Source organism: Podarcis filfolensis, assembly GCF_964270895.1.
Source record: "Podarcis filfolensis genome assembly, chromosome: 7".
Lineage (NCBI taxonomy): Eukaryota > Metazoa > Chordata > Lepidosauria > Squamata > Lacertidae > Podarcis > Podarcis filfolensis.
In genome coordinates this window covers 52,709,631-52,781,719 of record NC_139603.1, presented here as the reverse complement: position 1 = coordinate 52,781,719, position 72,089 = coordinate 52,709,631, and the positions used below count along the sequence as shown (strand labels likewise).

General features: G+C 41.4%; 1 protein-coding gene across 3 annotated transcripts; it reads left to right on the top strand.

The window, feature by feature from the left end:
- Positions 1 to 23,186: 23,186 nt before the first annotated feature.
- On the top strand, positions 23,187 to 55,172 carry ALKAL1 (ALK and LTK ligand 1). Of its 3 annotated transcripts, none has more exons than XM_083623124.1 (7): positions 23,187 to 23,505; positions 24,751 to 24,861; positions 25,705 to 26,136; positions 51,650 to 51,700; positions 52,684 to 52,764; positions 53,440 to 53,516; positions 54,497 to 55,172. In XM_083623124.1, exons 1-6 carry the CDS (start codon positions 23,394 to 23,396, stop codon positions 53,502 to 53,504), a joined length of 852 nt encoding a protein of 283 aa, XP_083479250.1. In that variant the 5' UTR covers positions 23,187 to 23,393; the 3' UTR covers positions 53,505 to 53,516; positions 54,497 to 55,172. The 3 variants fall into 3 exon arrangements, with proteins under 3 accessions (XP_083479250.1, XP_083479249.1, XP_083479251.1); XM_083623123.1 differs by having other exon boundaries at positions 23,197 to 23,505; positions 51,647 to 51,700; XM_083623125.1 differs by lacking the exon at positions 24,751 to 24,861 and having other exon boundaries at positions 23,213 to 23,505; positions 51,647 to 51,700.
- The last annotated feature ends 16,917 nt before the right edge of the window (positions 55,173 to 72,089 follow it).

Below are 72,089 nucleotides of genomic sequence, written 5' to 3'. Positions count from 1 at the left end.
GAGTTCTTAATGCTTCATTAAAAACAGATCCTCATGGTATAAGTGGTATAAGTTTTCCTCTTATGCTAACTCGTCAAACAGCCCACTAATCCCCTGTTCCACAGATAAACATGTGGAAAGGCTTTACTGAGAACTGAACTGACTCACACTTTTTTAAAATAATAATGTGATAGTTGAATGCTGTATTGTATTCTCAATTGCTTTCAAGTTTTCCTCCTCGTTGTATTTCTGCATGCATTTGTATTGGTTACACTTACCACTTTTATTGTGTTTTGAATATATATATATATATATATATATATATATATATATATATCCCTCATGCTTTTAGGAGACAGTGGGGTGGGGTATGGTGGGGAGTTGTTGTTCGGATGCCTGAATATCGTCTTCCAAAGCAACTACTCTATTCCCATCTTAAGAATGGAAAGTGAAATACTGATGAGCAACAAAAGAGGCTCTCTAAGCAAATCTTTTAAAAACTGTAGTACAGTCGTACCTCAGAAGTCAAATGCCTTGCATTTTGAATGTTTTGGCTCCCGAACGCCACAAACCCAGAAGTGAGTGTTCTGGTTTGCAAACGTACTTTGGAACCCGAATGTCCGACACGCGTTCTGTGGGTTTTGAATGGCTGCAGGACCTTCCTGCAGCCAACCAGAAGCCACGCCTTGGTTTCCAAATGTTTTGGAAGTCAAACAGATTTCTGGAACAGATTCCATTCGACTTCTGAGGTATGACTGTATAAGCACTGATAACTGGGAAACACTGGCCAGCGAGCGCTCCAACTGGAGAACAGCCTTTTTACCAAAGGTGTACTGGTCCGTCCCTCACCTGCACAGTCCCTTCTTTCTCTGCCACATCCTGTGTGCCTCCCTCCATCTTACACTGCCCAGACTCTTCCTCCTCCCCCTGCTTTGGTTCCTGCCTTGCAGGTAGTGCCAAACCCCATAAATCACTGCCCTCCTCTCCTGGGTTGGTTCCCTGACCCCTTGCCTCCACCACACACACTTTAGAGCCCTGCCAGTCCCTGCCAGGGGCCCATTTTGAAAATAGATCTTGTATGGGGGAGAGGGGGATTAACCTTTTCCCCACCAGCCCTTTCCCCACTCCAAGTGGCCTCCACCCTACTTCCAGCAGCTTTTCTCCCTATATTGTTTCTAGCGTGTGCCTATCTACCTTTGGAAGACTGCCTGGGATGGGGGAGATAGAAGCAGGAAAACTGGCAATAGAGAAAGTTAGACACTGACCTTCTGCTACCAGGCTTCTGTACTCAGAATGGGCCCTTCCTAAGTTGCTGTTTTATTTAGAAGCAAACAGCCATCACTGTGCTGTCTGTGTAGTCCCATCATGCCACTGTTGCTGCAACCTGTAGTCCTTCACATATTGCAGCTGGAAGTACTGCACCAGGGAGCCTTTACTACTGATGTAGGCTACTTCCTAAGTGATGAAATTATGGATTTTTTGGAGGGGGGGGTCATAATCTGCCAACAATTTAGCAACCAGTTGATAATTTATGTAATCTGTTGTGGGGTTTTAGGATAGAGTCATCCTGGCCAGATATGGAAGAACAATCCAGGTAATTTCAAAACCTTGTATTAGCTGATAATTTATGTCTGACCCAAAAAAGCTTGCAGTGACCTGATTTCATAATGGCAATTACACACACACACACACACACACGCACGCACTGTGATTCACTTGCTTCCTGGAAGACTTTGAGTAATTGTTAAAGTATGTGCCTTCCTGCTTTATCATTCTGCACATCTAGTCCTCCTTATATGCTTATGGCACTTCACTAATAGTTGCATGGTGATTTTCAAGCCTCTTTTATGGTGTACTTGTCAAAATGGTATGAAGAGAAGAATTATTGCAACTCTGTCTTTTGCGACTGTTACGTTAACCCATGTGGAAATGTCAGGTGCTGCCATTTTGAATTACCATGGTTCACAGTTATTTCCATGGCCTATAGAACATGGCAGAACAGAATGGTTTCCAAAAACCCATTAGCTAATGTCTAGGTTTGGCTGGTGGCATCTGTTTGGTGTCAGACCAAGTGAGACAAACGTAGAGCTTTCATAAGTTTCATTAGAGCTTTTTATAAGATTCAATGAATCTTTTTCACATTGCTTTGTCTGCTAACACTTGTGCATCTACCACAGAACCCTTGTCCACCATTGCCTGGTACTACTAGCCAAGTGTGTTGTGCCTCACTGTGTCACAACACATCAACAAAGAGGTCCCCCTTGACCAGTACACCTAACTCTCCTGTGAATTGTGCATTGTAGAGGAAGATTGGTAGCAATGGGAAAACTATTGTTAAGTGGAGCTTCTCTTCAATGGCTGATCTTCTCATTGAGGAACGCCTAAGAGATTTTTAAAGAAACCTCAGTGTTCCCTGGAACATAATTTGAAAGTCACTGTCTTAAAGCCCTTAACCACTGTGGACAAGTGATGCTAATAGGAGTATCTGAATTTCCCACAGTTGTAAACACATAAAAGGGCTACATCGATCAGAACAATGTACATTTGATTTAAAAGTGGCTTTCTGTATTGCATTAACAACATAAAGAAATGATCTGTTGCATATAAAAATACTTCTTAGAAGAATATGGCTTGCAAAAATGCCCTTTCACTTAATTATATTCAGGAGCATCGGAAAGCAAAGCTGGAACAGTGCCACCAGTGTCCATGATACTAACAGAGGGCACTTAGAAGTCTGCACAAAAGCAGTCTACATGGTTTCCATCCACCCATTTTATCCTCACAACAGCCTTGTGAGCTGGGTTAACCTGGATGAATAGTGAATGGCTCACATTCACCCAGTGAGATTCCTGATTGAATGGGGATCTGAGCCTCGGTCTCCCCAGTGTTAGAATAAATTATAAATGTAAGAGTATATCAGAAAGACTGTTGGGGTTCAAGTGCTCAGCAGGTTTTTCAAATGTTACCCATTACTAAGGACAATTTTCTCTGTGTGTTCTGATAGCCACTTCATTCAGAGTTTTTTCTTCCAAATGAAAGTTTTACATTAAATTTAATCAAGCTCTTATAGCAATTTACAGCTTAGAACAAGACTGACTGCATATTAATATTCTTTTCTTTAGAAGGGTAGTTAAATGGCAGCCTTCTTTCTTTGATTATTCCACACCCATTTTAAACACCTTTGTGTCTGTGAAAGCTATAAATGATTGTGTTGTATCAAGTCATAGTGTGCAAACTGCTAGAACTCAGCTTCCATTCCCTATTTGCAGAATTACGGTAACTTTACTATGATAAAGTTAAATGATAGACATTCTGGATGTTATTTGAATGTGCCAGACACTGTAGAACATAGTCTTTTTCTACTGTCCACTGTACAACCAGCTACTCAAACACGTGTTATCCCCTTTTTTGGGTAGTTTAACATCATGGTACAATGAAAATTTCAGATTCTACCTATCTGATATTAACCTGGAGATAACTGCAAGGGTAGCTGAGTTCCTGTCAATAGTATCTCTTAGAGTGGTGAATGGCATGGTTTAGCAGGAAGACACTCTAATGAAAATTTCTGTTACTATATATCTTATATGGCTGTTTCTTTGTATATATTTTAATTTTTTGTATATGGATGTTTTAAGATGGTCTATATCTGTAATGCCCAAGAAAGGTTTGGAGAAAGAAAGGAAGGAAGGAAGAGAGAGAGAGAGAGAGAGAGAGAGAGAGAGAGAGAGAGAGAGAGACAGGAAGGAAGGAAGGAAGGAAGGAAGGAAGGAGATACGGGCTTGCTACTTTTTCCTAGCTGCCCAAGCAAATGATATAGCACCCCTGCTGGTGCAGAGAGTGTCTGGGTCTGGTCACCTGGATGAGAAACCTCCTGGAAATAATAATGAAAGAAAGCTGGGATATAAATGTCATGAATAAAATAAAGCCATGCTGAAGTTCCTCTGCTTCTGGCTGATGCTTTCTTTTTTCCTGACAATTTGTAATTGGGCTTTGGAGGCAAGACTCGCCCACTAAGAATGGAGCTGGATTAAAGAGATGAGATTAGGAAAGAGAAGAGTGTAATCAGGGTAATTGGCAATGCTTTCTCTAAATCTTAATACCAATCAAGCAGCATCAAGGCAGCATTGGGTTGAGGCCAAGCGCAGTATCATAACTCTACAAAAGACCAGCCTGGGTAAGATTTTTCTTTTGTCTTTTCTGCCATGGCTAATATGACGGCAGCCAACCTTCACATCTGCTTACTGTACCTTGCCTGATTTTGATACCATCCATTGTTATAGGGTTGTATCCATGTAAGTCATCCTCAGGGTAGACCCACTGAAATCAATAAACCAATAGTCCATTGATTTCAATTGGTCTGTTTTTTCTTCTGAATATGACTTACTTGGATATCATCCACACCTTCTGCTGTTTATGCCTGTGAAAGCTGCTTATTTTTGTAAGGCCCCCAGAACTATTTGATGATGTTGCCCAAGTATTTCTGCTGAACCTGATGCCAACATTAGTTCAAGAGGGAAAGAACTGTAGCAACCCCTTCACTTGTTTTGGCTGAACTGTAGAAGGTTCTAGGAAAGCAATTGTAAATGTCAGACCAAAGCAATAATTTCATCAAGGCCCCATTTAAGATTTTCTTTCATGTTTGTTGTTGTTTCTTTGGAAAAAATTTAAGACACCAAGGCTATAATTCTATACTCATTTACCTTGGAGGAAGCTCTGTTGAACTCAATGAGACTTACTTTTGAATAGACATGTATAAGATTGTGCCTTAAAACAATTTCAGATGTTTCAGACAAAGGCATTTAAGGACACCTTGCATCCCTGTTGCCTTCCTGCCAATATTTTGATGCTCTATAGGAAGGCAAAAATAAAATGCTTGAAATCAGGCATCTTATAACTTGGGAATAGCCAGAGTCAGACATATTGCCTACCCAATGTGTTTAGCACACATCCCAGAAGCTGTTTCATGAAACAGGAAAATATGATCCCTATACATTACCTGCAAGTTTTAATGATACAGGGTTTTTTTGCTTGAGTTAAATACAAATTTTGATGTTTTAATGGGATAGTTTTTTTTTGATGTAAATTAATAAAAATTATTTAATGGGATAGTTTTATTAGGTTTTTAATTTGGATATTTATTGTCTAATGTTTATGTAATTGGTTCTTATACTGGTAAGCTGCTTCGAATCCTATTTTGGCATTAAGTGAGATATAAGTAAGTAAACAAACAATCCTTCAATTACCAAGTTAAGTGCTATAAAATATTTTTTTAAGGACAGTAATTTTCAAAGGCATTTAACCTATGAGAAGCATTAGTGGATACGGAGTAGGATAAAATGAAGATTTGAATACGCACACAGAGAGATGCATGTATTAATTAATTAATTAAAACGAGAAGATATGTTTGCAATATGGACATCAATTACAATTACTTTCTTGTTTTCTCTGTTAATAAGTTTGTTATTTGAATCTATATATAACTCTGACATGGAAGACATATGTTTCTGACAGCAGCAGATGATTTCTCGTGTGATGGAATAATTAAAATGAGTCACTTGCAGTTAAGTCCTGTCCTTGGGCAACACAATTGAATTGAAAATAACCAAGTTAACCCCTCCTGCCTGCCATTTTTGAGGATTTCATTACAGCTTGTGTTGTTGTATGCATGATCATTTCAAGCACTGTTGGTTGCGTATTATTATGCACTTTATACATAATGAAAGGAACATTCATCAGCAACGAAGACATCGAGAGGGTCAAAATTCGAAAAAAACATGTTATATCTCAAATAACATCTCCAAGGAACCTAATCCTCAAAAGCTGGTGTTTCAGAGGTTCCTATGGGCCTGTTTGTTCTTTAGTTAAAAAGGGAGGAACAATCTGTAAGAGTCTAGCAATGAATCCCAGTTTACATGTCCACTCAAAAGAAGTAAGTCCTATTGGGTTCAATTCATCTGCAGTGGTTGAGAATACAGTCCTGTACATCCTTACCTGGGAGTAACCATGCACAGTAATGCATTCAACTACTGCAGATGAGTTACACCACAGGAAAACAGAATGATGGTTATTTTTTCATAGGGCTTTTCATCCATCCCCTGCTTCGATCCTTCTTCCTTGCCCCTACATGGTAAAGATGCTGCTCTGATACACAGGCCATGGTGTAAGTAGCTGTCAGGCTCCAGGGACTTGGCTTTCTACCCCCCCATCCCACCCCTTTGGCATTAGATACGCAGAACAAAGAGAAAGGAGTCTCTTACCAGTTAGAAATTTTAATGATCACAGCGAGAGAACAAAGAATACATTCTTAGGAATGAAGGTGCTCCCAATTCAGGGTTCCACCCACTTCCTCCCTAGTCACCCACGTCACTCTCACATCTTGCAACCTGATCTCGCAGCCACTGTGATTTCTGTGCTGCCACCTTATCTGCTCTTCTTGACCTTGGGCTGAGCAGATGCATGCTTTCCAGCGACAGTGAGTCTGTTAACACTCTCTCATTCTCTCTCTCTCAGTTCTTCCCCTCCTAGCTGTTCACTACCCAGTATTTCCCAGCTTCTGCCTTCTGAACTATGTCCCTCTGCAAACCACTGTTCCAAATCTATACTGTCCTCCTGCTCCTGGGAAGATTCCTTCTCAGTGCAGCCCTCCTCAGCACGGTCCCTGGCAATAGCCATGCAACTTAGAGGCGCCACACTTTCTTGTCTCAACCCCATCCCAGCAACAGCTTCAAAACTGTGTGCAATGAAAACAAGAGTATAGCTTTTGGAGAAGAAAAAAGTCACTCCGTCCTAGACCATGTCAAGGCATTCTTTGAATCCAAGATAATGGATTAGTGGCTCTCTTCTGGGAACATGACCAAAATTATTGAGGCCACTATCCGTGTTTTCCCATGCTAGTGCACCAAACAGAAAAATAGGCTTGCAAATTGCCCATTATTCTGTGGTTCTGTGGTTTGGCCATAGTTAAAGGCTGTTTCCCAATATTAATCCTATTTGCGGAACTTTTATATGAGACTGTTGGCTCTGAATCAGCTAGGAACTTGAATTGGTAGTCAAGAATGATTGCTGTGATTGTCCTAGACACTTTCCAGCTTTGACATATGGAGGGACGGCCCACCCATGAGGAGAGGTGAGGCAACCATCTCTGGTGGCAGAACTAACGGGGGCAGCAGATCCATCCTCCAAGGAAGGCTTCAGCTGCTGCTGCTGCTGCTGCTGCTGCATTACTGTAGTGACAGCAAGGGCTGCAGTGCTGTCCTTGGAGGCCAGATCTGCTTCCTCCTCGGCAGCCCTCCTCCATCCCGCCTCTACAGTGGTCTCTCAGTGAATAGGAGGCACAACTGGTCTCCTTCCACCCTAGGCAGGAAATGGCAGGGGCTGCCCTCTGGGGTCTTCATCTGATTGACCTGATTCAGAGCAGACCCCTTTTCCCCCTGGGGCAGCTTTTGATTCCCACTTCAGCTGTTGGGTAAGGTTGATTTGATTCCACCTTCCTTCTTCCCGATGAAGATCCTTATTTCTTGCTTGTTCCTGATGTAGATATTCACTCATGCTTTCTTCCCTGGTGGGGTGGGGGTGGGGGCACCATTTTGTGGTTTGCCTCAGATGCCTCAGATGTCTTGGGCCAGCTCTGCCCATGTGGAATGTGTTGTTTTGTAGTAAAAGGGGGTGGGAGAGCACTGAGAAGAATTACTGTGATGTAAATCCTGTAACTTAATTTGATAACTCTGAATTAACCATAAAATGCAAGAGCAATTGTGCTTGAGAGATCGGTCATGGGGATGAGGGAGAAATGCATTTCAGGTTGCATTTTATATTATTATTATTATTATGTATGGCTTACAAATAACTTTTTAAAAGGCCATGTGCTACATCACTTATTGCAAAACCTTTGGCAGAGACACACAGAGACACAGAAAAACAAATAATGTGTACAGCAAACTAGAGAGTACAGAAAAACAGAGTGACATGAGACACTGTTGAGTCTCTGATTATACTTGTGAAGGGAATAATTGGCACTGTGGTTTGATTCAGAAGGAGGCAAAATTCACCCCAAATCATCCTGATTCACTTTGTTATTTGGCCTCAGAACAGACCAGTTTCATATCTCTAGTATGTAGCCTTGAAACCTTTTCTTTCAAGAATTTGTTTATATCAAAATAGCTAACATGGTGCCCTCGGATGTTGTTGAACTACAACTCCCATCAGCCCCAGCAAACACAATCAAGGCACAGGACTGACAGGAGTTGCAGTTCAACAACATCTGAAGAGAACTAGGTTGGCTACCACTGGTCTATAAGATAATGCAGGATGCTCCTATGCAACCTGAATTATCTGTGGTCACTGAGCTTTTGCCGGTGGAGCAAGGGGAGCCAGTTTGTTGCCTCTAGATGTTGCTGAACCACAACTCCCATCAGCACAGCCAGCATGGCCAATGGCTAGAGAAGTTTTGAGTTGCAGTCCAGCAACATCTTGAAGGCACCATGCTGGCTATCCCTCATCTGGAGGGCACTAGGATGGAGAAGACTGACCTAGTAAAATGACAAGATATAATAGTTTCAAATCAATCAAGAAGTCATATCAGACCCTATGAGGGGAATCACAGGTTTTTTACCTGAAGGGAACCTGTGGTGGCTAAAGCCATGAAATCTGATAGCACCATTTCAATATATAAATATTAAAACAACAGTTATCATTATTTATCATTTAATTATTGAGTTTCATAGAGCTAGTTTAGATTAGGGCTAGTTTAGATTATGCTTCCCCTTTGATCTGGTTTAGTGCAAGGAATTGGGGTGGGTCCATGTGCTCTGTCTATACTATGAACAGGAATCCATTCAGTATGATGGATTCCTCACAATGGTCTATGATGGATGCCTGACAATGCTTTAGTCAGGCACAACGCACATCAAGAAAAGGTTTTAGGGTGGTGTGACCAATTCGGCCACACTGGGTGCTGGCACTACAGGTGGCACTGCAACAATGACAGAGAACAGAGAGTAAGAGACAGGGGGAGCCAAATTTTAGTGCCACACAGGGTGCCACAGAAATTTTAGAGCCCAAAGTCTGCCAATGGTCAGCCTAGAGTTGCAGAACTCCAAGCAAGTAATTTGTGTGGGGATCAGGGGAGAAGTATTGCCTGATCAGGCCCATTGAAAATTCTACAAAAAATAATCAGCATCCCACCTGATACAAACCTATCCCACCCCTCGCTCCTGTTACATCTTTAGGTTTCAGTTTATGAAAGAAACAAAACTGCTTGGAAACTGTCCCATTCAATTTGCTTCTGTGTTTGAAGTGTTTCACTTCAAAATTTCTTTTAGCTGAAGCTGCTGCAAAGTAACCTCATAATTATCTCCATTTATCTTCCAGTGTTCTGGCAGATAAGGCAAATCCTTTCACTGACACATTGCACTAGCTTAGGAATTCCAGATAATTCGTAGCAACTGTAAATCACACTAAGATGAGAAGTGCGCTTCTTGTACACTTTTATGGGCCATGTCAAGGTCATGAATTTTCTGTAGTCTAGTCACCAGTCAGAGTTTAGAATCCTTTGGGCCAAACTGACATTTGCACAGACAGATACTTACTCCCGCATGTCTACAGGTTCCTGTTTTCATACTCGAAACGTGCCAAAATAACCTTTGGTTATCGGAAATTATATCCAGACACTGACTAATTTACAAGAATGTTTCTCCACTTTCCTTGTTCCTATCTAGGAATGTCTTGATATTCTACCAATGTTTTATGCAAATGCGTTGATTGTGAATGAACAATTTCTGAAAAAAGCAGTGAGTAACAAGAATTCAGCTCATGAGATTCAGTCAAGGAAGGGAGTCATAGCATAGATGTGTCATCTCTGTGTGCATGTACACAGTGATCCCTTCCCAAATGTAGCAGTAAGCTGCATTAATGAAAACCCCAAATTTTTACCTGTGTCCAGTTTCCCAAATTGTGCATCATTTTCTGAACTTTTTCTTGTACACAATCCCAAAAGTTTCTTCTTGAATTGAGAGCAGAAATCTATGCTGCATTCTTTCACCAATGTTATGGAGGGAAATGTTTATTTAATCAGGGTGATGAGTTCATCAGTGCTTCAAGTACGAAGTTGAGTCTTTTCTCAGCATCAGACAAATTGATGGATATTATTTAAATAGGATCTCTCTCTCTCTCTCTCTCTCTCTCTCTCTCTCTCTCTCTCTCTCTCTCTATTCCCTTTTTGATGTTGGCTCCATAGCAGAACTGGCATTTGTTTGCTTCTTTTCGACTGTTTAAGCATCTCCACAAAAAGGAAGCAGACAGAGTGAAACAAGTATTAAATCAGTCATGGCTCAGCAACATTTCACTGGAAAACGAAGAACATGCAGACATTCTATTGCGGGATCCCTCCCAACCAAATTGTCTGGTTATTAGTGGTCAATTGTTCTTTGCAGCCATATTCCATAGAAAGATGAGGAAAACAAACATGAGGGGAAAATAGAGGTTTTCCTGACAGGTTTGGTTTACTGAGTACATTAAAGAAAAGTAATTCTAAAGACCAACTAAAACAATGGAAAAATGCATAGGAAGTTGGATTTAAACCACAGAGCAATGTGGTGCTTTCCAGATGATGAGGACTACAATTCCATTCAGTCTAGCATGACCAGTACTTATGGATGAGGGGAGTTGTAGTCCCAAACATAAGCTAAATCATGCTTAGGGTACAGTCACTGGAACTACTAACTTAAATTAATATGACCAAAACTGGATCTAGCCCAGGCTTTATAAAGTTGAAGTAGGAAAGATCCTAAACTTGAAACTAGTGATGGCAACCTACTTAGGACATAGCATTAAGTTGGTCTCTCATATCTGAAAATGAGAAAAATATATCAATGTTTGCACAAATACATTAAATCACAGGTAACAAAACATCATTTGGGTAGAATGTTGACCCATATGCAGTGGACCACTTGAACACACCTGAGTTTTATTAAGCTTGCAGCAAACTAGGGGATCACTGCCATCTGTTGGTAGATAATAAATGGAATATTGCATTACCTTCTCATCAATGCAGAGTTGTAGAAACTGTGGCATTTATCTGAGAGCATAATGTGTCTGCATAACAGGGTATTCCTACCACACTTGCATCATGTTCCCAAGCCTTGTTACTTGGAAGTCCCACTGAAATGTTTCCAAATGAACCTGGTTCTGATCAGGTTGAAAGTGTCCTTGACTATATAGATCCACTCTCTCCCGCTAAACTGTTAGAGGAAGCACCCACAAGAAATTAGTGGATTTGGGCTGTAGCATCTTACTTGTAAGAGGGCAAAGCATCATGGCATGTAACAAATGATGGCAATTGTATATCACACATATGTGATAGACAATGGCCTTGTTCACACATCGCAGGTAACTATAGTTAATGGTTCATTTTGAACATGCCAATATTGACCACTTGCCTGTTCCTCCTTTGCATTAGGAGGAAACAAACCACAGTCTCTGGATTAGCTCAGAGGCAGATTTAGGGCAGCACGACTGACTTCCCCACACTGGGCACCAAACCGAGGGGCTGCACAGCAGGGCATATTGAACTGAGCCGAATGGAAGGTGACAGATGGGCAGGGGGAATTTTGGCTTTACACACTGAAATTTGAAAGACCAAAGTCTGCCCTTGCTTAGCATCACATCTCAATCAGATATTATGTTTGTTTCACTCCCTAACAAGCCAGAATCTTTTGCCAAGGTTGTTCTTGGTTTACAGATCATGGTTCATCTCTGATTCAGATGGAATGCTAAGCAAGGAATCGTTGTTTGTTTCCTGCCTACACTAGCAGGAGGAGACAAACAGCCAGAAGGACACAACAAAACATAAGGAGAGCCCTCCTAGAGCACACCAAAGACCCATCTAGTCCCTTGTACACATAGTGGCCAACTAGTTGCCTCTGGGAAGCCACAAGCAGGACCTGAGTGCAGCAGCAACTCTCCCCACTAACAACTCCCAGCATTCAGAAGCATACACTACCCCAGACAGCGAGGTAGAACATTAGAGAGCCACTCCGGTGTAGTAGTTAGAATGTCAGACTAGGACCTGGGATTCCCTCGTTCAAATCCCCACTTGGCCATGAAGCTCACTGGGTGGTCTTGGACCAGTCACTTGCTCTGAGCCTGACTTGCCTCACAGGGTTCTTGCAGGGATGAAATGAGGAAGGGAAGAAACTTGTATTCCCACTTTGGGTGGGAAACAGTGATATACAACTGTGATAAATAAATAAAACACTAAAATAATAATACTAAGGCCATCTCCCCCCCACGTTCCTTCTCTATAGGGCTTTGGTAAGAAGTAGTAGAATTTAAATGTGATTTGGGTATATATGGCATAGCAGCAGCAGTAGATCCGAGTGTTAAACTCTAGTAGTTGTTTCCAAAGTGCCTTATAAACTTATTTCAGTTGGCAGTGGAAGGTTAAGGAACACAGAGCATCATGAAACCAGGAGACTCGTGTGTCAGGAGGGATTTTCCAGAAACTTTGCTTCCTATCCAGTAAAAACAAAATAAGTAAAGAATTTTGAAAATGCCAACTAGATATAGCTGAGGTTTTCTTTTCTGCCATAGGAACAAAAACATTTCATATGAAACAGAACTGTAACATTGTCCAAAACAGTACAGGATGTACAATGTACAAAACAAAAAACATATGGGATGTAATTGAACTATTAAGCTTAATTGCACCCAACTTTAAAAAGTCTAGTTAAACAATAAATATTTTATTTACTAAACACAGTTTTTACTTTTTAGTGAACCAAATATATTTACTAGTCTTTATCAATTAACATGATTTCTATACCACTTTCCACTTAAGCACCTCAAGGCAGTGTGATGTATTTACATTTTATTGCAGAATAAATAAAACAGAAGACAGTGTAGCAGGCCGAATAGGCATAACAAGTTATTACAATCAACTGGGACTGATGTCCAGCAAAGGCTTGGGAGAATAAATAAGTTTTTAGCAGGTGTCAAAATGGCAGCAATATCAGTGCCTGTCTTAGTTTAGAGGGGAGGTGATTCCAAGGGAAAAGGGTCATTACCCCAAAGGCTCTCCCCCTGGCTGCTGCCAAACGGATTTCTACAGGTTGCAGCACAGCCAGGAGAGCGTGTTTTGATGATTTGGAAAGTGTACACACTCCTGTTTACTCTGCATCCAGTGCACTGTCACCACCAAATTAATCATGCATTTTGTATAGCTTCTCAGGCCCTCAGTTTGGTGATGTTAATGCACAACAAGGAGCTATGGAAAGCTTCCCTAGAAAGATAAGTGGTGGGGTATCCCTGTGCCAAGACAGGCTGCTAGTTGTATAGGCTGAACAGTTCTCAGTGGTGCTTCTGTTTGCTCTGTCAGTCATATGGATGGAGAGGTGACCATCATAATTTTGTAAGCCGGAGAGCTTGTGGTGAATTGGATGAATGATTCCCCCCCTTTTTTTCCTTAACCCGCCCCCCCCACAACCCAGATCATATTGCAACTTCAAGAGAAATTGTCCTCTTACTTAACTCAATGCATCCAATTTTCTGTAATTGCCTGTAAAACCTATTTGCAATTATTGCAAATCTCCAGCAATTTAGAAAGGCTTACCACCCTGAACTTATCCAAACAGCATTCTGTTTACTGAAAGCAAAGATTTCAGCAAGTGCCCCACTCTTGGTACTTAACTTCCCTGAGGGGTAACACTCTATTCTCCCAATTTCAACCCTTCATTTATTTCTTGCTCTGAAGCCATCACTGGCTCACCTGAAGGATACTGTTATGAGATAAGCTTTAAGGGTAAATTCTGACCAAATCCAAAGCAATTATCCATATTCTAATCTAGAAAAGCCTGTATTTTATCATGGTGTTGCACCTGATAAAACACTAAATACAGATAAATAATGATTTGAGAGTATTTGCTTTGCTCAAAAAACAGTGGGAGAAGAGAATTATCAGGGAGTGTGGTCAGAACTGCAAACAGAAAGCTGCAGACATACAACTACTATGCAATGGGAGCTGCATTGAATGCGATTTGACTGAAAGGATGACATTGAAAATGATTTATCTGAAGAAAAGGATTGGCCCTACCATGCAGCAGGATTTTTAAAACAATCACCATCTATTTATATTTCACATAATGTCAGGACAGTCTTTAAGTAGTAGAATGAAGCAACCTGTTTAAGGGTGCTACCGTTGGGGAGGGGAAAGTTAATAGTTAGCCAATGGCCACACTGGGCATTTGTTCCACTTCAGGCAGCGAAATGCCTTGTGCAATTACTTCCTGAATGCATGCAAACTGGTGGAATGGGTATAAAATTCACCTTGCTCTTGACAATAGAGTCTCTGGGGTTCCTAAACTCAGCTCCCTCATTCCCCCCCATTAAGGTGAATGTCGGGTTTTATGGTATTCTCCCATGGAAGTCAAGGGAGCTGCAATAAGGCATCCCTGAGATGGGGGCAAGGTCTGTCCCTGCCCAAAATGGCCCCAGGGCCTTGGATGCCAGGGTCCCTGCTCAAATTGGAAATGCTTTTCTTTAAAGGATCTTAGCGGTTCCCAGGATTGCATCTCTGCATTGCAAGATGTTAGTCAACATGACCCTTTGGGTTCCTCCCATCTCTAAAATTCTGCGATTCTGTACTTTGGAAGGGGGAGAGTAATAACTTGGAAGGAATTTGTATTGACTGCTCTTGTAATTTTAATGGGCAAATAGAAAAGAGAGCTCTCCTTCTCTCTCTGGTCTTCCCCCTCCAGTTCTGCCACAGTGTCTGATTTACAGCAAGTGATTTACGATGACTGTGGCTATGTGCTTTACTTATTTCCTAACTAAATTGCAGTGTCAATTGGTGGGATTAGGCATCTGTGTCTTCTCTGCTCTTTCAGAGGCTTTTGCTGTGAAGCTCACCCTGGGATTCTTTTTGAGCAGATTAATGGAGGAGCCCTTTGTGGCTACTGCCAGATAGGGCCTGCAGACTGGGGCTGAGAATAGGATTTCAACTCATCAAAACTGTCTGGGATTAGGAAAACAGCCTCCTTCTCCCAGGTGCTGTCTGTGTGTCATTTTTTGAAATACAGGCCGAAAACACATGCCCAAACACTCTAAGCAGAGATAAGGCTTTGCACAATAACAGAAAATAAATCTCTAAAACCTCTTAGGCCCTTGGTCCTGTTTTTTAAAAAAAAGAAAATAGGAAAAGGTATTTAAAGTGGAGGCTTACATTTTATACTGTTCTTAGCCAGTTCTTAGCATTATATGACGGGCTGCGACTGCAACCTTGCTTGTTGTTTTTGGACTCATCTAGAATAGTTTTTGCACCCAGCACTTAGTGTACTGTCCTCATCGCATTGGCTTGGCATGGAAGTATTATGGGAACAAGATAAGAGATGTAATTCCTGTCTAAATGATAAGAAAAAGGTCATTGTACCAAATTTGACATGGGAAGGGGCCGATATTTTGGAACACATAATCATGTGCTTCTTATCACAAAAAACTAAAAATCCATTAAACAAAGTGCATGGTAGTAAAAATTAGGAAGCATAATTTATAAGCTGTTGATTTAGTTCGTAGTGGGCCTGGGGTGAAAGCCATTTACTCCATTGATTTTACTATTTGGTTAAAGAGTCCTCCCCACAACCCAAAATGGGGTTGGGGATGCTTTCAAATGGAAAGGAACAGAGAAGGTCCATACAGAAAACAGCTCCTTTTTGGATTCTGTATATAGTAACATCCCCGGTGCACCTGAATGCATGTGATTCATAAATGACACCCGTCATTCATGCCCTAGTCGCACTGAAATTTGATCTCTGTAATGAACTCTTCTTGGAACTGCCTTTGAAGACAATTCAGAAACTTCATCTGGTTCATAATTTCGCTGCTGCTTGGCACCTGCAGATTAGATAATATTATCCATGTGTGAAGCCATATTCACAGACACATATTTGCATTCAGCCTCAATTCAAAGTACTGGTGCTGAACTTTAAAGCCTAATTCAAGGAACAGTGATGTGTCTCTGTCTGTCTCTCTTTCTGTGTATGTGCATGAACCACTCCATCTAAAGTGGAATCCATTGAAACAGATGTGAGTGATTTTATCCACAAAGTGCCTTGCAAATAAGTCACAGCAAGCCTCTGAAGGTTCCAGCAAACCATCCCAGGGCTTAGCATATAATAAGCTCTTTATCACCCAGGAAATCTCTGCAGGCAAAGACTAAGCAGACACAATAGCGTTGTGCTCAAATAAGTCATGTGGGCAGAAAGTGCATATGGGGGGGGCACGCACCACCTCCACTGTCCCTGTGAGCCCCTCAATTTCTTGTGTTGAGTGGGAAGTTCTTAAAGGGGAGTCTAAGCGCTTTCAGCATAACGTGCTTAGAATCCTCCATGCAACTGGGAAGGTTCTCCACTGCAGGAAGGTAAGTTCATACATGAAGAACCACACATTTGACCTTCCCATCCAACATGAGGCAGTCGGGTTGGAGCAGTGGGAATGGTGATGTTGGGGGCGCAGCTGGTGAGCACATTCTCATGCCTCCTCCACACGGTATGCTCACACTTGCTCTTTGATCACATGAACAGTGCTATAGATGTCTTTGTCACCATGCACACCATACATATCAACCACATTTCAAGCCCATGGCTTTCTCCAAAGAATCCTGGGAACCATGGTTTATTAAGGGTGCAGGGAATTGTAGTTCTGTGAGGATTCTTTGAGGGAAGCCATGCGCTTAAAAGGTATGGTGCGGCTGTGACAGTGAGGCAGTATTCCTTCAAGTGTGATCTAACCTGCAGTTGGAGTCAGACTGAGTCTTCCTTCAATAACGTCTTGTATGGCAAACCTAGAGCTTTGTAGCCCCTAAACTCTCTAGGAAGAAAACAGTCCCTAGTTTGTGGTGGCAAAAAATCTGGGAGTGATAATATTTACATTGTGTCATTTTCCCAGTTGAGCAGTGTCATGAATAATAGCTGACCATGCCGATAGAAAATTTCCGGAGGACAGTCAGGGAACTATCTACTCCCTCTGGATAGACTGTTTACTCCAGCACCAGTACATTTCCACAGCTGGTGTTTGAAGCCAAGTATGCATGACATTAGCCACAATTCTGTGGTGTCTTGAGAAATATCCCTCTCTGATGTGCTTTCCCTCAAACAGCTCCATCCAACTTGAACACATAAGCCATGGTTAAGCTGACGTGTGTACATTTCAGACAGCCATTGCACATTGAACTGGGGTTTGGTGTGGAGAAACAAATCAGGTGAAGACATTCCTGATGTTTGCACAGCAACATAAGAATACCACTTGAAACACAGCGGGGAGAAGTGAGTTTCAGAGACTGCTCATGTGATCATTGCCTGAATATACTGTATGAAAGCAGGTTTAGAGAGACAGGTAATATGGAAGAATCTACCGCTTCCAATTATTTACTTTACTTTACTTATTTAGATGGACAAGCAATTTATATTCTGCCTTTCTAATGCCTGCTGTTGTTAATGATTAAATTTATATTGTGATCTTTCACCAAAGGGCAGCAAACTTGTCAATACTAAAATGATACAGTTAAAACTTCTCACAGCAGTGAAAGACAACCTTCTAGAAACAGTGCATAACTATGATAGGTAACAGTGTTCTTAAACAGTAGTGTTTATCTTTCTAACCGAAGTTTTAAAGCCTCTTCTCCAGCATCCAGCACTTTTGATGGAAACCAGGTGCGTTCCCTGACTGAAGACCCACAGCCTATTCCCCAGCTGCAGTAGAAATGCACCCTCTCCACTTTACCTCTACTGGGAAGGGTCAGATAAGAAGCTCCCTCTAGCATGGTAGAGTCTGGTCCTCTTATTATGACAAAATAAAATCCTCATGCAGGCATCAGATTTAAGTTAAATCACGAGAGAAGGGCCAGTGGGGGCAAGTGAAAGCGTTCTCCTTCACCCCATTGCCATTGAATTTGTGGAAGGCAATTGTCTGCTGCCTCATATTTTTCCTAATGGTAGGCTGGCCTTGTTTAGTGTACCCACGAGGTTCCCTGCTTGTTTTAGACCCCCTTCTGTTCCAGGGTTCTTAAATGTTTGGGTGACCTCCACAGATACAAAAGGCTTTCAGTGTGGATCTTTCACCCTGGCTTTTGACACTTGAGATGTCTATTTTTAGTACCTACCTTACCTTTGTAATTTTAGGTTGTTTCAAACTGTTTTTAGTACTAACAAAAAAATATTTTTTTCCTTCCAGTAGCACCTTAAAGACCAACTAAGTTAGTTCTTGGTATGAGCTTTCGTGTCCATGCACACTTCAGTGTGCATGCACACGAAAGCTCATACCAAGAACTAACTTAGTTGGTCTTTAAGGTGCTACTGGAAGGAAAAAAATATTTTTTTGTTTTGACTATGGCAGACCAACACGGCTACCTATCTGTAACTGTTTTTAGTACTGTGTAATATTGTGTTCTAATATTAATGTTTTAATTGTTGTAACTTGCCCTGGAATCTTTGGGTGAATAATAATAATTACAATATTGGAGGCTACAGAGATTATCCTCAACATCCCTTTGCATTATTCTTTAGCCTGTGTGAAGTCGGTCCAGATACAGGACATGGATGGACTGTGTAAGAAGACGTTTTGGAAAATCTTGACAGATCATGACACAGCAGCACTGAGGAGGAAGTGATGTCTACAGTATGCAAATGTTGAATCTGCAGAATGTTGCAATGCCTTTTTAACATCCCTAATAATAAAATGGATGCATATGCCTTCAATTTGCAATCTTCAAAGACTGTGAAACCAATGTACTTATATGGAAGAAGCTCCTATTGGGCTGTGTAGAGACTTTTGAAGAAACATGTATTGGATTAAGCTGCACAGTGCTTTGACAAGTTTCAAATTAGCTTTTTTATCCCTCTAGATTGCACAGGCCATATGCCACAGCAAATAGTTTTGCACACTGAAAAGTGGGTCAGGAAACTCAGCTCTAAATTATTATTGTCTGGGGCATTTATCTTTGATATTTTTTCAATGGGGACATATTTCCCCAACCCAGGTTGCATCTGCTTTTGATTAGGAATGAGTTCATACCTTCACTTTCCGTACCTTCCAGGCATCGCTCAGTGCCTTTAGTATTCCCGTAATTATTAAATCCTTTCTGGCAGCTTTATTAGGCTTTATCTGTTCAACTACATCTATGACTTTTGATGGTTCTATTAGGTTTGTCCTCCACCACCCTCTTTCTTTCTTTCTGCATCTTAGTTTATTGTTTGCAGTTTTTGTCACTTGCTGAAGAAGTCCCATACTTCAATGATTTTAAAATATATCCCCCACCTTTTAAATCAATATGGTAAGGTGAGATACCAAATTATGCATTTAAAAGCAATAATCCAGATTTGATCAACAGTCCTATGATATTCCACTTATTGTAGTGTGAGCTACAGCTTCTAGATCTTGAATTTCTCTCTCTCCCTCCCTCCCTCCCTCCCTCTCTCTCTCTCACACACAGAGGAATTTGCAAGTAAAACACCTTTTATGTGATCCTGGTAACATTAAAGATGAGCTCTATCTAGATTATCACACTGCCGTTGTGAAAATTAATTAGATATCAGAACTTTGCCACTGGAAGATCATCCCACATTACCAGTCTTCTCAATTTAATTTCTCATTTTCAAAATCACATTTTCTATTAACACAGAAACAGCTTTATATTTTATCTTCACTGTAGCCAACTGAGGCAGGCAGCATTGTTCCTTTTTTATACACAAGAAATTGAGGTTGGAGGCGGTCATTTGCCAATAGTTATCCAGCAAATCACCCTGATGACTCAGGATTTGAAACTGAGTCTTCCATTTCCAAGACTGATAGATGGGTTTTCAGTTGCTCGATATGCTTAGTCAAGACAGTCTGTGTTCCTGTTGTTTCATTGGAGCTAGAAGTAGGTTGAGTTAGCCGACCCTTCAGTGACATCCTGTACATGTGGTCAGAAACATTCTTGCCTGTGTCACAATTTTCTTTGGTACGAGCATAACACTGCATGACTGACAGCATTTAAAAGATCACATTGATGCACTCACTTTTATGGAATTTATAGAATTCAATTCAACGGGAAAGTGGGCTAGCTTTATTTCTTGATACTTTTAATCTTTCTTTCTTTCTTTCTTTCTTTCTTATAATTATATGCAACGGTGTAGCCAGCAGAAATACCTAATATACTTTAGGACAGTAGGATAGCTCAGTTGCTAAAAGCATGAGGCTCTTAATCTTAGGGTCCCACATTGAGCCCCACATTGGGGAAAAGATTCCTGCATTACAGGGGTTTGGACCCTCATGTTCCCTTCCAACTCTACAATTCTATGATTCTAATACACAGGATGCACACGTACACTTTTCTTTCTTTCTGAAGCTTTCACTGGTTGATGTAAATTGGTCTGCAGCAGGGATGGTTGTCCTAGGAACACAGGATGCTGCCTTATACCGTATAAGACAAGTGGTGGTTCAGTATAGTAGCTGGCTCAGTATTGTCTACACTGAGTGGAAACAGCTCCCCAGGACTTCAGATAGCCCTCTCTCCCACTCCTACCTGGAGGTGCTGGGGACTGAACTGCAGACATACTGCATGCAAAGTAGATGCTCTACCACAGAGCTACAGCTCTCCCTGTATGTTGTGAAACTGAGTGAGGCTGATCCTAAAAGGTGGCCTCACTCAGCCTCACCCCATGGCTTGTCTTTTTATCCTTCAGGTTTTTAAGGCAGGGGTTGGGAACCTTTCTCAGCTGTGTTCCCTTGTAAGCAATCTTTGGGAGCTGCTGGTAGTACAAGCTGATACATTTTTCTATGTACCAGATTTGCACAAAAGAGCAGTAAAAAAAATGTGTGGGTGCTACCCCAAGCAAGGACACCTATAAGTCAATTGTGGGTGTGCATGCAGGTATTTGTTTACTTGTGTGTATGCACCTTTCATATGTGAAATGCAAGGTTTTTCCCCAATAATTTTTTTATTAAAGTTTGAAAGAAAATATATAAAGGTTACTATCCAATATCTTTTTATCAAAGATAAAAGAAGCTGATCTAAATAAAAGCACAAACCAAAAGGAGGAAAAGAAAAGAAAAGGTGAGAAAAAGGAAGAGGGGAAAAAGGAAAGGAAGAAAAGAAGAAAATGTGAACTTCTGATTCTTCATCTGTCAGCTACATATAGAAAATTATTCAAAAGATCCACTCCAAGATAACACCCAACAATTTCACTTACTATAAACCAATATTTTATTCAATCCTCAAACCCAGATATCATAGGTTCATTTTCTTTTTCTTTGCAAAAAGTCTATAAGGAGTTTCCAATCTTTACTAAATATTAACAATGATTTATCCCTGATTAAGCATGTCACCTTTGCCATCTCAGCTAAGTCCAATAATTGTAACAATCATTCCTCTACAAGTTTTTCAATATAGCAAATTTGCACCAATGAGCAGTAATGTTAAAAATCCAGGCAATCATTTGAAATTATTGGCATGAGAGGCTGCTTCTTCATTTCCTTTCTGCTTTCCTTTTCTTGCCTCCTGTACTTGCATGGGCACATTTTATTTTTTGCTTTTAATACAGTTGCTTTGTGGAACTGCCATTCTGCACAAAAAGTGGTTTTAATTATAAAGATAAAGCAACTGGTGGGAAAGGATGCAGTGCACGGAAATGCCGTATCTAGCAGGTGGTGCAGTCAGTAAAGCAGCACTACGCTTTTTTTGGGGGGGGGACCATACAATGTGCTTCAGTACATCCACTGTCATGTAATGTGCAATTTTATATCAGACTTTCTCCCCTTACTGGATTATCTGTGAGGGGGGTGGGAGGTAAGTGGGAGGTACCACTGAGGAAGAAGACACCATGTGTAAACCACAAAAGAGAATAGTGACCTAAGCAGCTTCAACGTCACATCAGACTCCAGTCTGGATGAGGCCTTCCTCTAAAATGCGGGATCATTCACATTACCGTAAATTCCTGTTGGAGCAAAATGAGATGGAGGTGCGTTGGGACTATGTATATACTAAATATCAGCTTTCTAACACTTCTACCAAAAGTATCCTGACATTGTTGATACCCCTAGTAGCGAATGATTTTGCTCAGATAGATGTCATGTTTCAGAGGGATACAGATCAATGTTTCCGTAGCCCCATTTTCAAAAAAACATTCTCCCACACATCCAGTACGCTGCTGGGAAAATGTGGCAGAACCTGCAAGAGCCAAAATGAGGAGGAAGAGGGATGGGGAAAGTGGGGGACGGGGAGGACAAAGGAGCACATCTTAAAGCTCACTCCCTAAGAATAAGTCCCATTGCATTTAATGAGAATTATTTCTGAGTAGGCACACATATGCTTGGATCTTTTTGGACCACAACCCCATTCGTTTTTGGATCTCATTAAAAACTTTGTCCCAATGCTCTCTTGCAGCAGTAAACACTATGGTGGGAAAGTGACTCTTTCTCTTATTTTCAAAGCAGGGCCGTGTCAAAACAATTGATTCTGTGCATAAAAAAAAACATTTTCTTGTTTTTATTTTGCAGACATTTTAAATTATATTCAAAGCCCATTGACTTTGGTGGGTTTAAAATGCTTTCCTTGGACTGAGGCCATTCTGCTTCCCTTACACCAGCATGGTTGATTGAATGAATTATTGTGAGGGTGTCATAAGATATTTTATTGTCACTTCACACTATACATTTAAAGTGCATTCTAAATAAATCCCTGTCCTACAAAGAATCATGGGAACTGTAGTTTTGGGTGCTGGAAGTTGTAGTCCTGTGAAGGATAAACTACATCTCCCATTATTCTTTTTTTGTGGGGGGCGCGGGGTGGTGGGGGGGAGTGTACTTTGAATAAATGGTGTGTCTGCATTCTGCAGCCATAGATAAAACTTTGAATAGGCTCAATTTTTTTGTTCTCCCTTTTGATGCTAACTTTACTGTGTCGTCCCCCCCCCCTTTCTCCCAAGATCAACTCACGGTTAGTTTTGAGCAATTTATACACAACCTGTCCTTTGAAATGAAGAAGGTCTTTCACTCTCAATTCAGTTTCTAGGAGGAAAAATACTTTTCCTGCTGCGTGTCTCACCCACCCACTCCGGTCATCCCCCCCCATACGTCAATGCTAGGGAATCCCACTAACCTAAGAAAGCAAAGCGCTCGGATATATGAGCTCTGAGCATCCTCTAATCTGGGCGACAATCTCATTTCACAAGTAGCGGAGGGGAGTCATCTCCATGAGTTTGAACCTGCGTCCTCAGGGGAGGAAAAAAAAGTGGGGAGGAGGAAGTTTGTCAGGAAAAGGAGGGAGGGGGGAGACCCTCGTTGAGCCGAATAAGAATGATTAAGAGAAGACTTCGTTGCCTTCCACCCACCTAAAGTCGATAGCACTCCAGCGAACTGGCTGAGGCGGAACTATATAAGCCAGGTGTATGGCAGCCAATTCCGACGGCTGCGACGCGACGCCCAGGACGCAGTTTTTACGGATCGCAGACCAGCCTCCAAGCGGGGAAGTCGCAGGACCGAAGAGGCAACTTTGGCACGGTAAAGTCCTTTCCTCGCCCCTGAAAAGACTCACGACAGGCTTTAGGCAGGTCTCTCAACGTTGTTGTGAATGGACGGGGGCCCCTTGAGTATTACTGAGGGTTTACTATGGTTTACTGGGTTTACTAGGGTCTACTAGTATATTTCTGCTTGAAATGAATCAGGGTGCCCTCGGGGGTGGGAGGTATGAAGGAACAGTGAAATCGCTTCCCAGGCGATGCACCTGCCAAGGAGGAAGGCGAATGGAAGAAGTTTGCATTTGTGCAGACGCTACGACCACCGGGTGGGTGTTTCTGTGTCCCCCCCCGTTAGATTTCCCTCCCCCCCCAAAGACAACACTGGGTGAAAGGGAGTTGGAAGAGACAGAACCCAAAGAAGTGGGTTTGTGAATAACTGAATTAATATTCTCCCTCCCTTAATCCTAATTGTTCGCTATATTTGGAGAGCTTACTTAGGGGGATAAAGTACCGAGCTCGGGAGCCCGAGTCCCTTCGTGGTCGGGTTTCCAATCTCTTCTCTCTTTTTCCGAGGGGGTCTAAAACATGGGTGTCCTCGGGAAGGTAGCCCAGGGCCCCACTCAGCAGAATGGGCAGGGCTGGATTTAAAGCGGTAGAGGTATGGGTGGGTGTAGGCGTAAGACCACCCAAATCAGAGCTTGAAGAAAAACCCCACCCTATAAAGACAGATTACGAAGCCAAATATTGTAGTTGCCGTCGATGATAGAGGCGGAGGGATATTAAACCTGCAATTTTGCAAACACTTCGACCAAGCCCCATTTTATTCCCTAGGGTTTATTTTCGAGTAGACAAGCATAGGATTACACTGTTAAAACAAACAAAAACAAAAAAAGGAACGACCAAGGAATTTTCCGGAAGGGCTAAAAAAAATTGAGAATATAGTATTTCGCGATGCAAAAGATTTTAGCTGTGTTTGAGGGAGAGAGAAAGAGAGACTTTGGCTTCTGAATATAATTTTGGGTTAAGGGTGTAATTTCTTAATAGGTTTGAACAGAGATGCTTAAAAATCGAAATCAGGTTGCTGCTTCCAAGTCCTGGAGTTAGATTTTGAACGGCACCTCGGACGAATCCTCCATGTCCTGGGTGCCCATTCTAGAAAAGATGTCAAATTACAAATCCTTTCAAATTGCCATATTCCATGGTGGGGGAAATCAATAAACTGGGGTAGAAAATCCAGGCGTTGTGCAGTGTTGAAAACAAACAAACAAATAACTAGCCCGCCCCATAGAATCACTTTCGAGGTGCGCGCAACGTTGGTGCAACGGCGCGCCCCGGAGAGAGATAACCCGAGCAATGTGTGTGTGGAGTCCCATATTTGATCACAGACCTAAAGATCCGGGTAAGAAATAAGCAGATACTCCTACAAATTCATTAACAAATTCTCCTTCGGGAGAGGGAAGTCGGGGGTAGCCCCCCGCACCCTATTTGGCGCCCCCCTGCTCCGAGTGAAAACTCGTCCGTCGAGCGCTTTAAAGCCCCAGGAGCGCTTGGGAAAGAAAGCCAGGCAAATCCCGCCTAAAGCCCCGCGGATCGCGAAATGCGTGGCCTGCTTAATGCCCTCCTCATAATCCGTGTCTATAAATGTGCCCTAAAGGGCTCCGGGGTCTAAAAGGGAAGCCGCGGCGGCGGCGGCGGCGGCCTGATGGTGGGCGGGGTCGCGGCGGCGGCGGGAACAGCCCCAAGAGCCCCTCCCTCCTCCTCCTCCCGCTCCGCCTGGTGTTCCTTCTCCTCCTCCCTTCACACGCCGGGCACAGACCCGAGCGCGAAGCGAGCGTCCGGGCTGGCAACTGGCGAAGCCCCCGCTGGGACTATTAGCGGAGCGCGCGCCCGGGGAGCTGGCCTGACACCCCTCGCAGCGGCCAAGCCGAGAGGAGCTAGGGCTCCAGCCTCTGGGAAGCAGCCTCCGCCGCCGCCGCGCGGACGCCCTACTTTCTCTCCCCGGCGCGGCCACCGCGACACGTGCCTTTGGCGCGCCCGCAAGCAGCAGCGACCAACCCGCCGCCCAGAGCGGCCTCGCGCTCGCGGGGCTCGGCGTGTCGTCCCTCCGCTCGAGCCCCAGACTGCGCGGCCAGTGCCAGCCCCACGATGAGGCGGGAGCTGAGGGCGGGAAGGGGCAGCAGCAGCAGCAGCAGGAGCTAACCGCCGAGCGCTGCCTTCGCCGCCTCGCTCTCTTTCCCCTCAGGAGGCCGAGAGATGCAAGGGGCCAAGCCATGCCGCCGCCGCCGCCGCCGCTACCACGCGCTGCCTGCCCTCTTCTTCTTCCTGCTCTTCACCTCAGGACGGGCGCCCAGAGCCGAGGGCGCCGCCGCCGCCAAGAACAAGACCCGGGACCTCCAGAGCCCGGCGGCGGCGGACAGGAAGGCGCTGCTGGAACTCTTGCTCAAAGCCCTTCGCGAGAGGGGCAGCGGCCACAGCCGCCCTCAGCACCAGGCGCCTTTTCACCCCTTGGGGGCGGAACGGGTCATCGCTCGGCGCTACACGACCGGCGGCGCCCTTTACTCCTCCGCCTCGGTGGATCGAGAAGCCAGAGTGATCTCGTCGTCTTCGTCGTCCTCCTCCAGGGAGCGAGCGGGCGCGCAGGCACCCCGGTTCTTCACCTCTTCCAGGCATTCAGGTAAGCGGAGAACAGCCTAACCCCTAACGGGTCTCGCCCTTCCTGCCCCATCGCAGCTTGGGTCAGAGCTCCTTTGCAGGGGGCAGGGGAAAGAACACGACTGCCGCTGTCCATGTGCAAAGCGCCACCCCTCCCTCAACCCAGTTGCTACCTGGGACTGAGATCTCAAGGCTTGGATTCCAGGTAAGCTTGAATGAGCCTCCGCCTGCCCTTGCTGATGCGCGCCTCCTCAACGCGATGGTGCTACCTTCTGCTTTCCTCATTCCTAGTAGTTTCGCATAGTAAAGGAGAAGGCTTTAAAATAGGACCATCCCTGCTCACCGCTCTTACATTGATGCAGCGGTCATCGTTTGAACTCAGGACAGAAGGTTTACCCTCTGGTTTACTTTGACCTAGTGACTTCAAAATGACTTTATTGAAATCAGTGCTGCTTTTAACTTTACTCCCAGATGGCTGTTAGAAATAGGATCCGGTTGGTAAACAGCCAGGCTGACTTGGTGCTTCCCAAACATATTGCAAGTGGTAGCTGGGTTTTAGGCTATTTTAAAATGCAAATTAACCTGTTGCTTTGCTTACTGTCGCTCATGGTTTCGGTGTGTTCCCTTGCTGCTCCCGCTGTTCTGACAAGCCTTATTTCCCTGGCTGGCTCTCCACAGCCCTGGTTTTGTTGTGTCTAGTACAGAGCATGGTGTTTGATCCTCAGCAGATCTCCCTAACTTTCCCTGCCTTGTCCTGAAAAGTTCCAGGGTATGCAAGGCTCATTCACTTTCAGGCTCTCCAAGTGCCTATTGAACTGTTAATTGGTACAGGTCTTCTGAGGCTAAAACCTCAAGGCACCAGCCTTCCAGCTTTATGTACATAACAGCCGGAGTTCCAGGAGAGTCTGCTGTTGCCTTTCGTTGTGGAGGCAAATAGACCCCAAAGAAATCCTTTTTGCAATCATAAAGGAGAAGCAACACTGGCTCTTGGTATTTCTGTTCTCCGTGTTCCCTGGCAGGAGGCACCCATCTCCTGCACTGGCTTAGTTTTTAAAAGGTGGAGGTTTCTTTCATGTGTTCTCAGATCACAACCTGGCCCCTGGCATTTATTACTGCCATTTTGCTTCTGGCTCCACATTGATCAAGATAAAAAATGTATCTGTTGTTTAGAAAGTGTGTGTTTCCACCCAACTATTCTGGTTACTCTTTTTAACACTGAGAAAGAGGCAAAGCCTTCCTAAACAACTATAGTTAACATTTTTTAGGGGCAAAACACAGTTGACACCAACCCACCACATTCCTGGATTTTTAGACAGAGGAAGTGATTAAGTAAGTACTTAGTTTTAGTGGTGACTTTTGTCAAACTTTTCCATCTTGATAATTTCTTTTCTCTTTTAGTGCCTAAGTGGCTGGAAGTGGAGAGTGATGGTTTGCAAATAAAAGAGACACAATGCACAGAATGCTAGGTGTACCCAAGTCCCACTAAAATACATCAAATGAAGGCAGTGGATTTGATCCAACGGATGGCTTGTGTAAACTGAAGGAGCTCCTGCTCACCAGACAAGGCTGTCCTTATTTTTGCTGGTCCCCTCCAGCTGTGACCACTCCATGTCTCATATCACACCATTCCTAAGGGTCTTTGGATGTCAGGATCGGGAGGCTGCAATGAGATGGAGGCAACAAACTCCATCTGGAGTTCATAGGACCCAGCATAGAATGATTTATGTGATGTTTTGCTTCAGTTCTGACTCATCGGAACTTACATGAGTCTGTCTTTGGATTGTACCCGAAGACAATAGTCATTTTCTTTCCCAAGAGCTGCATCTACACGAGGACAAAACTGTGTGAGTTCAGTTGTACATTGTATAGTCGTCAATGCATAACTAATATATCTGGTCTGTACAATGCCTTTGGGAAGTTTTCTGTCAGATGCAAGCAAGTGAGCCACTCAATCTGCACTGTAGGCAAGGTGCTTTGGCAGTACAGTGGTATCTTGGGTTACAGACGCTTCAGGTTACAGACTCCGCTAACCCAGAAATAGTACCTCGGGTTAAGAACTTTGCTTCAGGATGAGAACAGAAATCATGTGGCGGCAGCGGGAGGCCCCATTGGCTAAAGTGGTACCTCAGGTTAAGAACAGTTTCAGGTTAAGAACGGATCTCCAGAACGAATCAAGTTCTTAACCCGAGGTACCACTGTACCTTCATGGTGTCTAGACTAGGGTTGGTGTTAAAATATCCCATGCCAATGTGCTCTTATCTTAAAATACATTCTTGCATCTCAACCATTTCTCCTGCTTCCTGCAGCACTGCGGCTCCAGATAGTAGAGGTGCAGCCACTGATGTAAATTAAAAAATCGATGCACATTTTAATTACATATACTTATTCCACCTTTTTTTTCCATTGCTAAAGTAATTTAATTATTGTTAAATTCCCAGATATGTTCAACAGGTACAGAAGAATTTGTTTTTAAGTGATATAAAACTCATTAAAGTTTTTCTTTTCTGGAGATAAGCTATAGAGAAGCTAATGCAACTTACACTTTCATGGCCTTATACAGTTTAGACAAAGATGGCTGAATTTGTATATTTTGCTAATACAGGGAAATATAAAAAATCTCATGATATTCTAAGATACGATGCTCACAAAAGCACATTTCCTTTCCCACTAAGTCCAAGGCCCTCTGACACCGCTTTTACCATTATGCTTGGCATGAAGCTGCTACTCAAGAGCCACAGCATTCAAGTAAAATTTGACAAATGTTAAGTAAGTTTAGTCATAAATTACCACTATCATCTGGTATAATATTTTCTGCAAACACACACACAATCAATATCACAGAAATGGTTACGTCCAAGTATGAAATTTTATATAACAACCTATCATTGAAGGAATGCTCAGTTTCAATTGCCAATAAATTGCTTTTTCTTTTTACTTATTCCACATTTTTAGTTGATTACATATTATTTACTCTGTATGCCTTTTAGTTTGTCCTTTTTCTGATATAATATCAGGAAGATAGTAACAGACATAATCAGCTCATCAAGCTAAATTAGCATAAACATGGCATGAAGAAACTATGGATTTTGACAATTATTTGTGAGTTATTACAATTGAGATTAGAAGCCATTGTTTTTAAACAACTTCCATTATTTTATATGTGAAGATTTCAGGCTACAATGAGAAATTACAACAATTGGCCATTGATGAAGAACAATTCATTAGATAGATGGGCTTTCTAGGAACTTTTCTCCATGGAAAACACAATACATTATGGTAATCTGTCCTTTTATGAACCAACAAAAAGACTTTAAAATAGTTATTTGCTGTCGAAATAGCTCCCCCTTATTCCTCTGCACTCGGCTTCTGCTGCTGATTGAGTTTGGAGCCCTTTAGAATGCATTTTGAATTCTTGCTGGAGCAGTCAGTTCAACCACCATTTTCCTTTATCCCCACGTCTCCCAAAATGCCAGGAATACAGTCAGTGCAGTCTATGTTCTCAGTGGAGTTAGGATCTGATAACCAAAGCGAGAACCTTATGGACAATTATCATGGCAGTCTGAATGGCATAAAAGTAGTTTTCAGTCCATTGGTACCACATTTCAAGAAAGCAAATTCAGCTATTAATATTTTACCCTAGCATGGTTGGTTGAAGGGCACAACCCCACCCCCGCCCAAGATGTCAAATTCCATAAAATAACACAGAGGTGGATTTAGGGGCGCACGACTGGTTTCCTCGCACTGGGTGCGATGCGGAGCTTAGGGGGCACCACAACTATTATGTAGAATGGAAAGGGGGAGGTGGGGGGATTTTGGCTTTTCACAGGGCATTGCTCAAATTTGAGGTCCCAAGGTCTGCCACTGGTTAACATATCTTAAAGTGATCACAGTTTCACAGAGTAGTATCCAGTCTTGCAGCCCACTGCACCCTGGTGCAAACTAGAATGTTTGAGGATCCTCCGGAGCAAATTTAGAGGGGGCATAGGAGGCTTCAGAGTGGAGGGGAAACTGCTGAGAATTGCCACTGGCTTTTTCTGCTGACAAATAACTTCCATTTGCAGACAGACAACATTGGACACCACCTATATGTACAGTATTACACTGGGTTTCTAATTTCATTCAATTTAACTTTAGAATTGTTCTGGAATGTTTACTGATCTCATGCTTTTATCTTCAAATAGCACACGTTCAACCTTTTTTTGTTTTTGTTTTAAAGAAAGGACTACTTAGATATATAGTGTGTACTAGAAAAGCCCTCAGTAACAGATTGTGAGTGGCATAAATCTGAAACCACTATTTTATTCTTTAATCAAAGTTTATATTGGAGCAGCTAAATGAACTCCTGTAATGGGACCTTTTCATGTACATCAGGGGCTCCCATTCAGGTGGTCCATGGCATGTCTTTGGATTTATGGCTGAAGACCACAAGTGGTGCATCCATTGCATTAAATATCTGTACAGTATTGATTTTTAATTGTATTTTTATTGCTTCTTTTATTTCTTTTCTTTTATTACAGTTTGAATTCCACAGAATTCAAAGAAGCAATAAAAATAAAATAAAAAGCCACAATTTTGTTTGCTCATTGACCTCTCAGCTCCACCTTTCTAACTGGTCCTATGCATGAAACAGGTAGCATACCTGAGGAAGCTACAGCAGAGGCCCTGGATTTCAGTTTTCTACATCTCACCCTAAATTTTGGTTCTAGAACCACATTTTATTTGTTCCTGTCAGTGATGTTGACATGTGGAATGACTGCTGATGCCTCCCTAGCTTTATCTGCCAACCTATCTAGATGAATTATGATATCTGTTACCATCATGCCTGGCATGCAGGAACATCATCGTGCCATGGCCATGACAAATCCAACTGTCTGTTTCCATTATAATCAAATCACTCACTATCAGTAGAATCTGGGTCCCTGGTGGTGGATTCCTGGCACAAGAGGATAGTTTGTTCCCTCATGGATAGTTGTTGTTCACTTGGGAATTTGTAATTTGTAATATTACATTTTTAATTGTAATATTAAAATGGGAAAGAGTGGAATGTCTGTACCGGTCTCCTCACCCTGTTGCTAAACTCACACAGGTGCCCAATTTGCTTGTTTGTTTTTGTTTGATACTTTTTCTCAGTGGGTTTGAGGCATTTTCTCATTGGGGGATTCCTCTCCTGCAGTTTATCTTGCTTGCATGATTCCTTGCCCCTCTGCCCCACCCGATTGTATGACATACCTTATCGACAATATGCAACAAAATCCTTTGTTTTCAAAAACAATGAAGAATTTTGTGGTACTTTAAAGACTAGCACATCTGGTATGAGATAACCTGGTATGGATGGGAGTGCAATTCATCATATGCAACACTTCATCACATATCTGATGAAGTGGACTCTCGTTTATGAAATCTAATGCTAGAACAAATCTGTTAGTCTTTAACTGTATATAGTTTGTGGACTTACTATGCCATACTTCATTGTCCATTCCTGCCAACATGAATTCTAGCAAGGGTAGTATTTTTCATGCTCTTTATTCATTGGCCAGAAGGTTTTTTAAAAACAAAAACAAAAAGTTCTTCTCACAGTAAGTTGAAGACATTTCCATTCCAAAGCAACCAAGCCTTCTTGGTGCGCTTGGTTGCTATTTCTGACTCTGGATGGAACTGCCTTCAGTTAACTCTGATAAGCTATCTCATTTGCCACATTTCCTGTAAAAATAGTGGGCCCATGCATGATCAGAGGTCTCAACTGCACAGAGCTGAAAACTTGGGGAAAGCCCTCTGCTTTTGCAGAAATGCTTGGCTGCCATATCCTTCCCATCCCACCACCCCTCACAAGTTTGGGGAAAATATAGTAAAGGAGATGGTGATAGAAATTGGCAGATGAAAGAGCTGGTGGGTCTTGTCATGCATTGGAGAATTTTTATCATAAGCTGAATACTTTTCTAAGCATTCTCAAGGCTTGGAGAAAACCCAAACCAATTCTGAATTGATTGAAATGATTAATTGCATGTGGATGCCCCACCAATGAAGTATTAAGTATTAAGTACAATTAAGTATAAGAATTGTAACGCATGGTGTATTCTGAAGTTTGCTATTCTGTGAGTGTATAGTTTTACTTCTTAGGTTCCTTAGTTACTCTTTATTTTCCCTGATGACTCTCTTAAATTAATAGCCCTAAAACCACAGAGGTGGTTTCTACTTGATAAAAAATGTGAGAAGGTAATCACATGTTTTAGAAAAAGGAGCACAAATGTATATTCTTTTGATGCTTGAATCACAGCACCTGTTGTTTTTCTTTAATTCCCATAGTATGAGTCTTATTAAATAGTTATTGAGTTGCTCCTTGCTTTGATTTCCCCTTACTATGACTGAGACCTAATTTATTTGCCCTACTTTTATAATGTCAGTTTCGAACTGTGGGGCTGACATGCTATCCCTCATTTCACTGGCAAACATCCCAGTCCAGCAAAATATACTACAAGCAAGCATAGCAGATACTAATTGGACTAATGGCTTCAAACTAAATCTCTCACAGTTCAGTTCCTAAATAAGCAACTGACCCAATATGTGTAGGTTTCTTGCTGATAGAAGGTTTTAAATTGAGAGAAAACATAACATTTTAATCATCTGATATGCTGGACAGTGGTTTGCATAAATAAATGCATCAATCATCCTTTATTTCTCTTGCCTTTCTGACTCTGCTCTAACTTCATTTGTTGTTATTTTTGCCTCCTCTGTGTCTCATATCTTCAGGGGTAGCTTGGGGGGCATGGGAAGCTGCAGTGAGTTGGCGAAACAGCAAAAAATTGGGAGCCCCACCTTGCACAAACAGAAATGCTTAGTGCTTACTCAAAGCCACCACTGGATACAACCCAATAATAGTAGTCTTAATAATAATATGAAACATTTGGACCATAAGGTCCGTTGCTCAAATTACAAGGGAACCAGAAGGAGCTTGGGTCACTTAACTTTTGTGGAGACTTCCTTAGTTACCTTTCACTATTTATGGCGTGGGTGGTTGATGATTTGATTAACATTGGAATAAGCAATAACCACTGAGTGCAAATGCACCTGCACTGGATACTAGAGTCTCAAGGCAGAGAAAATGAAACAGATGCAGAACAAAGTGTTATTAAATGTCACATACAATTTTGGACACTGGGTGCCAATGACTACATCAAAAGATACAGTGATAACAGGGGGGTGGGGGTGGAAATAGATTCAGGCAGTAATATTTGCCTTTGAAACAGGAGATATAATCAGAGCAGCAGCCAGATATGCATTCATGGATTGCACTCCCTCACTTGGATTTGATGCAAAGGAAAAACAGGTATTGGAGTCATAGAATTCTGATGATCCCATACTTCACTCTCCCTCTGCCCCATTGGTTTCATGTAGATGAGAGGTGGGTAATCATTTGGCTACATGAGCAAGATCCTTATCAAGATCTGCCTCCTAGGTCAAATTTGATACATGTATAGAGTCTTTCTGGCATCTGTATCGGGGGACAATGGAGGAGTGTACTTTTGGGGGTGAAGTCAAACTGTTGGAAGGTTGAAGTGCCTGCTGTGGCTGTAGAGACTGATACGGAAAAGACATGTTTTGTTGCTGGTGGGGCAGATGAAGGCATCTGGTTGTGCTGCTACAGATGCCCCATGGTATTTCTTCACTATGCACTCTTCCCAGTGGTCATACACTGTGGTTTGCAAGCCTCCCTGCACTGCCATTTAAAGCTTTCAGTTGCAAAGGCTTAAAAAGGAACTGGAGGGAACCAAAGTCTCCCCATGCTTCCATTTCAAGCCTCCAGAATCAGAAACTCATAGGGAGTGGAGAAACTTGTAGAAGATTTTAAAATAGCCCCTATGCTCTCATTTGAGCCTCCAGAGGCTCAAACAGGAGTATAGGGGCTACATTACTTTGTGGAAGCCTCTTTAAAGCATTTGTCACATGCAAGGTGCTTCAAAGGGTGCGTCTGCACAGGGCTTTTATCCTTGCTCAGTGGATGACAGCCTGTGCAGGATTAAATCCTGTCCTTCTGCCCATTATCTGATGGGCAGGGAGGCATGGGTTCAGGAAAAAGGTCTCACAAGCCCAATTGGATCCCCTGGTGGGCCAAGACTGGCCCATGGGCTAGAGGTTCTCAACCTCAGTGTACATGTTAAAAGGCATGGGGGACAAAATTGAAGCTAAAAGGTCTACTCTCATGGAAAGGATGAAAAAAATGATTATTACCACCACCACCACCATCACTGCTACTACTACTATTAATTGCTTATACCCCTCCCACCCAACTGGGATGCCCCAGCCGCTCTGGGCAGCTTCCAACATAAGATAAGCACAGTGAGACATCAGACATTACAAACTTCCTAATACAGGGAGTAAGGGAAACAGGTGGCGTTGTGGGTTAAACCACAGAGCCTAGGACTTGCCAATCAGAAGGTTGACGGTTCGAATCCCCGCGACGGGGTGAGCTCCCATTGCTCGGTCCCAGCTCCTGCCAACCTAGCAGTTCAAAAGCACGTCAAAGTGCAAGTAGATAAATAGGTACCGCTCTGGCGGGAAGGTAAACAGCGTTTCCATGCGCTGCTCTGGTTCGCCAGAAGCGGCTTAGTCATGCTGGCCACATGACCCGGAAGCTGTACGCCGGCTCCCTCGGCCAATAAAGCGAGATGAGGGCTGCAACCCCAGAGTCGGCCATGACTGGACCTAATGGTCGGGGTCCCTTTAACTTTACCTAATACAGCGAGTAAGTAACCTGGGGGAAAGTACAATAAAACCTGGTGGGAAATAGAGATGTGCTTTGGATATGGATGAATTCCAAGCCAAGGCAGGGTGCTTCTGAGAGATTTTGAGTTTGTCTGAGATGAAGTAGGATGTGTGCAAAGCTGCATAAGTCAAAGCAGGGACCCTTGAAATGCCCTGTTGTGCCTCAGCAAGCCATACATAAAAAGCAATTAGTAAATGTCTCCAAGCTTACCATATAAGGGAAAGACCAAGCTATGGCGGGAGGAGGGAAAGGGAGCAGCTTTGCAAAATTAAAAGACTTGTCTCTAGCTTAAGAAAAATTACAGGATCAAGAAGGTGGAATTAGCTTGTAATCAGAGGGAATGATTTTGCCCACTCCAGAATCACCTATACAGCCTGCCTAGCACAAAAGCCCTGGGTCTTATCTGTCTGCAGTTTGGTAAGTGTCTTACTCTAGGGTATCTCTCCCTATCTCTTCAATTTTCAGACCAATCGCCCACAAAATACTATGGAAGTTTATGATATTTCTATTTATCCAATTCTATCCTAAAATAAAAATATCATATGGGAATTTTCTTTTTTTAAAAATTAAAAAATTAAATGTGCCTAGCACAGATATCCCTACACTCATTTGTCCATAATTTGGTAAGCTTTATCTGAGTGGGTGAAAATATAAGAGCTTGGCATTGCTATTGAATTCTGGACAAAGTTACAGATATTCTTGGATTTGCCAGTAGTGAATGGAGGTGGGTGTAGAGAAAAATGAAGTAGACATAGACTGAACTTGAGTCAAAATCAAGCGGCTAACAAAACACCACAGGCCAAGGTGGACTGTTTCCCAACACACCAATGTGAGATCTGAATTTTGTGATCAGTGTGTAGCCCACGGACAAATAATTTTGAAGGGCAAGGTATGCTTTTTACAATACATGGAAATTAATTAGACCCAATCAATATGTAGGGAAATAAGTGATGGGCCGATGAACAATTTCATACCAGATTTGTGGTTGAACAGAGGCCCTTGCTATTGAACATTTGCTTTCAGGTCATCAGTTTGAATAAATCTATCTTAGAAGAAGGCCTATGAACAAACTGTTGAATGAGCAAAATCAAAACATTGATTTTACTCAGTGCTTTAGATATGAACAAACATGTAAGAGTGACAGGCCTCTCTGCCTTAAGGCATTTTAATCTGATTAAGAGAATGGCAATAAACAAAGAATAGAAAATGATCAAGTAGAATAAGGGTTGTATCAGCACGAGGCCACCCTTATGTTTCTGGTGACTGTATCTACTGATGTATCTTTATCAGTGATGGCATTCTTGCAACACGTTCAATTAAATTTGGAATGAAATAAGCAACAATGTAGATGATTGTGTTACAAAACTTTCTAGAAAAGGAATAATATAGGGATGGACTTAAGGGACTAAATTATTTTGAGAGGATGATAAACACCTGGTTTAAATGTACAGCAACATGTTATTAAGCTGAGCTACACATGAGACATGTGCCTGTGTAATCCATTCCCACACTGCCTGTACCCTTCTCTCCATGCCATGATTTAAGACTTGTTCAGATAATAAGTAATGCCCTTCTGTTATGACCAAACTGGGCCAATTAGAAACTGACACCAGCTCATGTTTTCAAAGACTGGTTTGATCTGAACCTGGCAACCATAGTTCCCAGTTTAGATGTCAAAAGAAACTATGGTTACTCACACCAGCAATCACCATGGGTTATGAAGTTGGCTTGTTTAGAATAACCGTAGTTTGAGATAATCCATTATCTTATATATGATGAAACAACAAGGGAAAGTCAAAAGCATTTGAACTTTTATTATTTACTGGGTGAGAAGAGGACAGGGAAGCACTCATGTAATGCCAAACCATGACTTAGTGTTATATCTGAACATTAGCATTATGTCTAAATTGGGCCACTGTACTTTTTTGGTGTCATTGTATCTGGGTATTTCCATGACTAGTAAAGGTAAAGGTAAAGGGACCCCTGACCATTAGGTCCAGTCGTGGCCGACTCTGGGGTTGCAGCCCTCATCTCACTTTATTGGCCGAGGGAGCCGGCGTACAGCTTCCGGGTCATGTGGCCAGCATGACTAAGCCGCTTCTGGTGAACCAGAGCAGCGCACGGAAACGCCGTTTACCTTCCCGCCGGAGCGGTACCTATTTATCTACTTGCACTTTGACATAATTTCAAACTGCTAGGTTGGCAGGAGCAGGGACCGAGCAACGGGAGCTCACCCCGTCGCGGGGATTCGAACCGTCAACCTTCTGATTGGCAAGTCCTAGGCTCTGTGGTTTAACCCACAGTGACTAGTGCAGTGTAAATGCATAGGAAAAATGCAAAAAGTAGATAGCAAATACAAAGACCTATGTAGTTTTATGGAAGTATAGGTTCAAAGTTGAGACCACAGAAATAGACATAGAACAATAAAAATATTTCATTTTTAGGGTTAGTTTTTTGTTTTAGTCATGTCTTGCAATTTTTAAATAGCAGGTGAGTCCTAAGCATTTAGAGCAAAAGCAAAACAAATAAAAACTGTTTAGTGTTCATACTAGATGGTTATTAATCAATATGCTCCTAGAACAAAGGACTTTTATGAAAAAGCTGTTTCCCCCCCTCCTTTGGAAGGAAAGGTGGGATGTAAATTGAATTAATAATTTTGGGCAGTAGTCAACTAAGTTTGACCCATTGGAATGAATGAAAATGTCTAAGCCCATTAATTTCAGTGGGTCTATTCTGAGTAAAAGTTAGTGGTTTTGAAATGTGACAAAATGCATATTTTTCTCATGTCATAGCAAAAAAGTAAAAGGAAAAATAATAAAAAAATAGCAACAACTATAATATGGATATGTAAACTGTGGATGTCATCCTGGGAACTTTGAAAAAGGTTTGAATCACTTTACTAAATCAGATTTCTGAATTGGAAACATTTATTTGTAGACCAGGGGTCACCAACCTTTTTGGACCAGTGAATGCTTGGTCTTTAGCTCTGGCACAGCAGAAGACATACGTGAACCTCTTAACAATGTTTTTACATTCGCCTTCTTGGGGATTGGGAGGGCAGGTCTTTAACACCCACCTACACCTATTGTGTAGTAGTATTTACAGAAAATCACCTATAAGGGACTACCTAATCGTAGACAAAACCATCACAGGAAAGATGCATCCTAGTTGCTAGGGGAAAAGGAAGGGCAAAGTGGAGATTCTAAGCACTAGAAAATAAGACAGATTCAGGAAAAGTGCACTAAAAGGGAGGGGAAAGCATAGGACCCTGGGGATTACTGTTGCCTGGTGTCCAAACAACTAACTTTTCATTTACGGCTCTGACTTCACTTACTGGCTAAGAACACTAACAAGCAGAAGCAGCAAGTCTAGTTCATTTCACAGAAATTGCTTAGGAGGGTACCTGTAAATTGTTCTCCATGACTTTCCTTCAAGGAGGGCTAGAGACTTGCTTTCTCTTTTAAATGAAAGTTCAGAGTCCTTTCTGGGATGCCAATGATGGTTTTCATGAGTGCAGTGAATGTCACTGGATTGGTGACTCCTGATGCATACATTTTCTGGCTGCTTCCCTTCGTATTCCTTCCCAGTGATCCTTAGAGATGGAGTACACAGTCAGCTCAGGTTTTACATCTGTTCCTAAACCACTAATCACAGGGAAGGAAAAATAAATTTAAATGTACCTCCACATGGATAATTTCTGGTAGATGCAAAATAGCATGCTGGGGGGAAGGGTTCTATCACAGCCTATCTTTCTAAATGATGGTATATACAGGGAGTTCAGACATTCAGTCCCTCGCCTTCATTCCTATTGTATCACAAACTGGTTCATAAGTGCAAATCAATGCTTTCTAATGCAGATAGGCTTTAAGGAACTCTTTGATATTTTTAACCACAGAAGTGCAGCTGTAATCCCTCCTAATTCATTCTATAGTGCTATGAACAATTATTATTATTATTGTTATTATTAGTATTATAATAATAATATGTAAACAGCTTTAATAATAATATCAGTGGGTATTATAATATATGCTCATAGTTTGAGCATATTCACTGTTACCAACCAAGCCTGCATGACCTCCGGATCATATATTACACATATACACACATATCACTGTGGAGTTGATATTTCAAGGTTTTAGGCTGCTAACTAGAGCATGTCACAGGGAAGCAAAGCCATAATTTTATTACTAGGGACAATTAGCAAAAACCCACTGAGTCTCAATTTGGATTCAAAGGTTGAAACACACTTCAAAAGAGAGAAGTATAAGTTTCCTCCATTTCATAGTGCCCAAGAATCTGGAGTCAGTTCTGTATGTCTGGTACAGTGAATCATGAATCCCCGAATGTAAGACACAGTCTACCTTTCTGTGCTTGCAAACTGTGTGTCAATCAGAATTTCTTAGTTTCTTATAGCTATGATTGGGGGGTGGGAAAGGAGGTACCAAATAGCAAGCCTTTGTAGGTCATCCTCAAGACATGCACAGCTCGCATGGGCTACTCTGAAGAGTCCTCAGAATATAACTTTAGAAACTAACAAGTATGCCTAAAGTGAGAACACAGTTCTGAATCTTGTTTACCTGTATGAAAACAACACAGAGGGTGTTCTACACATAGAGAGCAGCAAGATGGAAAATGCAATGGGGAGAAAGAAAGTAAGAAGAATAAATAGCAGACAATGTGTATGCTGTACCAGGGGAAATGAAGTAATGGAGGGATAAAAGAAACATTTAAATCAGTTTGAATAATCCATTAAAATTAACAGCTAAACATTGGATAGAGCAAAGCTGCAATCATATACATACTTGCATAGAATTCAGGTGACTTCTCAGTAAACATGCATAGGATTGTGATGGGTGTGGACTGTTTCACCACCGCAGTAGGATAATATAGAGGGGAATGGAAAGCTGGAGATATTAGCTTAAGGTTAACATATATAAACTTGGATCATTGGCTGATGTACCCAAAGTGCTATCTATATTGACTGGTGGCAGCTTTGAAAGCTCTTTCTCAGCCTTGCTGTCTGAAATACGGATAACTCTAGAAGCTTGGACTTTCTGAATGGAAAACTTTCACTCAGCTAGTCAGCTACAGCCCCTGAAGAAACGTGTGCGGATGTTTTCGCCCTGGATTGGTGCAGTGAGGAAAAGAGGAAGTAAAGACAGAATTTTGATAAATGGCAGCATAGAACTTGATCATCAAAACAACAAGATGTTAACCTATAGGGAGGAAGCCTGCAGAGGCAGAAAAGGAATTTGGTTGAACTGGACTGCACAATGTCTGGCTGAAAGGCATGCTTTTGATACTTAGCCAGGCAAAGGAATGAATGTACACTGATGTGGACCATTTATTCTTAGAAATATTCATTACTAATTTGAGTAACAATTGCTTGCCAAAGGAAAAGTATCTCTGCTGTGTTGTTAATAATATTTAGGGCTACAGTTTCCACTGCTGCCTGTCAAATATTTTCAAAGGCATCACGTAGGCACAATCCAACACGGACTCAGTCAAGAGGCTTCAGGATAATTATATGTAGGATGCTAAATATGTTCATTAGGCTTGAACTGAAAGCATATGTGGTACTTTTTGCAAACACTTCTTATGTTTAGGGTTTCAAGGCAACAACCCTAGAGAGACAGGCATTCAGAATAAAGACAATGTGAGGGGAAATTGTCTTAGGTTGCCATAAGTGCATCCTGGGATCTTTTTTGGAGGGAGGGGTTGTTTAAATAGCAGGCAATTTTTATTTTTATGTGCCTATTGGGGAAAGCATTTAGAAACTTGACCCTGTGACCATTCATCCCTCCTGCCAAAGAAATATCAGTCATGTGCCTCCCCTCCTACTGCAAGGTCTTTTATTCCGCCTTTCAGGAAACAATAGTATTATGCATTTTCAAACTCCCTGAATACCCAAATGCTAATCATTCACTGAAGTTTGTACTACTAAAAAGTGTTGTGAATGTCAGCTTAACTTGATTTCTAACTTAAGCTTCCTATCATGTGTGACTGTTCTACAACCCCCCACATATGGATTACTTCATGGCTTAGGGCTGTAATTATCTGCTTGAGCCTCCAGCTGCTTGTCCCACAATCAAGCAAATTAAATCATTACAAATCCAATATACCTTACTATGCTGATCCTACTAAGTTGCTGAGCACCTATATAAAGCATTGTGCAATCCTACACAATCTTGTTCTCATCTTAAGTGGTGTCTCTATATTCCCAAATGTTTTACAAAACAATAAAATATTTCTCTAACAGTTACATTTATTTCAGAATAATGTTGTTCAAAAGACCAAATAGCCATTAAACAAATGTTTGTAGCCATCAAACAAATGGCTTTTTCCATTCTTTTAATCAAGCAATGTGCTTCAGAATATAACATCTTCAAAATATATATTTAATATTAAGTAGCACATTTGTAGAATATGGTAAAACTCATGGTGTACAATTGACTGAGAAATGCTGCTGAGAAAGTCCAAATGAAATTACAGTGGTACCTCAGGTTAAGAACTTAATTCGTTCTGGAGGTCCATTCTTAACCTGAAACTGTTTTAACCTGTTTTAACCACTTTGCCTAATGGGGCCTCCCACTGTCGCCGTGCTGCCACCATGTGATTTCTGTTCTCACGATGAAGCAAAGTTCTTAACCCGAGGTACTATTTCTGGGTTAGCAGAGTCTGTAACCTGAAGCGTCTGTAACCTGAAGCGTCTGTTACCCGAGGTACCACTGTAATAGGAGTACTGCAAAGATTTCAGGCTTAGTCTTCCAAGTTCTGCACTCACACAAGTTCCAAGAAAAATGAGGAAAGATTGGATAAATGCCTAGGGTCTCTTATGTTGTAAAAGTGATCTTGACACAATGAACTGCTGCTAGCTTCTGCTGCTTGCTGAATGGAAGCTGCTGGCCCTGACTTGCAGAAACCTGTAGGAGGACCAGAATGATTTGACCCATCCTATAACCTCTAATGGTTATTTTGTTGAATGTTTTTGAAACCTGGGTCAAATGACCTGGTAGAATTTATTCTGCTGGATGTGGGTGTTCATATGTTCTCCTGTTTTGCCTTTTTAACTTATTAGAGGCAGTATAACACTACAAACAGAAGCCAATTCTGTTCTGCCTCCACACTGCTACATATTTGCCTCCTGTCTAGGAATGGACTGGTGTTTATTCCAAATTTGTCACCCCATCTTGAAGGCAGTGAATTCCAGGTAGCCATGTCAGAGGCTGTGGTTTTGCACCCAAAATAGTTTTTTGGAGGAAGAGCTTACCATAGCAGTGAAAGTGTGAATTCACTCTCCCCTTTTTTCTTTTCTTTTCTTTCTTCATGGCCCCTCTTCTCCCTTGAAGTTTGGTATTTGCCCCCAAATGCCCCTTAAAAATATGGCAAAAGCCTGAAACGAAAGTTTGAGGACCTGATTCTGCTGTAGACAGAAACAGACAGCAAGACTCTATCTTTGTTTTTATCCTTGAAACATTCTGGCACCAGCTGCTTCCCTCACCACCTGGTCCGGGCCCCAAAATAATTAACACAATCAAGGAACAGGCATGTTTTTAGTACAGTATGCCTCACTATCCTTTCATTAAAATTTGTTTAAGGGAGCTTTCAAGTAGATCCTTCCTATTGTAAGGACATTCTCTGAAATGTTTGGCTTAAAGAATTCAAACAGTTTACAAATGTTCGTAGGTGGTTCTGCATGAACATTGTACAGTTCGGATAGTAAAGGGTTTGCGATCTTTATGGCTTCATCTCTGTCTAATATTTCTACAAGATACAGTAGAAAGATACAGTACCATCTCCTAACCTGGATAGCTCAGTTGGTTAGAGTGTGATGCTGATAATACCAAGGTTGCAGGTTTGATCCCTTTATGGGACAGCTGCATATTCCTGCATTGCAGGGGGTTGGGCTAGCTGATCCTCAGAGTCACTTCCAACTCTACAATTCCATGATTCTAGCAATCCTACACATGTTTGTTTGAAATCACACATGTTTGTTTGAAATCATTCAGTCAGGATTATACCAGACTGAGTGTGTTTTGTGTGTAGTGTGCTTTCTTCTTTGGCGATCACTCATAGCCGAGTAAGATTGTCTTCTATAAACATGGTTTTAACAATGAGTCCGTAAGTGACTGTGGAGGCCAATTCTGGATCTGCATGTCCTTCCACAGTGGGGACATTGGTTTCCGGGTGGGAGTTGATCATGGTGAGGGTTTGCCAAGCGTACTTTCCTCTTAGCATGTTTTTCCCTTTCGTCCTGAGTTTAAGCATTTTCAAAGCCCATTATACTTTTGGTAAGGGCTGTTCTCCAAGTGGAGCGCTCGCAGCCAGTGTTTCCCAGTTGTCAGTGTTTATACTACATTTTTTTAGATTTGCCTTGAGAGAGTCTTTGAACCTCTTTTGTTGACACCAGCATTACACTTTCCATTTTAAAGTTTGTAATAGAGTAGTTGCTTTGGAAGCTGATAATCAGGTATCCACACAACATTACCAGTTCAACAGAGTTGGTGTTGAAGAATGATTGCTTCGACACTGGTGATCTTTGCTTCTTCCACTACACTGGCATTAGTTTGTCTGTCTTCCCAAGTGATGTGTAAAATTTTTCGTAGACACCCTTGATGGAATCTTTTGAGGAGTTGTAGATGGCATTTATAAGTGGTCCATGTTTCACAAGCATGCAGTAAGGTTGGTAGTACAACAGCTTTGTAAACAAGCATTTTGGTTTCCCTGCGAATGTCCTGGTCCTCAAATACTCTGCACTTCAGTCGGGAGAAAGCTGCACTCGCAGAGCTCAGGCGATGCTGGATTTCGGCGTCAATGTCTGCCCTTGTGTAAAGTGTCGTGTTCAGCACTGCTGCCAAAGCACAATAACATTTTTAATTTTACAATGAATAAAAAATAACTATCTTTTTTGTTCCACAATTAAACCAATAACTCTTTTATTGCCACAATTTTTTAATTATCTTTCCCCCCTATAAATTGCTTTAGTGGTGGTGTTCTTGTATGACATTTTACTGTTATGAAATGCAATGATGTCAGACTCTTTTTGTGGGATCTTTGTAAATCTTAGTTGGATCTGGGCCACAATACACCCTGCCAGTGTAAGTCATATTACAAGAACTCATGAAAGAGAAGTACTTGAAGGACTAAACCGGCAGCTGCCTATATTGATGGATCATATTTCTCCTGAGAAATAGTGAGCTTTTCGTAATAATGGATTTCTGCATGTAAACATAGCATTAAATTTTCTGGATATTAACTTGTGACCAGTAACTACAGTGGTACCTCTGGTTGTGGACACAACTCGTTCCGGGGTGCCTTACGCACCCCGAAAATTCTGTAACCAGAGCAGTGCTTCTGCACATGTGCAAAGCGCACAGAACGCTTCTCTGTGTGTGCCCGCAGCAAAACCTGGAAGTAAACACTTCCGGGTTTGCCGCGTTCTTAACCCGAAAAAACACAACATGAAGCATTTGCAAGAAGATGTATGACTGTATTGCTTTTCAGATTTGTTTCTGTTAAATGGGTTCAAGATAAATACAAGAGCCAAAGTTTAATGGAAACTTGACCCAGTGGCACCAATGCCCCCCCATACCCAGGAAAACACTGTGTCTCTTTTGCCACCCTCTCTGGCATTGTCACTTGGGGACCCTGGAGCAGGCAGCTGACTTAGGGTGTCATGAAAGGGCAGCAAACAATCAGTTACTGCATTTTTACTGCTGAGCCAGGGATTGGAGGGGAGGGGCTTTCTTTATCCAGCACCAAAATAACTTGGCTGGCTCTGGCTTCCACCTCACCTTGACTAGAATGGGAGGCACTATTTCCCGCTCTTTCTCAGGAAATCAAATATTTTGGTCCAGCCCTGTCTTATTCACATCTGCTGTTCAAGCTTAGCAATAAAAGGCTAAAATTTCAGAATAAGATTTATTAATTGATTGAAATATTTTTGAAAGTAAGTGTCAAAGAAAGCAGATATTGCATTTTAATCATTTTTTACTGTTGCAGGCTGAAAAATGTGTACTCCATTACTGTTTTACTGTGCTTAAGAATAATGGGAAATATTTCTACTAGGACTAGAAAAGATTTGTCACCTTAGTTTATATCAATATATAAATGCTGTCTAGTCCCCATCATTATTTTGGCATCCCATCCTTCAAAACCTGTTTGTCAAATTTTTGTGTTCTGAAAAAGCACAGCTCACTGCTTTCAACCATCCTTACTATTCCCATACATTACCTCTTTCCTTAACTCCTCTCTATAAGTCCTGTGAAATGCTTTACCTCAGCTACATTTCCCCCCATTTTCTATCCTTTCCCCATCTACAGGTTTCCTCTTTTACTTTTCTCAGGAAAAGTATTCAAAATCGTTATGATAGTTTAGAGAAGTTTTGAGCTTTGAAAATAAACATTGAGACTGACTTATATGGCTTCTGGTTTCAGGCTTTCCAGACAGCCAGGCATCACTTTTTTCCCTCCCCGCCTTTCTTTTTTAAATACAGCTTCAAATGTTATACAATGACTTTAAGGGGAAGGATCTGAAACTCAAGGATAGTGCAAGACATACACAACTGCCTTAGGGGGGCACATGCAGCTCATTAGCTTTGTGCTGTTCATTCCAGGTTTCTTAAATTTAAGAACAGCAGGTGTGCGTCTGTATTGGTGAGAAATTCAGCTTACTGTGTGGTTGTCGGTCCTCAGTGTTTGTGAAATTTAACCATGGTGCATGTCATAGAACACTAACCACATAGTGTGTTAAATAATGGATGGCTGTTTTTCATGGAGAACAGATGAGTTTTGGAGTTTTACTTATAAAATAAGCATGAACTTTGGAACTTTTAGTTCAAGTGGTATGAAATTTGATGCGTTGAAAATGTGGTGGTGTGTGGCATATGTAGAAATTCCAAAGTTTTTTGTATTGACTATTGGGTGTATCAGAAAATAATAAGGATCGCTGTATTTTGAAATTAAGATTGTAGCATGAGGACTGCCCTCTGTTTGATATTCCTCAAGCCTCCTTAAGCCTATGTGAGTCTGCATACTGGTATTAAATTTGTTTGATTGATGGTTTGGATTATACCTATACCCTTCAGAAGCATCTTGAATCCAGCCTGCTAGCAAAATTACTATTCTGGCACTGATAAGCTAATTGACACATGATGTAACAAAACTTAATAGTTTTTATTTAACCCACAAGAGATGGCATTGAACTTCTTGATAAACCATAATCCAGCTGTTTCATGTTCTTTTCTTTTTTTGAAGTTTCTCTTTCCAGAATGACCACTTTATGGTCAGTTTCAGAATATCCTGGGAGGTTGAAATGTTCTCCCACTGGTTTATAGATACTGCCATTTCTAATGTCTGATATCTATCTTAAAGGGACCCTACTTGTTGCTCTGTTGCTTTCAGTGGTCCAGTTATGTTTTCAAGGTACATTGAGGGAGAGAAATTACATTTCCATAGAATCAGCAGTATGTTGTTACTTACAAAATGTAATTTCTTCTCCCTAGTCCCATGCTGACACCCACGTACACCAGCACTTCCATTGTGAGCTCTGTTCCCCTGTTATTTGTGTCACTGATGATAAAAACTGAGTGCCGCAAGTGAGGTACAGGCCTTCCAGAGTACCTTAGTTGTGGATGTTAGCGTACCTTTGTGGAAACTGGAAGACCCTAATAGGTAGGTATCAATTTTCCTTAATATTTCTCCTATCTTTCAAGAGAGAAAAGGGGATCCTTCATCCCTTATTTCTCTGCTTGATCACTGAGGTCTCTGAGTACATCACGGTTAGTGATCCCTCTCAGCTTAGATGTATGGCTTGTATCTACTGGTACCCGTGTATTCAGTATTGTAGGCCCAGTCTTACGGAACTCCCACTGAGGGGTCATAGGCACTGAAGACCTGTTTCAGCAGGTTTTTAAAATTGAATTCTGATTTTGCTGTTTTAACTCACTTTTAGTTTCATTGATTTGAGTCTTCTGTACACCAGTTAGAGATGACTGTGATTAAGTAGTATGCAAATAAGCAAGCAAGCAAGCAAGCAAGCAACGAAGGTGTGGCCTTATGGCTTCTGACAAGGTGTGGCTTCTTATGGCTTCTGACAAGTCTCCATTGCAAAGTTGTTGCTCATCTGGTGATCTCTCAAGGATGCATCTTGTTATTCTAAGGATCTGTGGTTTAAAAAAGTCATGTTCATTGAAATTTCTGAAAAACTGATTCATAAAATACGTGCCACCAGGGGTAATGTGGACCCCTCCAACTTTGCTTGCATAGACACCGTTTGTGATTTATATAACCAAATCTCATGGTTAGCACATTATTTGGCAACATTCATGGTTATTTGGTTATGTTTGGTACAAATATGAACCTTGTATTCCACTATGGAATATATTTTATGCCACAAATTCATTTCTTTTTTAAAGTTTTCTATGATTATTATTTTATTATCTCTTAATTTTATTCTTCCTGCTTTTGTAGCTGTTTTTATTATTACTTTTAGCTTGATGTTTGGATTTGATATCCCGCTTTATCACTAACCGAAGGAGTCTCAAAGCGGCTAACATTTTATGTGTGGGCACCAATTATCCTATCATACGCATGTACTAATTTCCACAGATCAATTTACAGACAACTCAGTTGTGTAGAAGAATCATTTGTGTAAAATCAGTGCTCAGCATACTGATTATCTATGCATGTGCACTAAAGGTGAAGACCGAACAACACAATCTGATTCTTTCTTAAAGTGACAAAATTATAGTGCCATAAGACCTGAGGGAAGAAATAGTTAAGATTGACTAAAAATGAGTCCAGCAGGTTTACCTAATTCCTTCACCATAGTTCCAGTAAATTCAAATGTTTTATGGAATTTCACTCTTTTGAATGACCATATATGCAAAGTAGTATTTATTTTTTAGGATTTTCAGAACACTAATTTGCAACAGGTCTCTCAGAAGCCCTTTGCTACTCCATGCCATAATGTATACCCTGGATGTAACATAGACAAGGCTCAGTGGATATTTGCTTATGTTCCACTAATGATATGTGGGTAGTGTTAGTAGCAATGATGGTGGTAAAGTTCGTCATCCTCAGGCTCAAAAACAACACTTGCCTCAAAGAGAGATGAGTACCTGCTGTTACTGAATTCTTATTTGGCTCAGAGAAGATCAGCAGGGCAAAAACCCACTCGCCTTGGCCAGTGTAGGCCTCCAAAAAGGGGCCACTGAGGGAGGACTTTTAGGCTAGATCCTAAGCCTACTCAGTTCATTTACTGTATGTGACCTGGCACCCTAGCATAGAACATTATTTAAAAGACTTGTTTTTTATCTGCCAGGTTTAGCCAGAACAGCAGCAGCAGCCCTACTGATAAATGGGGTTTGGATCTGGTGCGACTTTACACTAGCTTATTGTGCATAGGATTGCCCCCTCAATGTATGAACAGGACAAGCCAAAGGAGAGTGGAGTGGGGTTCAAGGTCTCATGGCGACTTTCTGGCCATTCCTTACTCATCTCCTGTCTTTCCACTAATGCAAGCCTCCTAACACTCACTGTGGGGATCTAAGGCAGCTGTTAGAGCAACCAGATCCTGCAGCCGTTCTGGATTTTTATGGGAGGGAAATATTTTGTTACGTTAGTCATGGCTTTCAAGCCTAGCATAATTTGTGCGTCAAAATCTGCTGCTGGAATTCAAGCCATATGTAGATCATTATCTCCTTCAACAGAAGGAATCAGAGGCTGAGTTATCTAGCCTCCTCTTTTTTAGCACTTTCAGTGAGGTTGGCAGGACTGATCAGAGACATTGTGCTGTTTGAGGTGTAGAAGCAGATGGAACTCTGCCCTCTCCATCTTGCCCTCCCCATCTTGATCAAGGTGCAAAGTAGCCAAGACCAGCTAAGTTATTTTGCCACCCATGGCAGAAAGCTATATTCCTAGCTTTAGTAATATAGTTATTGTTATTTACAACCTGAAATCAGCTACCTGAGGTGGTCATCCCACTCTGCCTAATGGTAGGGGTTGTCCTGGACATTGGGAAGCAAAAACGGTAAGCTAAGGCTTGCCCTGATTGCAGAGTGAGGGTGAATCCTAGTAATGGGTAAGGGTGGATGGATGGGGGCTACCACTGAGAGGAGGCAGAACAACAGAGTTATGGAACAAGCATTGCTGCTGCTTCACACAACATCAGAGATGCAACAAGCAGCTCACCCCATTCTTCAGTCCTCTGAAATTTCCAGTGGAAATGATGAGGCTTTGCAGGGTGGAAAGGGATAGCTGTCTCAACTTGCCAGTGTTTCAGTGGTTACTTAATGTTCAGCAAATACTTAGTTTATATATTGTATTGATGTTTAATATGTTAGCACTGGAGTTATTGTTTGCAATCCTGTTTTCTTGATATTTTTTCTTATATTGTCCATATCCATTAAATCACCTCAACCTTGTTACACTTTGTTACACACACACACACACACACACACACACACACACACACACACAGAGATATTTGAATTTGCTCATAAAGAGCTCATGGCTCAATAAATCAGTTATAGCCCAAAACCTTTGCAATTAGGTCAATTAACCAAGTCAATTAGCTTCCAGTTTACTCAAAAGTAAGACTGTAGAGGATTGCATCCTTAGTCTCTCTAAGGTGCCATAGCAATGTTTTCTTTACTCAACACTATTAGATCAGTCTTTAACATGTATATCACAGATGGTGATTTAAAATGGGTTTCATTTCCCAAAGGTCTTATCTTATGAAATATTTATTGGTTTCACCTTGGCAAGGTTCTCAGTTGATCATGTGAACTGTGGTGACAAGTGTGACCATTTCGTAAGTCTGCTTCCGCTAAATCCATGATGACTTAATTGTGGTAGCATCTTGTCGTAATTATGCTTAGATTTATTAGCTTCAGTTATGTGGTAAGCATCGCTTTGTGAACTGGCCACGGGGGCAGATTTTAAAGAGCTAGTTAGGCTTTATCACCTGATATGTGTCTGCTTTGATGATCCACTGCTTCTCAGAGAAGTATTCACCATGCACTAAGAGAAAGAAGCAGCTTTCCTTTGAAGATACAAATTAAACTATAAAGGGGACCATCCTCAAGCTATTTCCCATGAAATAATCTCTCCTCAGGAAGTTTTACTCCAAAGGCAGTGGCTTTGGGATTAAAGCAGAAAAACAAATTGCATTTCTGCAAGGTCACTCGGAAGGTCTTGTGTGGCATTGTGCCGCTGAACCTAGCTAATCTTGGGGCCCCATCTGGTGCCTACAAGAACAACAATATCCAAAGCGTCAGAGAATTAGATCAGTAGTATGGCCACTCCTCCAGCTTTTCATAGCTACTGCTGCCGTGGACTAAGGGGCAGGATTTATTCTATAATGCTTAATTATCTAAAGAAGACTAGGCATACAAGTTGAAAGATCCCATTGGAAATAAAAAAGAAATCCCCGATAAAGAAGATTACTTATTATTATTAACTGGGATTATGCAAGGGATGAAACTCTTGCTTATATAATGCAACTTTGCCTATAACTGTGAGGATGCAAGTCCATAAAGCCTGCACAAATAAGAGTAGATGCTTTTATTTGCGGAACACCGAGTTTTAGAACTACTCTGTTTTGTATAAAAATGACATGCTGCTTTTCTTCTGCATGAGAGGGTAGGGCTGATAATAAAAATATAATGGTTAGTCACTCTTCAAAATGCTTCCTTAAATGTTATTTTAGTTTGTTGGTATTTATGCACATCAAAGATCCATGTTAACAACTTTGATGGGACTCTGTGTGGATATTGTGCAAATAATAATAATAATAATTCACCATAAATACCAAATTACATATTAATTGTTTGATTGAACATACCGGTAACTTACCAGAACTAATGAGAACACATTTCATATCTACTTCTCTTTTTTAGTGGTGCTTTTTGTTTTTATCATTTATCAGAAATGTAATGCTAAAATAATTATGTATTGGACAGCTGGCAGCTTCTTGAAAGGGAGCGAGGGAATGAAGTAGTCTTGAAGGAAGAGTGTTCTTCCCCCCCAACCAGGTGCCTTCCCACTCTTGCTGTATACTGCTCCCCTCAACTCTTAAGTGTTGGGATGCTGTACAGCACATAGGTAATGCCTGCTCCTCGCCAGTTTTCTCCCCATGTGGGGGTACCATTGCTGTGAGTGTATTGTAACATTCATGGACCTTCACAGTAAAGGGGGACTTCCTACATCTCACATTGTTTCAGACTCTTTAGGTCTTCTGATTCATGGACAATTTACAGCAAAAACTCATTGGAGGGGTCAGCTTTATGCCCACAAATGAATATATGCTTCCACTGGCATAAAGAATATGCCTTACATATGTGGAGCTCTGTATATACAGAAGAGCTCCTGCATCTGCAGAAAGGTTTTTGTACTGAGTGTGGTATTTAAATGGTAACTAATATATATATATATATTCTGTATGGCATGCCTATGTAAATACTGCTGTTCGGTTTTATTTTGTATCAGTTTTAGTTTTGAAACAGCTTATGGACAAATATAGTTTATATTTAATAAACCCATATGGTGATATCTAAGTCATACTCAGATGATGATTAGTTGTTGCTTTTTAATCTCATCCAACCTCCTAAAGGAGGAGTTTAGGGTGGAAAACAACACAGCTTTTGAAAAACAGTTACTCTCTCTCTCTCTCTCTCTCTCTCTCTCTCTCTCTCTCTCTGCATGCACATATTTTGATGTAGACTTTTGTTTAACACATTATTGATAATGAAATATCTTTTCCTCCCCAGAAGTATTTCCAAGAGATTCCAACTTAAAGGACAAGTTCATCAAACATTTCACAGGTAAGAACACTTTTTGTGTGAAGGCAATTCTGTGTTTAATTTCTTGCCAGATGTTGCCTACATAAAGGAGTGTCTTATCTCCTCTCCCAATGAAGGAAGCCTATATTGTAAATTACTAGGTCCATCCTTTGGGGCTGCTGTTTTCCTATTTGCTTCGCAACAGGTTGTAGTGGGACCACAGGTTAGGGCATGGAATCTTAAGGCCCATTAAAAGGCTAGCTGTTCCATTGGCAAGTGACTCCCAACTTTTAACTTCCCTAAGTATCTTCAGATGCCTTTTCCCCAATAGATTGGAAAAGGCTCAATAGAGTTGAGGAGCCAGGGTGAAAAGTCTTGGTGATAAAATTTTGTAGCCTTTATAGTTGTAGCCCATCACCCATCACTGGCCTTCTTTTTCATTATTCCAGTAGCTTTAATTACATTAATATGGTTATATGTAATTTTTTTCAGAAACTCCAGTAATATTGTACTGTGAACATTTATTTATTTATCACAATATTTGTATCTCTTTATCACACACCCCCACACCCATGAAACAAAGTTCTCTGGGTGGTTTATAGTATAGAAATTAAAACCATATAAATAAACCTAAAAGCTGAATATAGTAGGAGAATAAAGACAAAATAAGCTAAGGAAAAACTGTAGCCCAAAATATCTAAAAAACACTAAACATTTTTAAAGATTGAAAGGCTGGGGCAGGAGTGGGGAAGAGAAATACCTTCACTTGATGCCAAAAGGACCACAGTTTAGGTGCCAAGTTAGCTTCTCTGAGCAGAACATTCCACACCCCTAGGGCTAGCACTGAAAAGGTCCCTTTTCTATTAACCACTATCTTGCCTTATTTGACAAGGAGAGTATCTGGTGAAAGGTTTGAAACATATTAGACGAAGCAAATATGAACTAACTAACTAACTATTATTTGTGCAATTTAGTTTGCAATAGAAATGCAATCAAAATGTTGTGTTTGATTAATCCTCAAACAGGTCCAGTTACATTTTCAGCTGAATGTAGTAAGCATTTCCACCGGCTCTATCACAACACACGGGATTGTTCAACACCAGCCTGTAAGTTCCAGCTGAAAACTACTTCCATGTTTCATTGTCCTGTCTGTCTGGTCTTAGGCCAGGGTTGAGCAGGTTCTTAACACCAAGTCATTTCCCCCAGTCTTTCTTGAGAATGGAATACACATGTGTCCACTGCCACTAAGAACATAAGAAGAGCCTTGCTGGGTTAGACTAGTCCAGCATTCTGTTCTCCATTGGCAAACTTGAGGCCTTTGGGAAGACCACAAGTAGGGTAGTGAGTGTGGTGGCACTCTTCCACTTGAGATTCCCAGGAACTGGTGTTCAGAGCTATGCTAAATCAACCTTGAGTGCTGTCAACTTTCAGTGGCATATTTCACCTGGTGCCATGGCTGAATGTAGTGCCACGCTGAATGTAATGTATGTTGAAAACTACTTCCTTCCTTTTTAACTTTCCAATAGTACCAATAGTTCATATCAACGTTCTGTTCCTTAGGGGACATATATGAATCCTTTGTTTCCACTTGTATTGGGCTGCCCTACAAGGAATGTTACTTGTTAAATGATTTTTTTATTGCAACCCTTCTAGGGAGACATATAAAAAACTCCCTAAAACACCTACATTTTGCAGCTGATGGCAAATGAAACTGGACTTACACTCTAGGAAATTAAACACATGATGATTAATGTTAACTTCATTTTTGTGGTTTTAAATAGATTATAAAAGGTGTGCAAGATTGCTGACAAGATTAGCAATGAGTCCACTGTGTACACAGCCATAGGAGGCCTGTTATGTAAGTATTTTTTTTTAATTAAAACACCTTTATAATCTAATAACCAGTTTGTTCCTATTAGATTCTTTTCTCAAAAGCCAAACAGTAACAAGAGTTTTGCCTTCTCCCCGCTGTGGTTTTAATGAAAATCACAGAAAATCAGACATACAACTTTTTTCATCAAGAGGAAGCCTCTGTTGGCACTGGCACTGGAACTCCCTGCTTTGGAAATGTGATTTTCATCAGTGCCATGGCAAGAGTGGGAAAAGTTAAGCTCCCTTTCCACTCCCGCCATTTTAAGCCTGATCAGTCTCCCATGTGGCTACTTGAATTTATAAAAATATTTATGTAACTTAAAGAGATGACTTACCTGCCGTTTTCCAGTTTTGTCAAGTGCTTGTTGACGTGGCCCTGGTGGGCTACTTCTGCACCATTTCAGGACCATGGAGAAGTCTACTGATATAATAGGTAAAACATGGCTTCAGTTTTCCAAACAACTAGCTTTTTAAGCTACACTACAGGTTATCAACAATATCAGACCATGACTCCATGGTGGAGATAGTTACAACTTACTTTTTATTTTGTAGATGGCAGGAAATATTTGTTAATTTCTGAGGTATGCAAATAAGCCAACATTAAAAATGCAGCATTTCTTGTTTTAAAAATGGAACAGGATCACCACTTTGCTGCTAAACTGCAGTTATTTGGAACAGAATCTGTGTGCATATCCACTCTGTGTGCAAAAGACTTTCTGTACAACTAGAACCCCAATTTGTCAGGGCTCTTATGTATCTTCAGTTGAATGTGCCAATGGTGGGGTGGTACCAGCAGTTATGTTGCCCACTGAGCATTTCATATTTACACTGTGAAAGTCTGTAGTCATTAAAGTTTGCTTTTTTTCTTCATTTTTTAGTAAGCAAGAACCTATAAATACGTTGTTCTCTACTGAAACTATTATTATTCAATAGCTGGGAATCTAAGTGAACTATTTTTTGTTTCAGACTTTTCTGCTAAGCCTGAACTCTGGTTTGCCGAGAAAGTGCCTTGAAATCTGTCCCAAGACAAAGAGAAGACATCTTGCTCTTTTTTTATTTACAGCATTGTTTTGTTACTAGATGCATTTTATTTTCATATATGTCGGACATTCCATATTCGTGTGAAAGGAACGTATTTTATTTGTATTTGTAAATATGTTGCCTATAGCTCAAATAAGCCAATTTATTTAAATATGTTGTATATAAAGACTACTAATAATATACTAATTAAATGTTATATGCAGGGAGTTGGCTGGTGTGTTTGCTGTTTCTTGTTTCATTGTTTGTACATCATTTTGCTCAGGCTCTTACTTTCATTATTTGCACTAACTTGAAAAGCAGAAGTCTCTGTAACTGAAATCTGAATAAGCTGCAGGTGGGATGTTTTACTTTCTGTGGAAAATATTTCATATTATGAAGCTTTTGGTAATATATATATATGCCTACATAGTATATATATTATTGCACATCAGAACAAACTGCTCAAAAAATGCACACTGCTTTGGGAAACATTTGTGAAGCTGTTTTGGATTATCATCAGTTACGTTTGTACTGGCACTTACAGAAAGAGTCGCAAATAATGTAAATATAAAGACTGGAAGACTGCAATGCAGTTTGGGTGGAATAAAGAATATAGATCTCATATTTTCATGTTTTTCTTGACCCTTTGGGTGATTTTGGGACTTTTAATTACTATCTCTAACACCTGTTAAATATATTCTATATTGCAGCTGGATACTATTAAAGTGATTATTCCATACTTGAAGGTATATGCTTTCTACATACTTTCTAATGCTGCAGTCCTATGATCTCTAGGAGGGCATCCCAGGAGCCATAGGACATTTTAGTTTTTACTTTCTGGAAAAAAAAGAGCAAGAAGCAGATGTTCACCCTTGGAGAGGAGACCCGACCTTTCAAGCCTTCCCTGCGAGGCTGTGGAAAAGTCCTCTGCCATTACTCCTCTGATGTTAGATAGGACAAAAAAGGAACATACCAGGTTATTCATGGATGTGCAGGATCCAAAGCCTTCCTAGTCTTCTGATTCCCCCTCCCCACAGTACAGCGAATAGACTATGCCAGTCTTGCAGCTGGTACAGTTTATCTCCTTCGTACTGAAATCAATAGGAGGTAAGCTTTTCTCCCCCCCTTTTTAAAAAGGAAGCTCTCAGAATAGAAAAAGGTTATCCCCTATGCAAGCTCAGCTGGGTGTTAGGAAAGGCATTTCCTGCACCCCATTTGATTTGCTGTGTTAAAGCCACACGTATAAGTTCTGTCTTATTCTATCTGTGTCTTTGGTCTACAGGCAAATGAGGATAAGACTACAAGAAAAGTATCTGTAGTGTGCAGATGACAGGGTTTCAGATGCTAACTGTAGAAAGTCAATTCTTCAAGCAAATCCACAAAGCAGCCTCCTCTGTTCTTGATTAAGTGCTTTACTTCTAAAATTAAGTATAAAAACAAGGCTATATTGTGTGAAACTGAAGTCAACTGTGCATATTTGCACAGGCAGTGCTAATTCTGTAGACATGCTTGTTAATTTTAGTCATAGTCAATTTATTTATATACCAAACTATTCACAACCGTGTTTGTGCTGAAAATGGCACACTAATAATAATAATAATAATAATAATAATAATAATAATAATAATAATTTATTTATACCCCACCCATCTGGCTGGGTTTCCCCAACCACTCTGGGCGGCTTCCAACAAAACACTAAAATACAATAACATTAAAAGCTTCCCTAAACAGGGCTGCCTTCAGATGTCTTCTAAAAGTTTGGTAGTTATTTTTCTCTTTGACATCTGGTGGGAGGGTGTTCCACAGGGTGGGAGAAGGTCCTCTGCGTGGTTCCTTGTAACTTAGCTTCTCGCAGCGAGCGAACCACCAGAAGGCCCTCGGCGCTGGACCTCAGTGTCTGGGCAGAACGATGGCCCTATTATAATTTATATTATAATATAAAATGGCCCTATTATAATATTACATAATCATAATAAAGGTTATCACTGTAAACTGACACAATAAGAATCCAACAACTACCAGTTCATTTAAAATACACCAAAAAGTGAGCAAGGCTTACAAATAGGTCAGCTAACAATCCAATACCTTTACATCTCAATGTAGTCCCAAAGCTGATGGCATGACTGTCCAGCAATATTTCCTCAAAAAGTTTTATACCTGGACCCAGAAATTCTGTGAACTGTAGAAGTGAAGTTGAATTGCTCTCCTAAAATCACTCTGAGAACCTGGTTTCTGTATCAAACTTCTCTTAGTGATCTCAAAAGTATACATGATTTGCTGGTGAGCTGTGGTGGCATTTCACATCCTCATTCTTACAATTAACATACACAATTGCAATATCTGCATAGGCTTTTTGATCTAGGATTGTAGGGTCTCACGTAATGCCAAACTCAAGTAGAGTGTGTGTGTGTGTGTGTGTGTGTGTGAGAGAGAGAGAGAGAGAGAGAGAGAGAGAGAGAGAGAGAGAAAATGAGAATTCACACGTAGCCATACCTGAAGTGAGAACTAAGGATTATTAACTGCATCTTTAACTGGATCTTGCACTTAAACTGACTTTATTCTTAAAACTTTCCATGTCATATTATTTCTATTAAACTACACATGTGTTTCCGCTTCTGCTAATATATTAATTGTGACACGATTGCAAAATAAACAGAAGTAGCAATGAGTCATTACATTGCACTAAAATACATTTTAGATTATTTTTGTACCATAATGTGGTACAAAGGCCACCTGTGTGAAAAATGCAGAGCCCTCAGAGATAGAAGCAAACGAAATGGATCCCTAATGTGTAGGAGCACAAATATAAATATGGGTCTAACTTTGAAAGCCATGTGATTTAGTCTGAATAAACAGCATCATTATATTTCCACAGTGTTATACACTTTGTATTTGTATACATCTAGCTGAAATATATATTGTATATATGGTTGGCTGGAAGTCACTTTGGGTTGCCTTGGGTAAGATAAAGTGAATAACAAATTTAATAATAATAATATATGAAGATCTCTGAACAGTTTATATTTTCTATTTATTTATATATAAAAAAATACCACTATAGCCCCCAAAATATCAAGCAAGTTTACAAGAAAAGTATCAATGTACAGTACAATAAAAACCATGTAAATTTTTAATGGAAACCAGAGTGCACGGAAACACCTTTTACTTTCCCACCACAGCGGTACCTATTTATCTACTTGCACTGGTGTGCTTTCGAACTGCTAGGTTGGCAGGAGCTCGGACAAAGCAACAGGAGCTCACCCCTTCACAAGGATTTGAACCGCTGACCTGATTGGCAAGCCCAAGAGGCTCAGTTAAACATGAAAGTGGCTGTTTTGTACAGGCCCAGCTTGTTCCAGAATGTTCCCCACTGCCTAACAAATACAAATTCCTCCTCCTGACACCATTGCCACATCCAAGACAAACTACAAAGTTCTGCCTGTCTAGCTGGCCCTGCACGTGGAACTGGTAGTCTTTTGGAGAAAGAAAACTATTGTGGAATGATAATGTACCATGGAATACTAGGGTTTACATATGATGTGGGTGCACATCTGTCTGGGGATAAGTTATCCTGTTTCTTTCAAATGTGGCAATTGTCCAAGCTGAGAATGTGATCAAAATATTTTATTGCATGCCCAATCGCAGCCCCCTCCTTCCAGGAGCCTGACCTCTATCAATGAATATGCATGGCAACAAATTCAGAATTAAAATGTCCACAACTTTATTTAATTTCAGATGTAGGAAACCTTGGCATTGGGTGTATACCTCTCAGCCCCCTGCTAGGGGTCTGAGGCAAAGCAGGGTCAATTGGAATATGAGGGGACACTGCAAAACTTGTGTTTACACAGCTAGCCCCCCTTGGCACTGTTGTGGGAAGTTCAATGACTGCCTACTGAGCGCATGAGGCCAGAGACTTCCCTCAAAAACCCCTTTAACAGGGAACACTGGTATCGTCACCACCTCACCCTTCTTTTGATAGACTAAAGGATTCCACCCAAGACCTAAAACTGCCAAAGTTGTGACAATTGCTATGGGCAGATTGTTGTTGTTTAGTCGTTTAGTCGTGTCCGACTCTTTGTGACCCCATGGACCAGAGCACGCCAGGCACTCCTGTCTTCCACTGCCTCCCGCAGTTTGGTCAAACTCATGCTGGTAGCTTCAAGAACACTATCCAACCATCTCGTCGTCTGTCATCCCCTTCTCCTTGTGCCCTCCATCTTTCCCAACATCAGGGTCTTTTCCAGAGAGTCTTCTCTTCTCATGAGGTGGCCAAAGTATTGGAGTCTCAGCTTCAGGATCTGTCCTTCCACTGAGCATTCAGGGCTGATTTCCTTCAGAATGGCTAGGTTTGGTCTTCTTGCAGTCCACGGGACTCTCAAGATTCTCCTCCACCAAACATTTAAAAAGGAGAGAAATACAGTAGTAATCATGGGGGACTTCAACTTCCCCGATATCTGTTGGGACTCACACTCTGCCAAGAGTACAAGTTCTGACGAATTCCTCCATTGCCTTGCTGACGATTTCATTTCCCAGAAGGTGGAAGAACCAACAAAGGGATCATCTATCTTGGACCTGGTCCTCATCAATAGGGAGGAACTGACTGATGAAGTGGAAGTACTTGGAAACTTGGGAGGAATTGATCATGTTCTTCTAGGTTTCAGGATACAAAAGCGAGGGAAAACTGAGGAAGTCGGACACGCACTCTGGACTTTAAGAAGGCCAATTTCGAAAAGCTGAAAAAGCTACTGGGTGTGATCTCATGGTCAGAAATACCCGATGAGAAGGGAGTCCAAGAAGCATGGGAGTTTCTAAAAGGAGAAATATTGAAGAACCAAATGTAGACAATACCAACAAGAAAGAAAAGTGGGAGGCATCTAAGGAAACTGGTGTGGCTGCATAAGAAGCTTACAGATGAGCTGAGAGTTAAGCAGGACATGTATAAGAAATGGAAGAAAGGGGAAATCACAAAGGAGGAGTATACACAAGTAGCCAACAGTTGTAGGGGGGAAATTGGGCTAGCTAAAGCTCAGAATGAGCTCAGGCTTGCAAGAGAGGTTAAAAATAATAAAAAGAGTTTCTTCAGCTATGTGCAAAGTAAGAGGAAGAACAAGCAAGTATTAGGCCTTCTGCATGGGGAACACAGAGAAATGCTATTGGGTGACAGAGAAAAGGTGGAACTACTCAATAACTACTTTGCCTCTGTCTTCACTCAAAAGAAAAGTGATGCCCAACCTGGTGATAATAGAATAAATGATGTACGGAGGGAACTGCAGCCCAAAATAGGAAAAGTGGTAGTAAAGGAACACATAGCTATTTTAAATAAATCCAGATCTCCAGGGCCTGATCCAAGGGTACTAAAGGAGCTTGTGGATGTGATTTCAGGGCCTTTGTCTGTTGTCTTTGAGAATTCTTGGAGAACAGGTGGGGTCCCTACAGACTGGAGGTGTGAAAATATTGTCCCCATCTTCAAAAAGAGGAAATAGGAAGACCCAAGTAACTACCGACCATTGAACTTGGCATTGATACCAGGGAAGGTCCTAGAACAGATAATTCAACAGTCAGTCTGTGAGCATTTAGAAAAGGATGCTGTGATTACTAAGATCCAGCATGGGTTTCTCAAAAATAAGTCATGCCAGACCAATCTGATTTCCTTTTTGATGGAATTAAAAACTTGGTGGATCAGGGAAATGCTGTGAACACAATGTACCTTGATTTCCATAAGGCTTTTGACAAAGTTTCCCATGATATACTCACGAGAAAGCTGGTAAAATGTGGGTTGAGTGAGGTAACTGTTAGGTGGATTTGTAGCTTGTTGATTGACTGAACCCAAAGAGTACTCATTGATGGTTCATCGTCATCCTGGAAAACAGTGACAAGTCGGGTGCTGCAGGGTTCTTCTGTCCTGGGCCTGTTGTTGTTCAATGTCTTTATACATGATTTGGATGAAGGAATTGAGGGGATGCTCATCAAATTTGCAGATGACACAAAACTGGGAGGGGTAGCTAATGCCACAGAAGGCAGAATCAGAATTCAAAATGACCTTAACAGATTGGAGAACTACTGGGTGCAAGCTAACAAAATGAATTTCAATAGGGACACATGTAAGGTTCTGCACTTAGGCAGGAAGAACCAGATGCACAAATATAGGATGGGGGATACCTGACTTACTAGCAGTACATGTGAAAAGGATCTAGGGGTCTTGGTGGACCACAAGCTTAACATGAGTCAACAGTGTGATGCAACAGCAAAAAAGAAAGAAAGAAAGAAAGAAAGAAAGAAAGAAAGAAAGAAAGAAAGAAAGAAAGAAAAAAAGAAAAGAAAAAAAGAAAAGAAAAAAAGAAAAAAGCTAATGCCATTCTAGGCTCCATCAACAGAAGTATAGTGTCCAGATCAAGGGAAGTAATAGTACTACTCTATTATGCCTTAGTCAGACCAACTTGGAATACTGTTTCCAATGCTGGAATGTGTGCAGAGGAGGGCAACCAAGATGATCAAGGGCCTGGAAACTAAGCCTTATGAGGAGCAGTTGAAGGAGCTGGGTATGCTTAGCCTGAAAAAGAGGAGACTGAGAGGAGATATGATAGGCATCTTCAAATATCTTAAGGACTGTCACATGGAAGAGGGAGCATGCTTGTTTTCTCCTGCACTGGAGAGTAGGACTCAAACCAAGTTACAAGAAAGGAGATTCTGACTGAACATTCGAAAACACTTTCTAACTGTAAGGCAGTGGAACAGACTCCCACAAGAGGCGGTGGAGTCTCCTTCCTTGGAGGTTTTAAAACAGAGGTTGGATGGCCATCTGTCATGGATGCTTTAGCTGAAATTCCTGCATTGTGGGGGGTTGGACTAGATGACGCTTGGGGTACCCTCTCTACTCTAAGATTCTATGATTCTTTGTACACTCTCAAATGTGAAGTGATCCAAAGTGCTCCAAGACATATGGAACACCACGCACTTAAGTGGATCCAAGAGTTAACAATTGCCCGAGACTCTTATGAGTCTTTGAGAACACCTGAGGAGAATGACACAGACTCTGTCAGAAAGGTTTACCTAGCAACATAAAAAATAGCATTTCAGTTTTTCTCTAAAGCAGTGATTCTCAGACCTATTTGTCTCATGCAGGAGGAGGGGTGGGTACTGGGACAGGCCTGGTCAACAGACTGTGTAAGATAACTTAGAAGAGGCTAAAATAGTCAGTGAGATAATCTGTGTACCACCAGGTGGCACCAGGAGACTTTGCAGGTAATGGTGACCAGCCACATAGTAACACTTTGGCTATGTATAACTTTACAAAGGACGATCTACTATTTCAAGGAGTCCTCTCTTTGAAAAACTGTTTGGTCCAAGTCTGGTTCGACAATAAGGAACCACAAGAAAGGAGAAGAAAGGCCGTGATGTTGCCCATCAACAATTACCACCTGAGCAGCAGAATGAGCAGACACCCACCACACCTGATCAGTCTTCCCTACTATGGGGAATATGAGATGTATTGCATTTCTATTTAGACTAATTATTCCTCATCTTGCTATATAAATTAGCATACTAATTTTCTAGGCAAACGTGTGCCCTCATGTGTCCTTCCTTTTTTTTAGGTAATGCATTTCTACTTTTTGGGAATGTGGACATCATCGTCCTGCCTTAAGGATCCTTGAATATTTCAGTCAAAATACTCTCTCTGTAAAAAAAACCAACCCCAGGAGTCAGAGAGGACAAGTCATTGACTATTTACATTATAAATAGTAACAGGAACAAGTGGTTATTGCATTGACCTCCTACTTCCTACAAGTGTGCAAATATTAGTTTAACATATTCTATTTCTCTTCACCTAAGAAGTACCTGTTTCAAGCTGTTTCTGTTTTAAATCAAATGAATAAATGTTACTTTTTTTGCCAGCTGTGTTTACCCTTGGATCAAGGTCAACACAATGGGTCTGGAACTCATACAGCAATTTGTATAATAGAGGGAAACCATGGAAACTACAGCTGATTGGTACTGAGTATATATCCCCCACCAAAAAAAGTACAATCAGCTCAGGATTTAAGACTGGAGGACTGTGATAGAATAAATGTCTTGTCGAAGAATGCTAGGAAGAAACTGAATGGCTGAAGCCAGTCAGATTAGATTTTTCAAACTAAATATTTATCTCATATTAAGTTATCGGGCATTGAATTCATTGGTAATTATTTGTCTCATGTGGAGATACCTAGTGCTTTTCTGAGGGGGAAAGTGGAGGATTCAGAAAGGCAGGGTCCTTCATGATACACCCTCACAGCCACACCCATTTTGAGATGATACAACTTTCTATGGTTATACAATAATCTTATCATTATACAATAATAATGATTAGGAATGCATTGTAATAATGTAGCGATCAGCTAGATCTACCATATTCTGTGCACATACACCGGTAAATGATTTGCAGGGCCCCAAGAGCTTCTTTTGGAATGACTGAAGTTGTGTTTTCCTTGAAGTATCATTGTAGGTAACAGAACTTGCTTATCATTCTCTTGAAACCAAAGTGCCCTGTGTTTCCAGTGTTCCTAAATGCTTAGCTTTGGTGCATACACTGGCTGAAAAGATCTCATTTAATGCTGATTGGGCAGCTCTAGGACACTAGATACAAGGACCCTGCTGCAGAAATAGTAGTCAGTCTTCAACCCCCTGCAACTCCTGACAGCTTCACCACTGAGAGGGAGGAATAAAAGAATAAAACACTGAAATGAGATGTCAGCTCAATAACAAGGGAACTCAAGCTTCACCTTTTGGGTTCAGCACCTACGAATACAGAGGCCTCTGAAGATCATTGCAAATCCCTGTTTGTCTCCTCCCCAGCTCTTGGGGCACTCACACAGAAAGTGCAAGGCTTATGTGAAATTTCCTTCCACATATAAGCTTTCCCTTCAGGCTCAACAAGCTTTGAAGCTTGTAACTTACTTGACCAGAGGAACAGGATAGGAACTTAGGAACAGAGCGAACCTGATGGGTCAGGAAGGGCCATTTGGCTTTGGTTGAGCTAAAAAGAGACCTAGGATCTAGACACTTATTCATTTTGGGGCATTTAATAAGCTTTGCAACTAGTTGTTGTGCTTCTTGGACACACTCAGTTTAGAGCTGCGAATGTAAGCAACTGAGAGATGTGATTTCGTAAAATACTTTTATTTTTGTTAGCATATCATTTTGGGTCACATTAAAAAGTTTTAAATGTTCAGTATATATTGTGTGTGAATGTGTGTTCTAATAGCCTATCGTGCTGCATGCATCCATATGTGCATTCCAAGTGAAGGAAGGATGGAAAGCTCTGGGTTTAGGAATCCCTCTACAGGTAGGCACCAAGGCCTCAGGGAAGGATCATGGCTCATGCAATTTTGTTCCCCTCCCCCCAATAGGGACATTTCTATTCATTAAGTCTTTCAAGAATAGCGCATCTATATTTCCAGTTATTTCACCAATATAAATCAGAAGGATACCTGATGATTCAGACCCCATCATGAGATTAAATATTTAGAAAACCTTCATTCTCTTGATGCACAAGGGGCAACGTCACTTGAAAGACAGTCCTCTGCCAGAAACCATGGAGAGCTGCTGCCAGTCAGAGTCGGCATCTCTAGGCTAGATGGGCAAATAGCCTGGCTTAGTATAACACAGCTTCCTCTGTTCCTGTAGCAGCCCTTGCGGTAAATGCTAGGAATGTGTATCAGCTTTATGATGATCACAGTGAGGCAAGTCAGGGTGATTCAAGGTCTTCCCTCCTCCATTGATGCACAATGTCAATGTGATTGCACCCACAGCTAGATGAGAGTAGACAGAGACAGAAGACCCAAAGCAACGGGAGTGAAGGGTTTGCAACTTCAGGGGAACTGCACAGCAACCTACAAGGTTCTCCTAAAACAAACCCAACCTTTCCCTGAAGCACCCTAATCATGACTTAAGTGCCTACCTCCACCCCATCTATCCCAGTCTGTAGGAAGTGTCCACAAATTTCCCAGAGGCAAATAATTTCAGGATGAATTTGTGAATTAATGGACCACCCTCCATTTTTCACAAAAGTCACAGGGGCTCTTCTAGTTGTCAAAATGAAATCTTGCCCTTTCCAATGCCCTCTGCCCTTGCTGCCACTTAACATCCTTGCTTTTTCACACTCGGACAGACTGAGTTCAGAAAAAAAGATTATATGCACCGATGTGCATTGTTTATATTAGTTCAAGTATTTATCACATCTGGTAAGTATGCATACTGTCCTGCTGGTGTGTTTATTTAAATGTTGAAGTCATACAAAGTTTGATAAGCACACTTATTCAATGTCATCCTTGGTCAGCAGGACATTTTTATAGATCACCACTTATAAAAACTTAATAGTGCATCCTTCGTTGATGTCACTCTGAAGTTATGCATAATTGTGCCGGCCTGCCATGTATAATATTTTCGTTAGAGCAATGCAAAAGCATCTCAGGACAGCTCTATATTGGGATTCTTTGTGCTGTGATGCTGTATTGTGCCAATCTAGTTTTAATGGACAAACACGCCTATCAATTCCCCGATTGTGCTTTTCAGGAGGCCCAAATAAACTAACTTTAGATTGCTCAGATTCCATGCTTCACAGCCATAGATGTACCTTTTTATGTGGCCCACAATTCATTTCATAGCTTTTTATCTAAGTTGCTCCATTTTCCAAAAATAGACAACCCTCCATGAGACCGCAGTGGACAAGCCTATCAAACGCTTGGACATGGTCAGTTTTCAAAAATTTGTGAACTTGTTTATTAGGCAGCATCTGGCTCACTGGATCATTTATGGTGGTTTTGTGAAGTTTGCCTTGACAGGTCCCATGAAGGTCCCGTGTTCTGCTCCGTGCATTCATTGAAGAGCCAGAGCACACATATCAGAGGCTGCCTTAGACCAACTCAAGCTATCTGCCCACTTGTTTCAATATTGTCTACTCTGACTGGCAGCAGCGATCCAGGATCGTAGGCACAGATCTTTCACAGCATTAGTTTTCATAGCATTCAGCCGTTTGTTTCAGTTGAAATGCAAAGGAAGAAGGATGGCATATAAATGTAATACGTAGTGGTAGCAGACAAACTGATGCATGCCTAAGGTCTTATCCACACTGCCTCTTGTCCTGCTGCTTTCCCCCAGGAAATGCCACTCTTTAGCGCTCAACTGGAGCAACTGGCAATTTGGGTTTTCCCTGGATTGCCATTTGTTCTGATCTGTTGCTAAAGCAGAGGCAGATTTAGGAGAGTGTGACTGGTTCACCCGCACTGGGTGCCCAACCAAGAGGATGCTGCAGGGGGACCACAACAAAGATATAACATGGAGGGTGAGAGGTAGGAGGCACCAAATTTTGGCACCACTCGGGGCGCCGCTGAAATGTGAAAGCCCAAAGTCCACCACTGGCTAAAGAGCAGATTGTCCCTTGGGAAGGAGCAGGCTCAGGAGAAAACTGCTTGAAGAAAGTACAGGTAAAATGGAACTCCCCCCAGACCCATGCTTTTTTAGGCACAGCACAAGTAGAAGTGTGGAAGAGCCCTTAATCTGGATCCAACCCAATAAATCATCTAAAGGTACATGCATTAAGCTGCAACTGTTATCTTAAAGCAGCCTTCACCAACCTGGTGTTTTAGACTACAACTTCCATCGTCCCCAGCCATAGCAACCATCCCCCCAGGCGCCTTGCAAAAATAAACATTGGAAGCACGATATATCACTATCGACGCACATCAAAGGTTGATATATGAACACATATTAAACCAGCAAAAATCATTTGGAAAAGGCGGTGCTTCTTGGGGCTGAGTTGTTGGTGACACCCGTTTTAATTCATTGTTTGGTTAGCATGTGAGAGAGGGATTATCCTAACACATATTATCAGTGGTGCAATCGTTACTAAAAATGAATGGGGCGCCAGTTCCTCTAAAAATAGAAGGATAACAGTTTATTACAGAATGCAACCTTTCATTGTTTTTGCATTTTAGCTATTGCAGGTTGCTCCACAGTTGTTCAGAAAGTCAGACCTTCATCAGTGACTTGAGAACTTTTGGCCGGATTTATATCACTTGACAGATTGTCACCAGAAACTCTTAGGATCTTTTAATTAGACTTTCCAGGGCCAATTCTCAATGTTCACTGAGACAGTAATACTGGCAATCAGATTGTTCAGCAGACGGTGGGCAGGCGATGGAACATCAGGAATATAATCAGGGATAACACGGATAAGACTGAGCCCAAGAGAAGAGGGGCTGTAAAAATAACATTTAGAATGTTTGCAAAATGCAGACAGATGGTACAGAGAAGAGCTGTGAAGATCTGGGACAACTCTCTAGAAAATCCAGGGGCAGCACCAGCAAGATTAGTTTCCTTTGGATGAGTGAATATTGTGGACATAGAGCATCCTTGCAATATTTGATGTGTTTACAAGAATTCAATCTGAAAGACACAGAACCTCCTTGAGCAGGTGGCAGATCCCCAGAAGCTCACATTTGCACTACATATTTAAAGCACATTTAACACACATGGCTTCCCCAAAAGAATCCTAGGAATGGTAGTTTGTTAAAGGTGTTGGGAACTGTAGTTGTGTGAGGGGTGAACTGCAGCTCCCGGGATTCTTTGGGGGGAAACCATGTGTTTAAAATGGATGTGAGCGGGACAGTTCTCCTAACAGTTGCACCCTAGTTTCTGGCCAAGTCCAGCTAGGGAATGCTCAGCCCTCTGAAGTACTGTCCCTTTTTCAAACAATCGACTGCCTCTGGGTTAGCATCCTGGCCCAGCACGGTTGGTCCTCTTCTGAGGGGCCCCACCACCACAGGGGATCCAGTCTTCCTCTTCACCATCACCACCTGCTTGGTTGGCTCACTTGCTTCTTGCTCTGCCCTCGACAACAGTGGTGGTGACAAGGAGGAACAGGAGATGCTGGCAAGGATGGTGGTGATTTTGGGATTTATGAATCGCCTTTTCCATGTTTGTCATGGTGATTTGCAAACCTATCATAAAAACAAGAATAGTTTTAAAAGTCATACAAAAAGAACCTTACCCATCATCATGTATTCATACACTTAAAAAAAATACTTTTGGCTGCTCTACCTGTGCTGCCAATATGTGGTTTGTCCCCTTGCACCTCTCTGCAAGTGGATGTCAGGAGTCTGGCAGTGCTGTGGCAAGTGATGCTGCTAAATCCACATTCACTTTTATTTTACTATTTTACCATCCTTCCATTAAAAAAGGGCTTCTTCAGAGGCTTCCTGTGATCAACAAGATGGCCTCTGCCCACAGACTTGCAAGCTAAAAAGTGTGAAAAGAAAAAGGAAAGTGGAGGGAGAAAGAAAATAACAAGCTCAGGTACTAGTTTTGCTAGATACTTGTTTTTCCTGTTAGAATGGAAGAAGGGCAGCTTGTCTATATTGTGAGGTTTTCTCTTCCCCACTAAGGCTATTCCTCTTGCTGGTTATTTATGTCTGGGATCTCATACCATTGTCATTGAAAAGGAATTTATGGGCATGTTGCGCAAAGGTTAAAATGTGGCCAGGCATGCTTTGACTGATTGTGTAGCGAGGTCCTCTCTAAGAGTCCTTCTCTTTCTTTTACTGCACCCCAGGGAAAGTGGAAGATAAAAAGAGCCACCATGCTGTCACAGGCCAAAGGCCATCAAATCGAGAATCTTGTCTTGGTTAGTTATCAGTATGTCATTTCAGCTGTGTGAATTTTGGCTTTACTTAATGCACAACTCGTTCTCGAGCTAAAACTTTTAAAATGGGAACACTCAATGACTGACCAGCATATAGACAGATCTAATTTGGCTCATGAATACATTGTTTTCCTAAACCTCTTTTTAAAATAGTGGACGTTGTTTGCTGTAGCATTGCTAGCTTTGCTTGTAAGTGTGCCACTGGCTGATTTTACTGTGAAAAAATGCTCTTTTGACTGAACATTTTACACTAATTAATAAGCTATTATTGTTGTTTACTATGGAAGCTACACAGCTCTTTTGACTGAACATTTTACACTAATTAATAAGTTATTATTGTTGTTTACTATGGAAGCTACACAGCCTTGTAGCACACAATAATGTTGGTTGTCATTCTTTAACATTTCGGGAATGACAGCTAGCATAAATCTGCAATCACATATACACATACAAAGCTGCATAGTTACCCTTCCTTCCCCCACAATTTAGTTACTCTGAACTTATTCATACTTACTTATCTTTCTTGAGAGAAAGCATCAGGCGCTAGAATCCAAAATGTTCCCAAGAGTCACTTCATACATTACATTTCCTACACAGAGATTGGAGTGATAGCCAACAAAGTAACTCTCATAGGATGACTGACATTGGATATCACCTTTAATTTCCATGCAGGAAAAAGTACAGAGAGGAGATCTATGGACCTTGAAGCTGTAGCAGTCCCTGCAGCACACAGGCTTTCTCCTAGTCTGGTATGAGCAGGACTACAACCATGGATATATGGTCAGGATGCTGTCAGCTGCTCCTGGCTGGTTGCCTAGGAAAGTATAAAGACAAGGAAAAGTTTTTTACAGACCTTTTTTATTTCAATTTTTACAGAGAGAGGCTATAGAACCCACCCTCAAATAATGGTATTGTCCCGAGTGAATCTCCACCCCTCTCCCTACTCTCCCACTTCCTCATTTGTCATCATAATCACCTCCTCTACGGGTGCTTCTACATGCCTTCTGTCTTTGAGTTCTCTGCTCTCCTACTTTTAAGGCTTGCCAGGTTCTGGGAGATGGAGGGTCTGGAATGCTTTCTAATGACAACATGTCAGCTGGGTGTATTTTGGCTGTCCCATGATTTCCCAACTTTTCCCTTCATCTGCCTCTGAGCTACGACCTCCTTCAAAGCTTGTTGTAAATATATACTGCCTTCCTCCACCTCCAACCTGGAAGGGTCAGGATGCGGAGGCAGTCTCTGCCATTCCATCTCTGCCCAGTCCCTGACACTCAGTGGCATATTGTCCTTCATTGAGGTGAAAAACTCACAGTGCCAGATCAGTATGTGGAGCATGTGAATTGAGTGAATCTGGGATGAGACTGGCATGTGTGTGAAGTTGGTTTGTGAGTACTTCCTCTGTGTGCCCAGTTCGAATCAGCTTTCATTATCACCTGCTGAAAATGAAGGGTTAACAAGGTCTCCAAGATATTATTTGTGTTGCATGGGGTACTTAATGACTCTCACGCAGCATAGATACTCTCCAGGCTATCTTGATGCTGTGAATTGTTAGTTACGCCACATCTTTTTTTCCTAAACTCAAATAGCACAATTCTATACATGACTACTCAGAAGAAAGTCCAGTTGAGTCCAATGGAGCTTATTCCCTGGCAGGGATGGGGAACCTGTTGCCCTCTGTATGTTGTTGGATTCCAGCTTCCATCAGCTCTGGCAAGCATGGTCAATGGTCTGGGATGATAGGGGTTGTTGTCCATTGGTATTTGGAGGGCCACAGGTTCCCTATCCTTGGTATAAAGACGACACCAGCCCCACCATTGTTCTCTGTTGGGCTTATTGTTGTTGGCAGGGTTCCAAAGAAAGAGATGCACACATGGGGCACTTTCCTTGCCAGTGGAAGCAGCTCTGAGGGAGATAGGGAGCAGCTCTGCATGAAGTCTGCATGAAGTCTTCTCCAACCCAAACCTGTGCATGCCATATCTTCAGATCCTTTCCACTGTCTTCTGTGTTCTGCTATGCATGTTTCTGCAACAAATCTGGCCAGTTCTTTTGTCCAGCCTTTTGGTGAGTCAATGTGTGACAGAAGATCCATAACTGAAAAAGGTTTCAGTAACTGGGTAGCTAGGAGCTGAAATCAAAAGGACATCAATTAAAAAGGTAAACAGCTGATAAAAAAATAAGCTGGTGTTTTTGTGGTTTGATTTCCAGTTGATCTATTTGGGGAATGAACATTTCCAGTGCTATAGTTCTCCAATTATCATCATGTTGATTCTACAGCTGTACTAAATCTGCAAAAACATATACAGTATCCCTTCCAAAGAACTGTTTAATTGAGGGGGAGAGGCAGTGCTTTAAACTGGTTTGCTTTTGGTTGTGTGTGTGTGTGTGTTTTGAATTCTCCTTCAGTTTTAATTTGACAAAATAGTAAAAACTTCTTCCTAGGCAATTTCCAACTTGATCCAGCCCCTCTGTTGCAAACTGGTTTTTCTGACATTTACTGGCTTCATATTGTTTGTCCGGCTCTTAAAGTGATTTGCTACACCACACAGCTTGTGAAATCAAGTTGCAGAAGGGCTAGAAAGAAATCAGTCTTGGGCATTTCACAGCCGAATATTTAGGCAGATGCAGAATTAGTCAGTCCAAGCCAGTTCCTAAAAGCTTCCAGTGAACTCTCTCTCTCTCTCTCTCTCTGAACTCAAATGAATGGGAAAGCATGGAGGATGTGCAAAATGAAATCCGGCAAAAAATAGAATCTGTATTCATTTATTTGATTCCAGTTATGAATTGCTTCCCATAAAATACATTGAAGCAATTCCACAGTACAAACATCAACAATGTATCAAATGCTGCAGCCTTCCATAAATCCAGATGTTTTGGACTACAACTTCCAACAGCCCATCAGCATGTGTCCAGTTTTTAACAGTACTTGAAAAGGGAACATGAAGATTAATACAACTATTTTACAGCTATTTATTTCAACTCAAAAGTTAGAGAACAGCACTTAAAAGGGAACTACTGTGCAAAAATTACTGGGAATGTAACCAGGTATCAGAAGCACCGAATTTTGTACAAAAAGGATGCATCCTATCTAGATTTCTCTGAATTGTGCCCAGGATTCTTATTGTTTGGGATCTGTTCCACCAAGCCATCTTGTTTAATAAGCTGTGCCAGACAGGAAGGGGGTAGACAAGAGTTGATTGCCTGCCAGTGTGAACTGAGAGAATGGCTGGCTTAAAACCCTACAATCATTGCTCTCTGCCACTATATCATATCTGTCAAAACATTTATTGAGGCTTTTCATATTACATATAATATAATATGAATGGGTCAAACTGCTTACATAAACAACCACAAATCTGCTTCCATTTCCCTGTCTGCAGCTTTACATCTCTTGTCAAGTGCAGATGCAACAAAGCTGGCACAGGGAATTGCAGGTGCATTTACATTCTGGATTGCCTCTTCAAAGGACGAGGCAGATATGTGGTAGGCTTGACAACCGGTGAATAAATACGGGAGCAATCCTAACTCCAGTCTGGGAGTGGCAGGGCTGAACAGAGTGGCAGAGACCCCACCATATTCAAAGCACCTCTGGTATGGTGGATTGGGGATGGAGATTGGATTGCTCGATGAGGGCTATTTTGTGCAAATGAACCTCAGCATTAACACCACATTTCTGAATAAATCAAGCTGGATAGGTTTTTTAAAAACTGTGTTTTGTTGATTTTCAAAGCTATCAAGTCTGATTGTCATAACAGGACAATGGAGAAAGGTTAATTGTCCTTGATGACATACTGATATTGTCACCATTATTACTAGCTATTGGATGGAATAACTGGGTTCTTTTTCAACAAAAGGGCATGAAGC

Coding starts and splice junctions, on each gene's coding strand:
- ALKAL1 (XM_083623123.1), top strand. CDS start 23,394: ATGGCAGCCAATTCCGACGGCTGCGACGCGACGCCCAGGACGCAGTTT. Junction 51,701..52,683: donor GTTCATCAAACATTTCACAG/GTAAGAACACTT, acceptor ATCCTCAAACAG/GTCCAGTTACATTTTCAGCT. Junction 52,765..53,439: donor GGATTGTTCAACACCAGCCT/GTAAGTTCCAGC, acceptor GGTTTTAAATAG/ATTATAAAAGGTGTGCAAGA.